The 72,089-nt window shown below is 37.8% G+C and overlaps 1 protein-coding gene across 4 annotated transcripts; it reads right to left on the bottom strand.

The window, feature by feature from the left end:
• Window positions 1-11,636: 11,636 nt before the first annotated feature.
• On the bottom strand, window positions 11,637-47,833 carry LOC129727024 (uncharacterized). Of its 4 annotated transcripts, none has more exons than XM_055684390.1 (6): window positions 47,549-47,833; window positions 46,988-47,450; window positions 30,374-30,427; window positions 29,746-30,313; window positions 26,367-26,628; window positions 11,637-12,760 (listed from the first exon to the last, which is right to left on the bottom strand). In XM_055684390.1, exons 2-6 carry the CDS (start codon window positions 47,109-47,111, stop codon window positions 12,611-12,613), a joined length of 1,158 nt encoding a protein of 385 aa, XP_055540365.1. In that variant the 5' UTR covers window positions 47,112-47,450; window positions 47,549-47,833; the 3' UTR covers window positions 11,637-12,610. The 4 variants fall into 4 exon arrangements, with proteins under 4 accessions (XP_055540365.1, XP_055540367.1, XP_055540366.1 ...); XM_055684392.1 differs by having other exon boundaries at window positions 46,988-47,246; XM_055684391.1 differs by having other exon boundaries at window positions 46,988-47,231.
• Between the last annotated feature and the right edge of the window lie 24,256 nt (window positions 47,834-72,089).

Below are 72,089 nucleotides of genomic sequence, written 5' to 3'. Positions count from 1 at the left end.
ATTATTTTTATTATTATTATTATTATTATTATTATTATTATTATTATTATTATTATTATTATTATTATTATTATTATTATTATTATTATTATTATTATTATTATTATTATTGTTATTATTATTATTATTATTATTATTATTATTATTATTATTATTATTATTATTATTATTATTATTATTATTGTTATTATTATTATTATTATTATTATTATTATTATTATTATTATTATTATTATTATTATTATTATTATTATTATTATTATTATTATTATTATTATTATTATTATTATAATTATTATTATTATTATTATTATTATTATTATTATTATTATTATCATTATTATTATTATTATTATTATTATTATTATTATAGTATTACTGTTTTTTTTTTCATTTTGATCCATTGTAGTTTGAAAAATTGTTTTTAAAATTTAATAGCAACTACTTGACTCCCCCCCCCCACATTTGAATATTTTTCGTTTGTGTGCGGTAGAGCGTAACGCTCCCGCAAAATGGACGACATGCAGGTGCAACTATTCCTGGATGTGGAAACAAATGGGGAAGAGATTGAGATCTCCCCCATCAATTCCCCTCTACCTTCCCCGCTACCTAGCCCCGTACCAGGGGTACCGGCAACACAGACAACTAGACGTACCAATGCATATAAAATTCTAAGACAACGTAGGTGCGACACCTACTGGACATATTCCGTAAAAGATAAACTTTCAGCATTTCTGCTAATTTCGGCAGCACGGTGCTCGAATACTGTCAACTGAGTTCAAAAGAAAAGGCACATCAGCGCCACCACCGCGCGGGCGGGAATATTCCGCATAACTGAAACTCATTTGAAATTACCGTTATTTTGATCCACGGAAATAAATCTCGTGGTACGTCTGCTTGTCTGTGCCGGCAACACGGGTGAAAGCTTACCCAGATGCTTCGAAAGGTCCATTCATAGTTTAGTTCAGGCCCATAAAGAAGCCTCTAAATATTATTCAAATCGGCAAGGACCTGGCAAAACAGTTTTCGGACGTAACCGAAATTACAAAGGTTAGACCGAACAAACTGCGAGTTGTTGTGAGTAGCTTGAAGCAAGCAAACGCAATTGCTAGCTACGAGCTCTTCACGAGAGAGTACCGCGTGTACATCCCTGCTAAGGAGGTGGAGATCGACGGTGTGGTTACCGAAGGAAGCCTCACGGTCGATGACATTTTGCGTCACGGGGTTGGCTGCTTCAAGAACCCCCTGATTCAAGATATAAAGATACTGGATGTCAAGCAATTGCATTCAGTATCCATCGAAGAAGGGAAGAAGAAATTCTTCCCTTCGGATTCCTTCCGTGTAACATTTGCCGGATCCGTACTGCCGAACTACATCTCTTTGAACAGGGTTCGTCTGCCTGTACGCCTTATCGTACCGCGGGTTATGCATTGCCAAAACTGCAAGCAGTTAGGTCATACAGCCACCTACTGCCGCAACAAGGCACGCTGCAAAGTGCGGAGGCAATCATGCTGAGACCGCTTGCAGTGAGAATACTGAAAAGTGTCTTTACTGCGAGGGAACTCGGCATGACCTTTCGGCGTGTCCCGCGTACAAACAGCGCGAGGAAAAAATTGAGCGTTCCCTTAAGGAACGATCGAAGCGCTCTTTCGCAGAAATGCTGAAGAGTGCTGAGCCACCCTCGACAGGAAACATCTTTTCCTTTTTGCCAACCGATGAGGGTACATCTGACGATCCCGTCGAAGGGTGTTCTTATGCCATGCCAGAAGGATCTAGGAAGAGGAGAATGATCAACTCTCCTAATCTTTCTCGCAAAGGTCGCAAGATAACCCCTAGCGGAATGACCAATAAGCCAACACAAAAAGGAAGTGGTGAAGAAAAAACGAAGCTAGTACCTCCCGGTTTTAATTTTAAATCAAACCAGGAGTACCCACCGCTTCCTGGGGCACCAAAAACCCCTCGTGCACCCATTTCATTTTTCTGATATTGTGGACTGGATATTTAAAACATTCAACATACCAGATCCCCTACAAAATATTCTTCTTGCCCTTCTTCCTACGGTGAAAACCTTTTTGAAGCAACTAGCAGCAACTTGGCCCCTCATTTCAGCTATCATATCTTTCGATGACTAATACGGTGAAAGAGGTTAGGAATATTATCACTGTATTACAGTGGAATTGCAGAAGTATCATCCCCAAATTCGATCTATTTTCTCATTTGATAAATACATACAATTGTGACGCATTTGCGCTCTGTGAAACCTTTCTCAATTCAAACGATCAACTCAATTTCCACGATTTTAACATTATTCGTCGAGATCGAGACTCACATGGTGGAGGGGTACTTTTAGAGATTATAAAGTGCTATTCCTTCTTCCGAATCGACCTCCCCTCGATCTCGAATATTGAAGTCGTTGCCATTCAAACGAATATGAATTGAAAAGACCTATGCCTTGTTTCGTTATATATCCCTCCATCCGCGCGGATTGAACAGAGGCATCTCACTGATATAGCAGAGTTGCTTCCCGCGCCTTTTTTGATATTGGGAGATTTTAATTCTCACTGTTCGCTATGGGGGTCGCTGTACGACGACAACCGATCTTCTTTAATCTGTAACTTAATCGACGACTTCAATATGACACTTTTGAATACTGGGGAAGCGACACGTGTACCTAATCCTCCAGCACGCGAAAGCGTGCTTGACCTATCCCCTATCCCCCCCTCCCCCTATCAATATTGCGTATGACCTCACACGTAACATTGATTGGAAGTCCTATGAGACTATAATATCGCAAAGAATCGAGTCCCACGTGGAACTTCCTCCGGAGGAAGAATACGCGTTCCTTTCTGGCTTGATCATCGACACCGCGACTCAAGCTCAGACGAAACCGATACCCGGGGTAACGATTAAACGGCGCCCTCCCTCCAAGTGGTGGGACAAAGAGTGCTCAGACCTGTACGCGCGGAGGTCCTCGGTGTATTCGGCCTTCCGAGAACGAGGCACTATCGATTTGCTCCGAGAGTACGATGTACTGAATAGACAAATGAAGAGCTTGATAAAAGCAAAAAAACGCGGATACTGGCGGCGGTTTGTGAACGCGTTGTCGAGGGAAACAGCGATGAGCACTCTTTGGGATACCGCCAGGCGCATGCGGAATCGTAACGTTTCGAATGAGTCCAAGGAGTATTCAGATCGCTGGATACTTGATTTCGCCAAAAAGGTCTGTCCGGACTCTGTCCCCGAACAGAAAACCTTTCGCGATGCGTTTTTAGTAGCTACGGAAGTTCCATTTTCGATGTTGGAATTTTCAATGGCTATCCTCTCGTGCAACAATAAAGCTCCAGGGTTGGATAGAATTAAATTCAACTTGTTGAAGAATCTACCCGACTCTGCAAAAAGACGCTTGTTGAACTTGTTTAACAAGTTCCTTGAGCTAAACATTGTTCCGCACGACTGGAGGGAGGTAAAAGTCATTGCTATTCAAAAACCCGGAAAACCCACCTCTGATCACAATTCTTATAGGCCGATTTCTATGCTCTCTTGCCTCCGGAAATTAATGGAGAAAATGATCCTCTTACGGTTAGACAAATGGGTCGAAACAAATGGTTTACTTTCAGATACTCAATTTGGCTTTCGCCGGGGCAAAGGAACGAACGATTGCCTAGCGTTGCTTTCTAGCGAAATTCAACTCGCCTTTGCTCGAAAAGAGCAAATGGCTTCTGCATTAGAAGTGGGCAATCCGCTCACGAACTGATCTAAAGAGCTGGTTCTTCAAAGTGAGTGAGTGATCTATCGCTCTTTTTTAAAGAGCGGTAACTCACCCCTTACTTCAAGCAAAAAGCTTAAGCTGATTTTGTTGATCAGACACCGCAAGCGAGAGCCATATGAATGTTTTACACCCCAAGCGCAAAGCGGCGTGCGACACTGCAATAGAACTCCCAGAAAATAGCTGCCGCCGGCTGCCTGCTCTCCTATGCATAACCATCCACCAGCCGCGGGAATAAAAAATAAAATCTACTTGCCACAGTCCACACACAGCACACGGGCTGGCTAACGCCGGGACGTACACGAAAAGTGGAACGAAAAGAGCGAAAGAACTGGTTCACTGATCTTTTGAATCTATGCAGACAATCCGCTCGCGAGCTGATCAGAAAATCAGTTCTTTAAAAGATCGAAATCTTCTGATCGCGAGCGGATTGCCTGCGAGCTTAACAAAAGAGCCATCGGAAGAACCAGTTCTTCTGAGAGCGAAAGATTTCGCTCTTTCAAAGAACTGAATCTTTTGATCAGCCTGCGAGCGGATTGCCAGATCAGTGAATCAGTTCTTTCGTTCTTTTCGTTCCACATCCATTCGTGTGCGTACTCGGCGTTAGCCATCCCGTGTACCTGTGTATGGACTGTTGCAAGTTGTTTTTTTTTTTGCATGCTCTTGCGGCTGGCTGGTGGCTGGGTGATGAGGATTGCAAGTCATGCATATCAGGGCAGAAGTTTGGTGGCAGCTTGTTTCTGGGAGTTCTATTGTAATTTTGCGCGCGACTTTGCGCTTGGTAAATCGGGTGTAAAGCTTTCACTTGGCTCTCGCTTGCGGTGTCTGATAATTAGCTACACTGATAAAAACCAAAAATTATGTAGGAATGAAAAGAGCGAGTGAGCTGTTAAAAAGAACTAGTTCATCTTAGTGAGCTGAACCGCTCTGATCCGCTCACTATAGTGAACCATTTTTCCCACCTCTATTCTGCATTCTTGGACATTAAGGGGGCTTTTGACTCTGTCTCTGTTGAAGTTTTAACCAAGAAAGTTCATTCGCAGGGACTTTCACCAAATTTGAATAATTTTTTGCTCAATTTGTTGTCAGAAAAGCATATGTATTTCTCACATGGTGATTCGACAACTTCACGAATTAGTTACATGGGTCTTCCCCAGGGCTCATGTTTAAGCCCTCTCTTATATAATTTTTACGTCAATGACATCGATAAATGTCTTGCAAATTCATGCACGCTACGGCAACTTGCAGACGATAGCGTTGTATCCATTACTGGAAGCGAGGCTAACGATCTGCAAGGACCATTGCAAGATACCTTAGACAATTTGTCTGAATGGGCTCTTAAGCTGGGTATCGAATTCTCTCCGGAGAAAACTGAGCTGGTCGTTTTTTCTAGGAAGCATAACCCAGCTCAGCTGCAGCTCCTACTAACGGGTAAAACAATCACTCAGGTTTTAGTCGCTAAATATCTCGGGGTCTGGTTCGACTCTAAATGCACCTGGGCTTGCCATATTAGGTATCTGACACAAAAATGCCAACAGAGGATTAATTTTCTTCGTACGATCACCGGAACCTGGTGGGGAGCCCACCCAGGAGACCTTCTAAGGCTTTACCAAACAACGATATTGTCTGTAATTGAGTACGGGTGTTTCTGCTTCCGCTCCGCAGCAAACACACATTTGATCAAACTGGAACGAATACAATATCGTTGTTTGCGTATTGCCTTAGGTTGCATGCAGTCGACCCATACGATGAGTCTTGAAGTGCTAGCGGGTATTCTTCCGTTGAAACATCGTTTTTGGAATTTCTCTTACCGGTTGCTAATTCGATGCACAGTTATGAACCCATTAGTAATTGAAAATTTCGAGAGGTTGGTCGACCTTCAATCTCAATCCAGATTTATGACTTTATATTTTGACTATATGGCTCAAGATATTAATCCTTCTTCATACGATTCCTCCAATGTCGCACTTTTAGATACTTCTAATAATGCTATATTCTTCGACACCACCATGAAACAAGACATTTCTGGTATCCCGGATCAATTGCGACCCCAAGAGATCCCTAAAATTTTTTCCAATAAGTTTAAACATGTTAGTTATGATAAAAGGTTTTACACTGACGGATCTAATCTAGATGAGTCCACTGGCTTCGGTGTATTCCACGAAAATTTTACCGCCTCCTACAAACTCGATGCTCCTGCTTTCGTGTACGTCGCAGAACTTGCTGCCATGCAGTACTCTCTTGGGATCATCGAAACCCTGCCCATAGACCACTACTTCATCTTCACAGACAGTCTCAGTGCCATTGAGGCTCTGTGATCGATGAAGACTGTGAAGCACACCCCGTATTTCCTGGGGAAAATACGGCGGTTTTTAAGTGCTTTAACAGATAAAAAATACCGGGTTACCTTAGCGTGGGTCCCTTCTCATCGTTCCATTCCGGGCAATGAAAAGGCTGACGCTTTAGCTAAGGTGGGTGCTATTGATGGCGATATTTATGTAAGACCAATTGCTTATGATGAATTTTATAGCATTTTGCGTCAGAGAACACTCAACAGTTGGCAATCATCATGGAACTCAGATGAACTGGGACGGTGGCTACTTTCCATTTTTCCTAAGTTATCGTCGAAAGCATGGTTCAAGGGGTTGGATGTAGGTCGGGACTTCATTCGCGTGATGTCCAGACTTATGTCCAATCACTATACGTTAAACACGCATCTCTTTCGTATAGGGCTTGTAGACAGTAATCACTGCGTTTGTGGCGATGGCTACCATGACATCGAGCATGTTGTTTGGTCGTGTACCGAATACTGTGGTGTTAGGTCTGAGCTTATAGATTCCCTTCGGGCCCGAGGAAAACAACCGAACGTACCCGTTAGAGACATTCTGGGAAGCGGTGATCTCCAGTACATGACACAGCTATACGAGTTTATAAAAAATGCTGGCATTAAAATTTGATTTCTTTTATCTATTTGCTAGAATACAATTTCTGTCACAAACTGAAAGAGAATGATACACCCGGCTGGAGACACTAAAACGAAGACTCGGCATCTCTATGTTTACGCAGACACCTCAGACCAAAACTGCTTAAATAGAACATCACTGGTTAGCCACGTACAAATAAATACATTCTGTAATATAAAATAGTTAAAAACAAAAGTGTAACACCCCTCCTCTCACTTTAAATCCCCACTAGCTCGTAGTCGGCCGCGAGAATAAAAAAAAGGCCTCCCTCTTTTCCCTGCTAATTTAAAATTTAAAAAAAAATGTACTTGGCTCAGTTAAACATAAATTGTATCGTGCCGTGTCAAATAAACTATTTAAAAACTAAAAACGATTCAAAATGATGATTACTGTACACCTCAGAGACTGAGTGAATAATATCAATAAGATCAAGCGATACGGAATTCCATTTTTATATAGTAGATAAGAGTTGGAAAGTCTTTTCTCTCTACTGGGATAGGGTTAATTATATATCGAACAAATGAAAAGGATGAGTGTTTTATAGTAAAGCATTCATACGCTATAACAAAGTAAAGCCTTGATGCTATATTCCGATACGGAACTCGACCTTCTGTTTATAAACACAGACATATGCTATAACAACAGCACCTTAAAAAGGTTAATGAAAAAGGACCATATTTGAGTTTTATTTAAGATCAAATTCCAAATGGTAAATAAATGCCAGTTTTTTGCTTTGTGCATAATCACAATTACACACGGCATTTCAATGGGATGAGTTATCGTTTTCTTCTACAGCTTTTTTGATTGCAAACCGATTACTTTGGTTTCGGTAATTGTGCATTGCTTAAAAGCTCGCATCCAATTGCGGTCATAGCCAGCCAGCGATGCCAACCTTTTTTTATAAAAAGCTGGAGGAATTCAAAATCAAAAACTGGAGAAAACTGTATTCATAAATTTGAAGCTTTTATTTGATTTTCGGTTCAAAAATGCTGCACCGTATTATTGCATGTAACCAAAAAGGCGGTAAGAACATTTTTTGCTGATGGAGATTATAGTCACTGGCGTACTTAAAATTGTATTTCGATTAAAATCTTACAACCGAGGGGCATGAATACACAAAATACTGAAAAGACCAGACATGTAATGGGAATGAGTTCAAAAAATGTGGTGATGAACAGAAAACTGGATAAAACTGGAACAATTTTCAAAAAACTGGAAATATTTAACCTTCAGCTGATTCGCTGGCGATTTTCAAAAAAAACTGGAGATATCCAGGAAAAACTGGAGGGTAGGCAACGCTGCTGCCTATACTCAAAGCAGAAAAAGCACGAAGGCGATACGATGCTCGAACGATTCGTATCCCGAATCCCGATTGCGTTTCGCTCGCATGTGAGATGGAGACAAAAAATATCCTCTACGATTCCAGCTGAAACTGATTCTCGTTTGGTGTGTTCATTAACTTTTAGATCAAATATCGTTGATGATTTTCTTGTGCGAAGTTCTCCGGTGATTCTTTGTATTGAGCAGTGAGTGAACTTTTTTTTTATCATGATTATTCCAACACTGGTCAAAATCAACGTACACAGTTAAAGGGTATGTGCTTGAGTGCACAAACGTAGGCTTGCCGTGGGACTATGGTGGGTGTAAAGATTAAATTCTGCCATAGCCATAGTGCGTTTAATTCAGTGAGGCTTCGTTTTTTAGCTGGATCATCATAACCTTGTCCAATGGCTAAAGATTTGACAACGCTCTCTAGCGCCTCAAACGACAGACCTGTAACAAATACAGCCAAGCCAAATAGTTCAAGTAGAAATACGTAGAAAAGTAGCCAAGTAGAAATATGCTCCCCAACACCAGCTCCAAAATGTGACGCCTACACGCGTAGCCACAAGAGATTTGTCTCGAGTTGACGCTCTATCCATAAAGCAGCCCAATTTTTCTATCCTGTGTTGTCACATTGTTGTTATGTGATTTGAATGGTATAGAATTAGCTGTATCCACACTGGTGGTATCAAAGGACATTGCTTTGATACGATCAGAAATGTTGAATTTTTATCAGTTCAACAACGGATTTGGCAATGGCTTTACCTGTGCCTTTTTCAAGGAAAGAAACTCCAAGTAGCCGAGTAGTATTTCTGCCCCTCACAAGTACAGCTTGTCGGTTAATTAGACCTCGTCCTGTCAACGCATTTACCACTTTACCATCCCAGTGAACAGTTAAATTATCGTCTGGATCAAATGTAAGGCAAAGTCGGATCGGTGTTTGTCACACTCACGAAGTGATATGCGCTGCGATGGTTGAACTGGTTGATTTTATGCAACTAAAACGAATATTATCGATTTTCGACTGAGATTCCGATCCTCCAATAGCTTTTTTTTTCTCTTTCTTACGCTGGTCTGCTATTTGTTTGTTATGGATTTTGCCAGACAGAACTCCATTAATACCAGCGAAGGTGCCTACTCGGGGACCTCTCTGGTCCTTGAACAGGGCCGGCGTCACATTATTTTCCCGAGTGGGTAGTAAGCAATGGAGGGGGATAATTCCGTGTGGGTAAGTACCCACAGAGACATTTTCCGAATGGGTACTACTACCCACACTACCCACATGAACCGCCGGCCTTGTCCTTGAAAATTCTTTCAACAGAGTTTGCTTCCCTTTCCTTTTGAGCATTTTGCTGCATTTCCGGTATCGCCGTACACACATCGAAATTTACTTGTGAGCGTGTTGTCGAATCTTCAAACATGTAATGATTCATTTACAGATACAATGAACCCATTCATACGTATGAATGAACATAGGGACCATACAAATATTACGTAATGCTTGGCAATTCTTAGCCCCCACTCTCCTCTTCGTAAAAAATTTTATTAGTAATCTAAATCTTTGTACAGACCTTAACTTCCATGGTGAACCTCCCGCCTCCCCCCTTAAATCGTTACCTAGTATATAAATAAATTCTTATGTAGAGAAATAGCACTAGTCAGTTGCATACAACATCGATTGGCAGATGGGCACTTGTTGGTAATTATAGTTCGTACACTTTAGTAGCGTGCTCACCACCACGTGGGGGTCGCTACTACCATATCTTTTAGTCCGTTGGGGAACCACTCAGCGTTATCGTAGGGACCTCAACAAGATATCATTCTCTTCAGCTTGTCAAGACGAACATTTTGAAAGGTTGAATTCATGATTTCGCCCATTTTTCTAAAATAAGGGATGGGCTACTGCACACCACGCCTTACTACCTTCAACCTAACGGTATGATCGAATGATGGCATGGACCGCTCAAAACTGCACTAGAATCCTACAAAAAAGTTGGACCGAAGCCCTTCCACTAGTCTTGTTAGGTTTGCTGCGCTGCCCAACGGAACATCAGCTTCTGAAATGAAAAACAACCCTTTCGAGGTACAAGTGAAACGTTTGTTGCCAACCTCCGAAAGAAACTAGATTCAAAAGATCTCACAGAATGAACACATATTTTTCTATGTACTGATAGGGTTAGAGCTGCGTTGCAACCAGGGATGGTATTCTACGCGAATTTTCGGGACTTGTAAGTAATCTACGTAGAAAACTACGGTAGAAAACCTCTTGCAACTAGAAAACTCTCAAACACTCGAAAATTCACAGTATGAGCCATAAAATGCCATTCGCTGCGCTGATTAGGTATATTTAAGTAACGGGAGAACTAATATAACAAAAAAAAAAGAAACACGAAGAAGCAAGAAAGTGTTTTCCCGGACTATTTTGTGATTATGGCGAAACAAACAATGATAAAGCAAACAAAGTTTTCACTCAATAATTTCAATCGTAATTCACGGTTCAACAACATATTTGTTGTCATCCAAAAATGCTAATGAAAGCAAAATCGCATAATATACGTCACATACAAAATCAGTGCAACAGCAAAGGCGCATCTAAGGCCTGATTTCTACAGAATTATGCTATCGCTGTCAAATCTCATATATTTAGCGCGTACCCAACATCTCAATGGTTCATGGTTCCTCTGGCAGATATAAACAAAGCCCACCAAAAATTCCATGCAACTTTAAACAGTTGCGGGAAGAATTCGTTACAACCTCGGGATAAATAACTCTAAAATGAGTAAGATTTGATGCATTTTCGTAAAAAGTGGAGCAACTCATAAACTGAGTAACTCCGTGAATACGCATAATTGAGAAACAAGGCGTTTTAAAAACTGAGTGATTGTTACTCACTTTTTGGGTACAGTATTATTCAGTTTTTGGGTTCTGAATTGCTACTTAATTTAATTTACAATTTTATATGAAGTTTCGAAGATAAAATAAACATACCTGGGTATGTTGTTTGTACTGGTTAGAAAACCCTAGAATATATTGCAAACGGGAGGTATTTCTAATTCGAAAACGTATAAAACACATCAAAAACAAATTCAATCGATGGAGATTGAAAGCAACGATTTTAAATGTCAAATTCGTCCTCAATTCACACAAGATAATCACCACAATTAAAAATTAAAAATATTTTCAAACTTAAATTTCGTTTATTCTTCATGTAATTCACCACAAAAATCTCTTTGCAGGTTTTCGTAGAATACTCGTAGAATACTTGTTTTTGGTTAGGTATTCTACCAGAGGTATTCTACGTAGAAAACTCGTCGAAAACTACATGACATCCCTGGTTGCAACTGCCATTTATTGGTTCATAAGAATTTGTTCATATTTCATATGAAGAACCGGTAAGACATTCACAATCGAAATCTATAACAGAACCGTGCAAGTGTCGATTGACAGAGTTAAACAAGCATACATAGTCAGGGATCCCGATATCGCGATATATTTTTATACATCTGTACTAAGATTACTGCTGTGAATAAATTTTTTACTCTAATTTTGAATATTGTTATCATAAATAATACTTAACAACAGGACATGTTTTACTCAATTTATTCATTATCTTTTGCATTAAATGTTGCTTAATTTTTGTTTTGCAATGCTACAATGAGATAACTTGAATGGCCATGTGATTTGATTTTTTTTTTTCAAGTAAATGTTAATAATTGTATGCAGTTTCAGGAAATATTTTGTATCCTGTATATAATAAAACAAAACACTAAATAAAATATCTTAAAATAAAAACAAAACAAAAAATAATTGTACTATCTATATGTGACCATCTCATCTGTATATATGCAACCCCACATTAGGAAGCCGAAAAACAGACCAAATAATCATCTACAATTAGATTGGGGTGGATCTCTTCGAAGAGCTATTGCAAGAGTCGTGCAATGCAGTAGAATATGTTATTGAGAAACTTGAATATCCATTATCAATAATAAAATACTGTGAATTTTAATTCATTTAATCGTTTATGTATCATAACAGTGAGAATAAATATTTATTTTAGAATGTGCAATAACTTATAAAGTGTCAGATACTAAAATTCAAATGATGTGTCTGAATTGCCATTTAAATGATTTCAAACCAGCTGATTTCCAGAATGTTCAAAAGCTATTATATTGTTTTTCATATATCCACGCTCATGCCAAAACTGCCGCAAATGTTATTGTACGCATTTTGGATCGCTGATGCTGCTAGATATCGGGACAAATGTGTGACCATCGCTACGTTCGTACTAACTCTAACAGTCTCTCCCAGTTGAAGTTTGAATCTACTTTCAATGACTTGTTAGTTCTCGACATCAACTGTTATATAGTTCCACATCTTATCATTATTGACATTGGATAATTTTGATTAAAAAGATATAAACATGTCTGAACAACTTCCAATATCTTTCTTTTCAACCACAACCAATACATCTGACCATACATTTACCTTTGAGAAGATATACTGACTTTTAATGTTGACTATTAATCTAGATACTAAAATATTGTAAATATATTCATTACGGCAGAGTCATTTCTCTTCTCTCTTTTAACACTTGATTACTGTCAACGGGCGTATTTATATGTACAGCTGCGGAGGGAGACGCATTTCCAGTTGTCAGAGCTGAGTCGTCCAGGAACATTGGATTTTTAACTTCCATTTCTCCTGTCTGTGGACGATACAAAAATAATACGAATGTTATAAAATAGAAGGTATCATAACACTGAACGTTGAAAATTCTCATTAACCTGTATAGTCACATAGCCATTACAACCTTGCGGTACAAAGATTTGGGTAAATAATGGCATTACATTCATGCCCACATTTTTTTTCTCTGAATTGATCAATAGAATGACAGCCCCATAATTGTCTTGTCTGTTTTGTATACTAATATTTGGCAGAGTCTATGTTTATAACATAAGAGTCGCGCAAAATTGAAACTAAGGAACCAATTTAACGTCAAATAAGGGTACCAAACATAGGGTTACCACTTGATCAGTGTTAAAAATCAGGACAATTTTTTTCCAGCGAAAATATGATCTAAGGTATTTTTATTTTTTTTAGTATCAATATACCTAAGATACCTGAAAATTGCAACACTAGTAAGCATGTATGAAATAAACTTAACAACAGGGGGTTTTAATTTAAAAAAATACCTGCTTTTTCTTATACTAATCGATGGCCGAACTTTCAGTAGGCACTATGAATTTTTTCTTTCGTTTTTCTTTGATTTTTAAATTGAAAAATTAGATTTCTTAAAATTTTCACTAACTGGCAAGTAGTGAACAAAGTTACACTTCTGCTGCTAGAAAATCTAACCCTAGTAGAGAACAAAATGACATTTCTGCTGCTGGCTTTTGGAAAATATAACCCTGACAGAGCACAAAGTGATATAGACCATTTTACGAGACGTTTCTGAACTCAATTCATGAATGAAATTTTGACAGAAAGCTCGGAACCGCTGACATAACGCACGTAAAAGCAGCATTAATATCAGCAGGATCCGTGACACCTGTCAATTCGTTAAATGGTCTATTAATGCTGCTGGCCTGTGGAAATATAACCCTTGTTCGCATGTTATGACAGGGATGCAAATGAAAAGTCATGTCCTAATTTCGATTTTTTTTTTAACGTGTTTGCAAATTTCTTAAGTGTGGAGACATTTTTATGGAGTATGGAGATATTTTAATAATGACCTGGCATCCCTGTGTTATGATTTTTTGACGGCGCTCGGGCCCCCACAACCCGAAATGCGGCACTGCGTAGCAGGTAACTTCTCAATAAGTGACACTGCACAAACGACAAAAAAGTGCAAACGGCAAGAAACGTTGGGACAATATCACAAAAGATCAAAACTAGACTCTTTTCTTGTAGTTAGTGCTGTGCTGTGTTTACATTTAAGAATAGTTTCAGAGATCGCTTCCGTTTCGTCCAACGTTGAATGATAGAAGTGTTATCGAACTACTACTACACGCGACTTTTGAGCTTCATCCCAGTTTCCGATTCTATCTATATTGGCTGATTAAGGAACCAGAAGTCACCTTCTTGGCATGCTTGTCTTTTCTCCTCAGCAAATCTCTAGAGTGCAGGAGAACTCACTTGCACTGGGGAAACAACTGCTCTCACACTCACTGGCGTAGCGTGGTGGGGGCGGCGGGGGCGGTCCGCCCCGGGGGTCACCCTCTAGGGGGTGACACCCATGAGGAAAATTTTTCATATGTGTCACCTTCAAAATGGTGATATTCGTGAGATTAACTATCAATTAGGTGGAGGTCGCAGTGAAACGTTTGAAAATAATATAAATTTGCTTTTAATAGTATAATCTCAACATTTTTTTCAAAAATAGGCAGATTTAGTACAATTGAAAACGAACGTGCTAACTCACACAATTTTGGATAACAAAATGATTTCACTGCAATCTGGAGGGGGTGACACCCAGAGGGAGAAAGGGTGACACCAAACTTTTCCGCCCCGGGTGTCACCCGGTCACGCTACGCCACTGTCACACTAAAGAGCAAATCAATGCTCATGCTAGAGGAGAACGACGGACGATCATGGAAAGGTATTCTAGACTCGAAGTGTGTCGATACACGATTCACACATAGACTCTTAAATATGACGTGTTAGCTTTAATGGAATACGGCAAATATATAGCATTTCATAACGAAAGTATTTTTTTTGCTGCAAATACTACTCGCTTTACTACTTTTTCATCGATAGTACTGCAGTAAAACGTAGTATATTGCGTCTAGTCTACCTTTAAAGCTGAAACAAACAGCGTGTCTGAACTGATCCTGCGACTGCGACGGACTATCCATAGGCTGAAGTATAACACTAACATTTCAGATAAAAAGAAGGGACATAGATTTTTGTTATTATCCAGAGGGTAAATTTATGGGATAATGATTCCATAAACGTTAACATATAGGAAGTTGAAGAGGCTTCTAGAGCAGAATCTACGCTCTAATTAAATTTTCAAAAAAGTGTACGGGCGAAAGTCCATGAAAATAGGGCAGATCAAGTATGTGTGGTTAATGTATACATATATCCCAGCACTGCTTAATTAAACTGAACTTCATTGAATTCTTTAAATGAATAGTGTACATGAGACTCAAGTAAAATTAACCAGAATTAGTGACAGTGTCTGGGACACTTTGGTTAAGTCTGCTCATACAGGCACTTTAAATGTTATTAAATGTTTAGATGAAAAAGAAGCCCAAGATAGAATTCCTTTACGCTGCAATAAACAAATCTGTACATTAAACTAAAATAGAACAAAAATAAACCAATTTAGTCAAATTTTCTATACAACTCCATGCTACTTGCAAAGCTAACACGCCACAGCCGTTTGACGTATTTATCTCTCTTGGCAACACTTCCTGGTCGTTACTTAAGATGGCCCGAAACCCTTGTGGCAAAATCTGCCAAAGTGCATCTTCTCGCAGACCGGCATGAGCGACCCCTCCGTCCCAGACGCAAAGCGTCAGACTTGGAGGGATATCACCCATACAGAGTGGAGTAGTCGTGGTTGTGAAGAAAAGCTTGCCTCCTTGAGTGACCCCTCCGTCCAAGACGCAGAGCGCCAGACTTGGAGTGATATCACCTACTTAGGGGGCTTTTTTGCAGAGTCGTACCTAGGGTGTGAAAGGCATATCTGAGCAGCGTTGGATTTGGAACCAAGGGTTACAGAGATGGCAGGACCGATTTCCATGAAACTAATTGCAAATGAAAGCTCTAGTTGTCCCATAAGACCCTATTGAATTTTATTGTAATCGTGTTTTAGTTTCGAGGTTATGTATAAAAATGTGAAAATCACAAAACTTCATTATCTCAGAATCTACAAAACAGCATTGAACAAAATTGATATCATAAGAACGGGCTTGTTTTTTGAACCATTTGTAAAATAATTTTATAATGATTGGACATGTAGTTCAAAAGTTATGCAAAGAAACGTGTTTCAAAGACTGTTTAAACTCACTCACTTTCTCAGAGATGGCTGGACCGATTTTCACAAAATTAGTGTCATATGGAAGGTCTTGTTGCCCCATAAGACCCTATTGAATTTTATTGTTATTGGACTTTAACTTCGTCCATTATGTATAATAATGGGAAATCAGGCTATAATAGGAAACATGTTTCTGAGACTACTTGAACTCACCCACTTTTCTCAGAAATGGATGGACCAATTTTCACAAAATAAGTTGCAAATGAAAGGTCTAGTTGCCTGATAAGACCCTATTGAATTTTATTATAATCGGACTGTTACTTTGTCTGTTATGTATCAAAATGTAAAAGTTAGGAAACTCTATAATCTCAGAAACTACACAACCGATTTGAACAAAATAGGTATCAAATGAACGGTCTTCAAAACCCCTAAATAACGGATTTTATGATGATTGAACATGTAGTTCGAAGGGTATGAAAAGAAACGTGTTCAGAAAACTTTTTTAAATTCACTCGTTTTACCAAAGATGGCATGACTGATTTCAACAATCTTAGTTTAGAATTGAAGGTTTAGTTGCTTTATTGGTACCCATTTCATTTGATTATAACACTGGTTGACAAAATCGAAAAAATGCTGCTCTAAAGTTACCCTAGAAAGAAAAAAAATCACAGGAAGAGCTATAATTTTTCATTTTTTCTTAGTTTGACCTTCGGGGCCACACTTGTGTTGATCAGTGTAATCGGACTTTTATTTTAACCATTATGTGTTAAATTGTGAAAATATTGAAAGTCTATTCTGTTAAACATTACACGACCTATTTGAAGAAAACAGGTGTCAAACGAACAGGTTGTTCCTCAAACTTACAAAAAATCAAAATTTTATGATGGATTTTATGATTTTATGATTATCAGGCAACCAGAAGTGGTCATCTGGAATAAAAATGGGGTTTGAGGACGGATTCTGGCCACTGGTTATAAAACAGGATTCAAGAACCCATATTGAATGGTATTTGCCTGTTCATTGGATGCCCCTCAGAAACGATCAGTAATATCAACTGCATTAAAGAATTTCATTTTCACTGATAAGATCATTGAAATTAATGTATAAGAAGCAACATTTAATTATAAATTATTTGAAATCTACTGACTAAAGTTGACATAAACAATCTAAATATTTATACGCAGTATATGAGTACAAATCGTTTAAAAACAAAATCGCATCATATATTTGAAAGAATTTAATGTTATTTGCATATATATGTGTTAATGTATATATAATGTATAATGTATTCATATGTGTGTGATTGTTATATTTCAAATGTTCGGTACAGTTGTGCTGTTGGTTACCAAAAATTTGTTGTTCAGAATGAATAACCAATCCAGCAGAAATTATCAAGGTGTATTTTTTAAGTGTTGGTGTAATATATTTTAACAAACAATAAATTCGAATGAGAAAGGCTGGGTCTTACCGCTAGGTGGATTAATTTAGGTTTTTTTTTCACTACTCGCCAGTGGACACTGTGATGTACTTCTGCGTATTCTCTGTAGAGTATTTCACCCAGGGCACTATGGTCGGAATCGTGAAATTTCACGACAAAAATCTCTAAGTCGGAAACCATAGATGCTAGAGATTTCTTGTCTCCTAGAAAGTTACTCTACTAAGAGGAATCTATCTTTTGGTTTGACTGGTTACTAGGGTGGTCCTATTGTACTCAAAATAAAAATTGTAACTTTTTTATCTTATGACATAGAGCAATATTGTCTTCCACAAAATTGTAGCTAATTTAATTTCATGAAACTTTGTTAAAAAAATTATTGCTCTATCTCGTTCTTTCACTGTTCTAGGGCAGTTTTTACAAATTCATTCGGGGTGGGTCTAAAAAAACACTATTATTGCTCTAGTTTTTTCAGCTTTATTCGGATTTGAAGGCGGTGTTCGAGTGACTTTTAGGGCGTGAAAAACTGCATATTTTGACACTTATAGATAATTGCTAACTTTTCAGAGACAAAAGTTACAGGTAGTTCTAAAATGACACTTTTTGGAGGCACCCTACTCCCTTGTTTGCACATATATGCAACAACAACACGTTTAGGATGAAAGTACATAGTTTTACCTCCAAAATCCATTTTGCAGGATTAGTCAACTTTTGTTCCCGTTAGGGTTAAAATGCATTTAAAAACTTGGAGTTTTCACACAAAAATTTGCTAATCTACCATTCAAAACTATCTAGTTATTACAGCTCGATTTTTATTTGGAAAATTTGTTCGAGTGACTTTTGGGGCATGAAAAAGCGCTTATTTGGAAGTCAATAAATAGTTTCCAATGATCGTTGAAAATAAATTATCATTGTTTTAAAATTGAAAAATAGCATTTTTATAGGGTTCTCTACATATTCAAATATTTATGAACCTAAATTGTTTGCATATTAATCCAAGTACTCTCTCCACTCAATCGTAGACCTTTGAATATCTGCTCTTTTTCTGGCAAATCTAGTTGCGAGAATGGGATCTGAAGAATCCATAGTACGATAAAAAACATCCGTAAAATTCGCAGCTCTAGAATTTTAGCGAGCGTGAAATTGGCGATCGTTCCGATAATATTTGTTTCTAACTTTAGAGCCTTATTTACCCATAAATCCCGTTGAAAGGGGTAGACTTGCCATGATCCTGTCCTGGTAGAATGTGCTAAAATTTTATGAAGTGTCGCAGGCATGGGATACCACCCGTATACCCGTATACATATTGAATATCACGTCAAAAAGCTTATCGAAGTCCGCTATATCTATTTGTGTAATTCCACAAAAAATGGGCAACCATTTATTGACCATTTATATTAACCATCGATTATTTTTTAACTGGCTGAAAGTTTGCACGGGTTTTCCTATAGACTAAAAGAACCATTTCTTGCTATAAGATTTTGTTTGAGTCATCAAAAAGAAATCCAAAAAAATTATAAATTGAATATCTAAAAAAAATACTTTTTTTTTGAAGGACAAAATTATTATCTACAACTTTGCTGGAGATACTATACCGATCAATCAAACCGTTTAAATGCTAGAAACATTTTTGATCATTTATAGACACTCGAATGCACAAATTGTTATCTTTAACTTACAGGAACACCAGTGCAAGGTCTCAAAAATAATAATTAAAAAAAATAATAAAGCTGAAAATTTTTCTGTGGAATTGCTCACTTGATCTAGGCTGTTTATTATTACTATTACAGCAGCTAGGTTTTTACCAATTTTTCGCTTAGACCGAGTGCCAATGCAAACTTCTCTGGCTCCAATAGAAGTTTATGGCACATCGACCCAGTGGTTTCCAATAAAATACCTTGCAATTCTTTCTTTTTTTCTTTTATAGACAATTTGTCTTCGGCTGTTTTTACTTATGACAACGATTTCGTCCAACGTGTATGTAAACAAGTACTAAAAACACTGCTGAAGAGTGCTATGCAATGCTATCAACATGAAAAAACATGAATTTGACACGTTTTTACAAAATAACGCCATATATGAGTATATTTTATGCATTTATTTTGCTTTTACAAGACGCTTTTTCATGCCCCAGAAGTCACCCGAAGCAATTTTCCAGACGAAAATCGAATTGGAATGACTAGATAGTTTTGAATGGTAGATTAGCAAATTTTTGTGTGAAAACTCCAAGTTTTTAAATGCATTTTAACCCTAAAGGGAACAAAAGTTGACTAATCCTGCAAAATGGATTTTGAAGGTGAAACTATGTACTTTCATTCTAAACGTGTTGTTGTTGCATATATGTGCAAACAAGGGAGTAGGGTGCCTCCAGAAAGTCATTTTAGAACTAAAAAATACCTGTAACTTTTTTCTCTGAAAAGTTAGCAATTATCTATAAGTGTTAAAATATGCAGTTTTTTACGCCCTAAAAGTCACTTGAACACCGCTTTCAAATCCGAATAAAGCTGAAAAAATAGAGCAATAATAGTGTTTTTTAGACCCACCCCGAATGAATTTGTAAAAACTGCCCTAGAACAGTGAAAAAACGAGATAAAGCAATAATTTTTTAACAAATTTTCATGAAATTAAATTAGCTACAATTTTGTGGAAGACAATATTGCTCTATGTCATAAGATAAAAAAGTTACAATTTTTATTTTGAGTACAATAGGACCACCCTAGTAACCAGTCAAACCAAAAGATAGATTCCTCTTAGTAGAGTAACTTTCTAGAAGACAAGAAATCTCTAGCATCTATGGTTTCCGACTTAGAGATTTTTGTCGTGAAATTTCACGATTCCGACCATAGTGCAGGGGTCTGACGTTTAATGAGTATCCTGAATCCAAAATCTTAATGCAATATGCCGGCATTTGTTCAGTAAACAACATGAAAACCATGATTTTTCTCGACCACAGTGTAGTTTTAACATTAAGATATATTACCGTGTAAATGGTGTTACCAAAATTATCACAATAATGATTGTCACTACTGGCAAATTTTGCCGTGTCTTGCGATGTCAGTGGTACCTCAACGTCAGTGGTACCGCAATAAAATTTGGTAACGCGACTTTTATATCGGATTTGACGATTATAGCATAGCCCTGGATTCACCCCTCTTGTTTCTATCAGATGTGGGGTGAGCTGGAAGTGTGTTTGTCCCTCTGTAAGTTGGTTGAGACATTTGAAGTGGAGAAAGAAGCAGTGCACAGTGGTTTGAAAGTCGATTTTGACGCGCTAAATTGATAACTCCACGTACGTTGGATATACAATTAGGACGTCTTCAGCAAAAATGGTGGGTAAAACCTCCTGCATCTTTTGGTGCTATGAGATTTGTGATTAATCTCCCCAAAAGTGAGATGAAAAATTTATTTTTTTGCTCCATCGAGATACAGAGTTGGTGTCTTCGGTAAAGTTATAGGTATAACCTATACGACCAACTTTGCCGAAGACAAAAAATTCGTATCTGCTACTCAAATTGATTTAGAGAGTTTTTATTGAAAATAGACATGTCAAAACACATTTTTCAATGAAACATATTTTTTTCTATTTTCTAGGCATTAACTATGTTCTACAAAGTTGTTAGTAGCATCAATATACACAACTGTCTGGAATGTACTATACTTGTATTGTTTGAAATACTATGAGTTATGGGCTATTTTTTATTTTTTTTCGCCATATTTCAAATCACTGTATCTTTCTTAGGGGCAGATAGATGCAGATTCGGTAGTAAGCAAATGAAAGTATAACAATAGAACTTTCAAACGCTGGTGGTTCCGCTAGTCCACGACTTTCTGCTGATGAGTTGTGTTCGTAACAAAAAACCTTGTTTTTACCCTCTTTATTGATTTAACCAGGTAAAATACTAATATTGTAAACCAAGATACCACGTAGTAAGTTCGTATCTATGGTGACCATCCTACCAAGAGTGGTTCAAGTATTTCAGAACAAGTAAATTGCATATGCTTGTTTTTGGTTCACCTCGAAAGTTCTAAATCAAAAACAATGAACATAATACTAAGTTGATATCTGTAGAACAAGCAAAGAACGGAAATTGCAAGCAGGATAATAGCAAATATAAAACCACTATCATCAATTACAATTTAAGTGTTGCCTCTTGTTGAATTTTGTTTGGTGGTATCTATTTATTTTTTTTAATACTATTGCATTCAGTAGTAACTATTAATTATTATTGTCGACCACCATGCAGTTGTCGGTTTCTACACATTCGAACTAGCAGCATCATAACATCATCAAGTAATAGTTTCTCGTGATTTTTGGCCATCCGCGAATGGACGTTACTACGGGGTCTGATGAAGCAAGCAGCCAGTTCATCCAATAGCTTTACGAGTATTGTATTCTCGACATCTGTTGAATCAAAGTTTTGAAGATAACTTGACACATTCGTAAGGTAAATTCATGTACCTTTCCTAATCCTTGTTCGTTACTTCCTGAGCCTCTTCTATAAGCTGGCGGAGTGAAACACTGCAATGGATGATTACGGCCAACCCATGCATTAATACATTGTGGACGCTTGTTGGTAGATAATACTGCGGGTACAAACATACCAGCAGATGCTCAGTTGCACAAAAGTAAGTGTTTCCGAAGAGGCTCAGAATATGTTAGAGAAGTGGTTCCCAATCTTTTTGGGTCCGCGGCCCCTTTTACTAAACACAAAAAGCTCCGCGGCCGCCTTTGCGAAGCACAGAGAGCATTGCGGCCCCCAAAAAGAATTTCAGATACAAGATTGCAATACGAGGTTGCGTTTTTCAGTCTCATATTGTCCTGCAAGTCTTATTTTTTTCACGTCTTAGTCCTAATAGGCAGAATAATTGAAAATTCGCTTTCCCAAAGACACCTAGAAAGAAATTTTGATAGCCTATCAAATTTACCAACAATTTCGCAGCCCCCCGAGATGAGCCTCGCGGCTCCCTTGCCGGCCGTGGACCCCCGGTTGGGAACCACTGTGTTAAAGGTTTATGATAACTTTGCTTGTTCTACAGTTATCAACTTAGTGTTATAATAGCACTTTCATTGTTTTTGATTAAGAACCTTCGAGGTGAACCAAAAACAAGCATATGCAATTTACTTGTTCGGAAATACTTGAACCACTCTTGGTAGAATGGTCACCATAGATACGAACTTATTACGTGGTAACTTGGTTTACAATATTAGTATTTTACCAGGTTAAATCATTAAAGAGGGTAAAAACAAGGTTTTTTGTTATGAACACAACTCATCAGCAGAAAGTCGTGGACTAGCGGAACCACCAGCGTTTGAAAGTTCTATTGTTATACTTTCATATGCTTACTACCGAATCTGCATCTATCTGCCCCTAAGAAAGATACAGTGATTTGAAATATGGCGAAAAAAATAAAAAATAACCCATAACTCATAGTATTTCAAACAATACGAATATAGTACATTCCAGACAGTTGTGTATATTGATGCTACTAACAACTTTGTAGAACATAGTTAAGGCCTAGAAAATAGAAATAAATATGTTTCATTGAAAAATGTGTATATTTTCAATAAAAACTCTCTAAGTCAATTTGAGTAGCAGATACGAATTTTTTGTCTTCGGCAAAGTTGGTCGTATAGGTTATACCTATAACTTTACCGAAGACACCAACTCTGTATCTCGATGGAGCAAAAAAATAAATTTTTCATCTCACTTTTGGGGAGATTAATCACAAATCTCATAGCACCAAAAGATGCAGGAGGTTTTACCCACCATTTTTGCTGAAGACGTCCTAATTGTATATCCAACGTACGTGGAGTTATCAGTTTAGCGCGTCAAAATCGACTTTTAAACCACTGTGCAGTGTGGTGAAAGCATTGCTACGTGCGCGATGAATTTTTTCTCCGCTCTTTCCACATACTGAGGAGAATGACAAGCATGCTTCTTGGATCCCAAAATGGCATCTGCCCTCGTTGTTCTGCGTTTCAACATAATCCCGTTTTTGAAAATATTCATATTTGATGTCAGTTGATCATTTAAGGCTGTTTCACAGACACCGGAATATTTTCAACAAATGTGGAGTTGATTTCCGGTTTATGAGCTGATAATAGCTATATTAGATTGAATATTTTCTTGACACCGGAAGTCAACATCTTGGATTTTAAAATGGCATCTAGAAATTCTCGGCTTCGAAAATGCACATATTTGATGGTACTTGTTCATTTCCGACATCTGGGCATCATCCAATTCCAGGAATTTACTCCGTATTCCAGAAATTGGAAGTTACCATCTAGGACTGGAAAATGACATCTGGAGTTGTGTTTCCGTTTCTGAGCACAGTTTTCGTTGAAACCATAGTTCATGTGTTTAACAAAATTTATGTTAATTGAAACAATTAGTCTATATGAAAAGTATCACGCCTGAGATTGTTTACTTGCGCACTCGAAGCCTCGATTCGATGGTTTACTTGCGAGTTTTTGACTGCACTTTTTGCGCCACTTTCGGTTTGATTGAAGCTTTGCACAGATGTTCTTATAAGCTGGAGATGTGTCTAATAATGATGAACAATATTTCTAGCACCTAACGGATTGTTTGATCGGTATAGTGTCTTCAAATTGTTTTTTTTTCTAACAAATTATATTTTGTTTTTATTTTTCATGTCTTTTAGTTCAATTATCTATAATTGGTTAGGGAACAGTTCGTAGTTTTTGTAGAGAAAAAATCAGATTCTTAAAACTGAGTTTTGTGCTTTAGATATTCCATTTTTAAATATATTTCTGTGTTGTGTTCCAAAAACACAATTTCCTGCCTCTCGGTGCACACTTTTTCTAGAAGGGTGAAACTACTGTCTACAACTTTGCTGAACACATTATTACAAAAATCAACCGTTCTGGCTTCAAAATCTATTTCTTTTTGTTTTTGAAAATTTGAACTGTTTTGTTTTTTATTTCTCCATGAAGAGGCAACCGCCAATGTTGACCTATTTTTTTTAGTTTTTGTTAAAAAAAGTTTAGGAAAATGAGCTTTTTATGATACTTTTTTTACTGAAAAACAAAATACGCTTTTTCCATGGTGTACTTTGTTGACGGAAGGACAAAATCATTATATACAATTTCCCCGACGGCAACCTGCTTACTGATAAACCGACGGTTGCAGCCAGGTGGAAGGAGCATTTTCAGGCCTTATTGAACGGTGAGGAGCCGGATGAGCAGAGCAGGAACAGGATGACGATTATGAGTGACGAACAAGCTGTGAAGCCACCAACACAGGAGGAGGTGAAAAAAGCGATTAGTGAGCTGAAAAACGGCAAGGCCGCTGGGAAGGACGGTATCACGGCCGAACTTCTGAAGCAGGAAGCGAGCGGCTGTACTATGCGGTCCACCAGATAATACTAGGGATCTGGGCGGATGAACAAATGCCGAACGACTGGTTGGAAGGCCTCTTATGCCCTATCTATAAGAAGAATCATCGACTGGATTGTTGCAACTATCGAGGCATTACGTTGCTCAACTCCGCATATAAAGTGCTCACCCTGCGACAAATCCTCGATAAATTCCTGGAGTATAACGGGCAGACGCACCATCTGTTTGTGGATTTCAAGGCGGCATACGACTCAGGGAAAAGAAACGAGCTGTGGCAGATCATGCTGGAACACGGTTTCCCGACGAAACTAATTAAGCTGAGTCGTATGACGCTGGGGGATCGAAATCATGCGTGCGGATAGCTGGCGAGACATCAGCCGCGTTTGTTACGTTGTATGGACTGAAGCAGGGGGATGAGCTCTCAAACTTACTATTCAATATCGCTCTTGAAGGTGCAGTACGAAGAGCAAACGTGGAAAGAAACTTGGTTTTGCGGACGACATCGATATCATCGGTATCAACCGTAGGGCCGTGGAGGCCTTCGTACTTTTAAGAGGAAAGCCGCGAGATTGGGACTTGTCATTAACTCTGCAAAAACGTTCGCTGGTGTACGAGGAGACTGGAGAACGGCTGCCCAAGACAGAAGAAGCTGGACATCTCTAATTCGTTCGGCTCTAGACCGGTGAACGGTCCGTTAGCCAACAAAGTAAAGTAAGTACAATTTCTCCGAAGACGTCACACCGGTCAAACAAACCGTTTTGGTTCCGTTTTTTCATTATCCTTTTTAACAAAAAAAGCCGCGATTCAAACAAAAAATACCAATAGAACAAAATGACATCCTTAGTGCATATGAACATGTGTGCAAAGTTTCAGTCAAATAAAAAATGGTAGATTGAAATAGTTGCCCGTATTTTTGTGGAATTGCTCCTAAGGCGTCGTACACAAATAACGTAACGCAACAAGGGGGGAGGGGGTTGAATTCGCGTCACTTATTGTGACATTCGGGGAGGGGGTGGGGGGTGGTAGTTGAAACAGTTACGTAACTGTGATTTTAGTTCGAAATCGAATTTTTTTGGGGGTTGAGCGTTACGGAATTTTAGGAGGGGGAATCGTATTGAACGTTACTTATCATTACATAGGGAGGAAGGGAGTCCAAAATCCGAGTTTTCAGCGTTACGTAATCTGTGTACGACACCTAAAGCTAACTTCGCATTACATAGAGTTCTCCAGGCGCGTTTGTATTAGTGCGATGTATTCGATTTTTCTTCGTTAGCTGTAAGAATTTTTTGTCACCTGTGAGAACTGTAATCTAAAAGACAGAATAAAAAACTACCGAGTTTGATTCACACTCTCACAAATTCCAATATACAGTGTAAAGCTGAACGTGTCGTAGTGTTCGTGTGTTTTCGCTTGGAGAACACTATAGTCGTTTCCTTCGGCAGACTTTGCATTAGGCTGCTGAAGAAAATCTGCCAAAGTAGTGCGAAACCCTGTAGGGTACCTAATTGTGAAGCCTAAAAATTATCACTGATACCAACCGGTGCTAATCCTGGACACTCGTACACTGTGTAATCTCCTTCCTCATTATCATCTTCACTCTCTGGATCTGAATGAGGAGCACTTTTATCCAAATTATGATTTTCCATAGCGATAATTTGTTGCTTTTGATGCTGGTAATGATACATTTGAGCACTTTGTGCAAGTTTCCTGTCACCCGCAGGTGATGAATCTTTGTTCGGACCTGTAACACCATAAGCCGGATAATCTACGTCTGCAGCTGCTTTCGCCTTTTTGTGTAATCTGTGGAGAGAGCAACAGGAAAATATCTCAATTCAACAAGCAAAACTAGAGATTTTTTTCTGTATATTGCACAAGTGGAAATCTCGTTTTGTTTACATGACATAAGTGTCGAAAATATGTAGATCTTTGCACACCAAAAATAACTCTAATAAGCATTTTTGACAGCTTAAAGAGGTATGTTTACAAGATGTTCGATTTTTTGTCGATTTATCTTTTGTGAGTGATGTTGGAAGTAAAAACAATTAGTATGAACACGGAAAAGATCAAACAACTTTCCGTCAACGCGAATTTCTTACTGTTATTCATCCCTCTACACTGAAAAAATATGGTTCGAAACTTGACATGTCCATGTAAAGAAATATTCCTAAACTATTTTCTTTCTTTTTCTTGTGGCGTAATCGTGAAAAGATCTAAAAGGCAATCCACGAGACAGTTACGATCAGCTGATTTCTGTCTGTTTACAACTTTTGACAGCTATATGTATGTTCGATCGGTCGCATCTTGGATGCAATCCGGATCGAAAAGCGTGAAAAACAAAATTTATCCGATCGGTAGTTCTGGTATCGCGAGTGCCCATCCTTCATACAACAATAAAAAACCACTTTTATCATTGTTGCCGAAATTAAAAGACATCTTCTTTGGTTGTGTTTTAGCTTTGCAACTTAAAAATAACAACAATAACAAACGTACAAGCAGTGAAACGTCACCCGTGGATTGCCTTATTGTGATACGAATATGGAATACACTGTTACGAATATGGATAAAAGCAAAGTACAGTCGCCGTTCGATAACTGCAACACTTGACACCTGCCAAAATTTAGATGAGGGTCCGTCACTACCATTTTTGTTTTCAATGATGTCGATATGTCGTTTTTTAATGGGATAGTGGCAACTAATAGCAGAAAACTAAAATAGGCAAGCTTTTTGATTAATCAATTTGATATTCATATTTCCGCATCATAATTTATTGCGTTTAAGTAACTACTTTACATAACCAATATGTAGGCGAAGACTCGGATGAAGATGAAGTTCATCACTACAATTGACCATTTTACGAGACGTTTCTGAAACTCAATTCTTGAATGAAATTTTGACAGAAAGCTCGGAACCGCTGACATAACGCTAGTAAAAGCAACATCAAAGTCAGCAGGATCCGAGACACCTGTCAGTTCGTAAAATGATCTATTCAACGCTAGGTCTTTTCGGGTTTCAATTGATTTTTTTCGGTGAGATTTATTAAAACAAAACAACTAAATAGTTTACGTTTCAGCTTACTAATTTTTCAGCCATCCTCAGAAAAACTATTTTTTTTTTTTTTCGTGTGCATCACCGTGTGGATCCCTCTAACGGTGATGCACACGAAAAAAAAAAAATAGTTTTTCTGAGGATGGCTGAAAAATTAGTAAGCTGAAACGTAAACTATTTAGTTGTTTTGTTTTAATAAATCTCACCGAAAAAAATCAATTGAAACCCGAAAAGATTAAAGTTACGGTGATTCGAACCCGGAGAACATCAACGCTAGGTCACAAAATATTGTTTGTGATCTACTATGCACTGCCTCGCTGAGTAGTGAAAGCTAGCCAAACAATTGCCAAGAATATTTTTTTTCTCATAATAATTACGGAAAGTGAACCACATAACATGGTGATTTTGCCTTATTGATTATTAGTGGAGATCTATAATCTCCCATCTAGAATGAAACAAGTAAACGGAATCGAAAAAAAAATCTAGAAAAAATGAAGAGTCTTTTTGAAATGTTTCTAGAGATTCAACAATTTTCATTTTCGAATGCATTTAGAATCCCCCCGCGAGATCTGTCGCTTCAATGTCAAATATGACTTTGACATCAAATATGACGGATTGCGGTCCGATAACTGCAAAGTTGTTGCAGTTATCGGTCTTGCAGTTAAAAAGCGTTGCAGTTAAAAGTCTTGCAGTTATCGAACGGCGACTGTATATTCTTTCTTGCAATACATATACCACAGACTAACATACGTAACACAGAAATTCAGCTCCATCGTCACACCGACGATAATTTTAAATTTCCAACCAAATAACAATTATTGGCCCTGACGACTCTGTTGATATTGGTTTGGTTTTTACATGCAAAAGTGAAGGAAGGAAACATTGTTGCTTTTGTTTTCACACATAAATTGACAATTGCATGTGAGAATTCGCGTAGGTGCAAACAGCCTTAAAAATCTCTTTTACTTGTGTCAGGGCAAATCCCGCGACAACTCCGTTTGGGACGCTGTCATGTCATCTCATACATATTTTGTGGTTCCCAATTTAACAGATGCAGGTACACTGACGCTACTGTCGAAATAAAGGACGCAGCGCGAAGACGGTAGTGTTACTTGTGTCAACTACTAATTATATTGAAAATCTGCTCAAAATGTTATATCTGTTAGTTTGTGGTTTTATCTTTTAATTGGTATTGTACGTACCATAATATTTTTGCGACGTGAACCACTTTTTGGCGGATGAAAATACACAAAAAATCTTGATAATTTGAATCTGATATTTCAATCATCGTGCGATTTCATCATCGCGCGATAAGACCGTTTGGGACGCTGTCATGTTTTGTGGTTACTAATTTCACACTTGCACGTACGCTAGCTGATGAAAATACTGGTATCATCCGAACGATGATTTTATTAGCAATTTGTTCGAAGTGTTATTTCTGTTAGTCTGTGATTTGCTTTTCCAATAGACCATTTTACGAACTGACAGGTGTCACGGATCCTGCTGATGATGATGTTGCTTTTACGTGCGTTATGTCAGCGGTTCCGAGTCAATGAGCATAAAAGAGAGGTGAGGAGGAGAGTGAATTTTTCTAGTATTAGTAAATGCTTCGAATGTAAACAACTAGACGAACTCAATAGGAAACCCAAATAGCTACGTCACTATTTGGCATCAACTATGGGCGAAGGGGGGCGAGCAGAGGGACGCGTGCAAGTGTTAGTAAGTTTCCTTCTCACCTCTCTTTTATACTCATTGGTTCCGAGCTTTCTGTCAAAATTTCATTCATGAATTGAGTTCAGAAACGTCTCGTAAAACGGTCTATCGTGAATAATGCGTTTGGATAGTAATAAAAAAGGGATATTGAATACTCACGTATACCATCCTATTCCCACGGAAATCAGGCCTACAGTAATAGCAGCGCTTATTCCGCCTATTAACGCAACAATATACATCGCCATTGTTCCATTCATATCAACAGGACGCTGGATCACGCCGTTAATGCGCTGTAACATATCGTCATCCTTGTATTTAATTTTACTGTCCACATTAAGTTGTTTATTTACTGGATACAAGGGAAGCTTAGGTTTAATAATTTGAGGAGATGGTGGAAGATTTGTAAGTGCTTCTTGCGCTTGTTTCGAAACTGTTTTGATGTCAATATCAATATTGGAACCACTTTCCGGATTTAAGTCTATCCCATTTTCGTAATAACGTGGATCACTTGGATCTACAGCAAATTCAATAGGTTTTTTAATATCCACATCATTCCTCAGTGGTAATTGATACGTAAATACTGGTCTAGCAAAATCGTCTAGCTCGGGCCTTTGTAAAATGTTTCTGTTCAATTGGAAACGCTGTAGGTGTTCTAGAAAACGACGGCGAGCTTGTTCTTCGATTAGTTCATTCAATATTTTCAAAAATTCCGGTGCTTCTCGGCCGTCTTAAAGTATAAACCATGTAAAAAAATTGAATAAAAATGAATGTGATATTGAAATGCTACCACTTGAAGTCCACGGTGGGTGACCAACTTGGTTGGGTTTTATCCTGCGTAAACCTGAAATGAATTTTTAATTCAATATCAATTTTTAAACATGCTATAAGAAATTTCAGTTGTTGATTGTTTGATTATAATGATTATGTTTAATTAAAATTTAAAATATTATCAAGTCTAGGTTAAAATTAAAAATTTAGTGCGTAAAAGATATATTATTGATATATTGAAGTCAAAGATGTGAAAGCTTTTTTTAAATCGTCTGCCAATGATGTACAGTGAATCGTTGTTTACATATACGCTGTTCCTCGGTTCTGGCAGAATAAGTTGCCGTCGACGCAGTACTTGTTCTAGGACATTAATTCCCATGCGCTTCAGCAAACTGAAACTATCAATTTCTATCAGTATTTTAGCACTAAATACAGGTAAAATACAAGATGAAATTCCAAAGAATCTCTATTTAGAATCATTTCAAAAAAATGTCCCGGTTTTAGTTTTTTTTCAATTGTAATATTTTTGTTTCGGCTAAAACTTTGCGTAAATGTTTCTTTGGGCGAAAGATGCCATTTTTTGCTATTGGGTTTTTTCGAATCGAAAGATGCCAGTTTTGCTATTGGTTTTTCTTGAATCACAACTCGTTTTTGAGAAAAAATGTAAAAATGTTATGTAGAAAATGTATTGATGATAACAAATAATTTTAGAGTCAAAACGGTTTGTTTAATTAAAATGCAAACCAAATTAAAAATGGTCGAATGAAAGGATTACCGTGGAATGGGGTGAAATTGATCACCTGAAAATTCGTGATAAAAATAACTAATCACAAGATATTGCTCTTACAACACTAGGCAACGTTAACGTGTCCTTAAACGCAACTTGTGCATGATTCACATACCTGTTAAAGTTAACCCTTTCATGCCCGGTGCAATTTCACATATTTTTTAAAAATTCTTCTTACTCAGTCAAAACTCAATCATATTTGATTAAACGAGTTTCCAAATAACAAAAAAAATATTGAATTTACTTAAAGTAATCATAGTTGAGGGTTAATTACGTTAAATCTGGAGAAGTGAGTAAAGTTTGATAAAAGCTCAAAAAATGTAATTTTCAACAATGATCATTCTATACTATTAAAGAAATACTGATAAATTCGCATGAAACTACAAATATTTTAATTTCAGAGCTAGTTTTTGAGCTTTTGCAACAAACTGAATTGAAATCGGTCTAACGACGATCAAATACGAGCAAATTTAGCAACAAGCAGCTCGTGAACCAAAATAAACAAATTTTAACCTGAAATATCGTTTTTTCGTTTCCAAACTAGCCGTAAATGATATTTTTCAGTACAGAAATCATCATTTATCTTTAGCATATCGAAAAAAAAGTACATTTCCAAAAGAATGTGTGGATTTCAATGGTGATCAATTTCATCCCAGTTTACCTCATAGTACCTTGTAGAATTATCGAATTTATTTCATGAAGTAGACGATAGAAATTCCACCAATAGCCATAGAGGTGGAGCACATACCAGTACTTGTTCTAAAATTATACTATTTCGGGAAAAATGTGCATGAAGCTAGTTAATTCATATAATAATAAAATTGATCAATTTCACCCCGTTCTATGGTACCTGTTTTTTGTGGAATTGCTCATTTTTGTGCCCTACATCGATGCTCGTAAGGTGACAGGTCATTAGGGTTACGCCACGAACGACTTCTTAAGCGTCGGATTATCTCATAAATAGTTGTAGAGAATAAGTCTTTTAAATCGCCGATATGAGACCACGTAACGTAATCGAAATATCGTCACATAATTTAAAAATTAGTAGGTATAAGTTGGTCCACTTTCCCAAATTGCTTCCTACTGGCAAACAGTTCAAGCTTGGTTTATTTGAAATCCGCAACTAATGAATTATCTCTATTTCATAGTTGGTTTGACTTAGGAAATATGTTGAGTAGTCAAAATAAGGGTATTATATTGTACTTTCATGAATGAAGCGGCTAGTTTGTTTTAATTTCTTGCCATCTGTGTAGCATTCCGCATGACCTCTCCAGTCTTTTTCATTTTCTTCTAGATTATTGCCCAGTATTTTTCGATAGGCCTGAATCAGGAACAATTGGGTTGTTCAGCTTTATACGAATATCTGATTTTCATATATCAGCTGAAAGAGTGATTTTTCTGAGCAAAGCATAATTTTTGAGAACTTTATATCGTTGTCTTTCGATTTTTAAATAATAATCGCTCTGAATCCCTTGAATGACAGTATGTACATAGGCGAACTGTAATTCAAGCGATTTCAAACAGATTTTGAGCAGTTTTAATTCGTGATTTTAAAACTGAAGGACAACGTTATATATTTTTTAAATCATGTTACGCTAAGAAAACGCAGTTTTTTTCAAATGATATAAAAACCAGCATAGTTAAACAACCCATTTGAACTTTCACACGATTGGGTGGAACTGGGGGCAATTGGGTGGGTTGATATCCCTTGTGATGAAATTCACATTGTTTTCACGGTACCAACCTAAGGGGAGACAACTGGGTATAGATTTGCATCCTCTTTGAGAACCACTCGCTGATTAGTTGAAATTGAAAACCCCGAGTACGTTAAAATTTATTATCAGGCTTGCTGGCAGTGTTGCTGAACAACATGTTTCGTTGTTTTGATTTATGTTTTTTTATGATGTCACCTCTTATAATCTAAAATATTTTCAAGCGAACATTCAAAATAAAGTACAAAGCGTACAAATACGGGTGTAGTGAGAGATCCGACTTGGATCATCACTTATATCGCGCAGAGAGAGAATACGGTTTTGCGTGAAGCATAAGAACAGCATACCGCTGCTCAATGTCGGGAGTAAATAGTGTAGGGTAAGCTAATTTCTACTTTTGAATCCGTTCTAGATTAGGTTTGGAACATACCTGTTGAGGCATATTGCTTGTGCAGAGAGTACAATTCAGATGAGTTAATGAACGAATCATAATCATTGATGGATGACACGTTTGATTTTAAGGATATTGAAGATGCAGATTCTCCGGTAACCCTCAGACGGTAAAAGGTAAAACTATCGCCTGCAGAAAGAATTGTGCATAATGCTGATAAAAAAACATTAAAAACATTCAAGTATTTTCCGAGTGAATGGCATCACTTACGAAAAATACAACAGGGATCATCGAGATGAGTGGGTAAGAAGAGTAAGAAGCCAGATGTCTCCCCTTAGGTACCAACCTGAGGGGAGACAACTGGGTATAGATTTGCATCCACTTTGGGAACCACTCGCTGATTGGTTGAAATTGAAAACCCCGAGTGCGTTAAAATTTATCATCAGGCTTGCTGGCAGTGTTGCTGAACAACATTGTTCGTTGTTTTGATTTATGTTTTTTAATGATGTTACCTGTTATAATCTAAAATAATTTCAAGTGAACATTAAAAACAAGTACAAATACGGGCGTAGTAAGAGATCCGACTTTGATCTTCACTAATATCAATTACCAAAAGATCCAAAAGTGCACAAGGAGTTATGACGGTTTTGCGTGAAGCATAAGAACAGCATACCGCTGCTCAATGTCGAGAATAAATAGTGTAGTGTGAGCTTATTTCTACTTTTGAAACCGTTCTGGATTAAGAACATACCTGTTGAGGAATATTGTTTGTGCGGAGAGTACAATTCAGATGGGTCAATGAATGAATCATAATCATTGATGGATGACACGTACGATTGCATATATTAAAGATGCATACTCTCCGGTAACCCTCAGACGGTAAAATTATCGCCTGCAGGAGGAATTGTACATAATGCATAAAGCATTAAAAACATTCAAGTATTTTCCGAGTGAATGGCATCACTTACGAAAAATTCAACAGGGATCATCGCGGTGGATTAGGAAGAAGAGTAAGAAGCCAGATGTCGCCCCTTACGTACCAACTATCTTTCGACAGGAGTGGCAGCTTGCCAAATCCGACCAAAACATAACTTGTTTTTTAAGGCTCTCTTGCTTGTGTACCGTAGAGGCGTCTTGTTTGTGATAACAAATCTTGGTTTTCCTTCCCCAGCTGCGAATTACTTGCCTGCTTCAGTGCAATTTAATCGGTAAAAACAAACTTGAACTTGGCGGTGAAATCAATCCGTTCCCATACAACTTCCGGGTGCGTGTTTTAGCTAATAGGTTTTGCTTAAGCGTCCTGTTGGGATGCTTGTGAGCACAGAAAAAACGGCGAAGAAATTTCTGAAGGGGATGTGCGAGTAGAGTTATCGTAGAGTGGTCATCAGAATACGGTGGAATTCTATGTGTTATCGCCGGAGTCAAATCGGTCTGCTGTGCTAAGATGGAAAAATAGTGACTTATCTACGTGAGCCTTATGGATTAATAGCTGTTTAACTGGTTGAATGTTCTTATTACTGCTTTGAAAATCGATGTGTAGAGCAAGAAGATCAGTTGGTTCGGCCAGTCTTACTCTTCGTTGGTGTCCCTTCAGAATCGTTAAGCTTAACGTTTATCGTATCGATATATCGATTACTTGTCATCTATTGTTTACATCGACGCTTTCGGATTGGTTTCGGCTCCTGTCATCATATTTTTCATCATGCTGTCGTCTACACCATCAGACACAAGCTGTCCACGAAGCTTGGATTATATATGAACCAAAATGCAATCACTATTGGAGCAGCTGTGTACCAACGTCGAGCGGATGTTTGATTCCTACAAATCGGAGCTCGAAAGTAAAATCGTCAGTATTGAAACACAACTGCAATCAATAAAAAGCGAGTGTTCCATTGATGTTAGCAACCTGAGTCAATCTATTGATGTCGTTCGTTCCAATGTATTGGAGGTTGGTAACAAGTTACAATGGATGGATAACAACAAGGATCTCATCATTTCTGGAATTCCATACTCTTCCGATGAGGATTTACATCAAATTTTCTACCGAATCGCTAAAACTCTGGATTACAAGGATGAAGATATACCAAAAGTTGAGCTAAAACGTCTTCCGCATAAACGAGTTACCCCACCCATAGTTTGTCGGTTTTCTTTTCGTGGAAACAAACAATGTTTCTTCAGGAAATACTTAGCTACAATGACTCTCAATCTAGCTGACACTGGACACACTCCAAAAGATCGAGCCGATACGGAACCCAAACGAATCTATATCAACGAAGGACTAAATACTCAAGCTAGGAAAATGCGAAATGCTGCTGTTGGTCTGAAAAAACAAGGTTTAATCCAGAAAGTCCTCACGAAAAATGGTACTGTTTTAGTGAAGCTGAATGGTAGAGATAACTATTTCATTTGCCGTTCCATAAATTCTCTCCTAGACGAGTTAAACCTTTCCTTTTAGTTCATCTTTTCCTTCCAATGTTTTCCATTCGAACCGTTCCTCTTGATTCCTGGTATTCTTCCACTCCTGAAAGTATTTGACAATGTCGCTAATCTCACCTATCCTTGAACATGCCTTTCTCCTGCCTATTGTGTTCCATGATTTCTATCCTCATTTCCCCATGATTGATCCCTCCTAAAAGTCTTTGGCCGCTCCGGATTCGCCGATGCTGTTGCTGATCACACATCAAGGAAAGGTACTGTTTGACCTACCTAATATATCCAGCCGTTCATTGATGACCTCAAGATCTTCAATATCATATAATGAATAGTATTATGAATTCAATCAGCCTATTTGTAGTAAGTAAGATCGTACTTTTCTTTATTTTAATAATCAGTGCAGGTACACACAGTTCCATGTTAAGTTTCCGTTTGCTCGATTACTGCATTTGCTTTTCCAATGGATAATCAGTTTCCTGATACTACCTCTACAAGCATAATCATTCCCAAGGCGGTAATGAATTCCATTTTTAAAGCAGATAAAGTTAACATTTGTCATACCAACGTTCAAAGCCTTTGCGCGAAGATTTGCTAAATTTGAAGAACTTAAGTCAATTTTCTCCAATAGTAAAGCTGATATTGTGTGCTTGTCAGAAACTTGGTTGGACGACTCGATTAATGACTCGATGATTAGCATTGATGGCTACAATCACATTCGGAACGATCGAAATCGACACGGGGGGGGGGGGGGGGTATTTGTGTTTATCTAAAAAAAGGTTTTCGTTGTAAAGTTTTAACAAAGTCTGTTTTCGATAACAACTCTTCAGTTCAAACAGCTGAGTATCTTCTGCTCGATGTAAATTCGGGTAGTGATCGATTTTTCCTCGGAATTTACCATAATCCACCTAATGTTGACTGCAGTGAAACTGTTTTTGGACATCTAGAAGTATTTAAATTACAATTTAAAGCATATTATATCATTGGTGATTTCAATGTTGATCTGAATAAATCAACACCGAGAATTCATCGTTTCCTGGACGCAATTTCCAGTTTGTCATTCATCTGCTCAAATCAAGAGCCCACATTTTTCCACCAGACAGGTAGTTCTTTACTAGATCTTTTTTTTACGGATTCACCCGATTCTGTTCTGCGGTTTAATCAAATTTCTTTGCCCGGTGTTTCAAAACATGATTTAATTATGGCAGTTATAGATGCTACACCGGTAGCTGATAGTGCTGGTTTTTACTTCCGTGATTACAATAATTTCAATAGTCAAGGATTGCAGAATGCCTTCAATAATGTGAACTGGGATGGTTGTTATAGCATTGATGATCCTGATATGTTACTAAATTTAATTAATTATCATTTCCAGCGGCTACATGATGAGTTTTTCCCTCTTAAGTTTCGTAGATCTAAAAAAAATTCTTGGTTCAATGAAGAAATTGAAAGAGCAATTATCAATAGGTATCTAGCATACAGAAACTGGAAAAATAGTCGTTGAGAAGCAGATCATTCTCTCTTCAAGACACTTCGAAATAGAGTAACAACCCTAATAAGGAATACGAAAATGGCCTTTAATAATTCAATCATAAACACAGAATTACCTTCCAAACAACTCTGGCAAAATATTAAAAAATTAGGTGTTACTAACAAAAAACAGTCCTCTGTATGTTGTGATGCCACAGCTGATGAAGTAAACGAGTATTTTTCGTCTAACTTTTCTTCTGATTTGCATACCCCAGATGTGCCTTCTGACTTAGGTGATTTCAATTTCAGATTGGTTCATAGATATGAAGTTGTAAATGCAATATGCTCTATAACATCCAAAGCCTGTGGCCTTGACGACCTTCCAATACAATTCTACAAACACCTCTTACCACTTGCTCTTCCGCTATATACTCATCTTTTCAATGTCATTATTTCCAGTGCAAAATTTCCACAGGCTTGGAAGTATGTCAAAGTAATCCCTATTAAAAAGAAACCGAATGCTTCTAGTGTATCAAATCTTCGACCTATAAGTCTTCTTAGTGCTCTCCCTAAGGCATTTGAAAAGCTAATTCAGGCTCAAATGTCAGCATACATCAATGAAAAATCTTTATTAAATCCTTCCCAATCTGGTTTTCGCAAAAATCATAGCACTGAATCTGCCCTAATGAAAATCCATGGCGACATTGCACTCAGAATAGATAAAAAAGGGATAGCTGTTCTTTTATTGGTCGACTTTGCAAAAGCTTTCGACCGCGTATCTCATAAGAAACTTTTGAATAAGCTGGGAACCCTCTTTGGTTTCTCCAGATCAGCCGTATCGTTAATGAAAGCATATTTAACAGGTCCAACCCAGGCGGTTTTCCACGATGGAGTGCTTTCTTCTCTTGAATCCATTGACTCTGGTGTACCGCAGGGGTCGATTGTTGGACCCTTGTTGTTTTCATTATTCATAAATGATTTGCCTCAAGTTATTAAACACTGTTCAATCATATGTTTGCCGACGATGTGCAAATTTACTTCTGTGCTGGATTAGACTCTAATTCTGCCCTAATATCAAAACTCATAAATCATGATCTGCAACAGATATTCGAATGGTCTCAAAATAACTTGTTAACTATTAACACATCAAAAACTAAAGCGATCTTCATTCATAGATGTCGTTTTCAAACTGATATTCCTCAACTATTTTTGAATAATGAACCAATCTTGTTCACTGATCGAGTGAATAATCTTGGCGTTATTTTTAGCAATAATCTGGATTGAAAACCACAAATCAACTCTCAAGTTAGAAAAATTTACGGAGTTCTCAAACAACTTTCACTAACAACCAAAAATCTGAGTAGCGGAACTAAAACCAAGCTTTTTAAATCTCTTCTATATCCTCATTTCATTTATGGAGACTTTGTGTATCTAAATGCAACGGAAGATGCTAAAAATAAACTTCGTGTCGCCATAAACTCATATGTCAGATATGTTTTTAACATTTCAAGGTATGATAGTGTATCTCATCTACAAAAGAATTTACTAGGCTGTTCCTTTGAGCAATTCTATGACTTCAGATCTTGTTGTCATATTTATCGTATTTTTTCTTCGCGTAAACCTACTCATCTGTTCTCAAAACTGTTACCTTGTAGAAATACTAGAACCAGAAATTTTGTGATTCCTACTCATTCTGCTAGCTACTATAATCATTCTCTGTTTGTGAGAGGTATGTGTGTGCAAATTTATGCGTGTTACGTGTGAGCAAACAGGAAGCAGATACAAGTTTGACTGAAATTTGTGCAAATTACAAGTGTTTACATTCAGGTAGCTCAGATTGGTGGGAAGTGGCTGGACTTCAAAAAATGTAGTTTCAAATCGTGTGAATACAAATCGTATTTGCTTTAAGAATAGGTATCAGGCGTAGTTTCAGACTAGATGTTTTGCTCAATGCCCTACTGGCGAGCAAGATAAAGATAAGTATTCAAGATTTAGTATGAATAAATTTCTTTACTTACTAAAACTCATCGAGCTTATGATTTATCTTTTGAAAGAAAACTACCGAATTCACAGCGAAACAATAAAAAAACGGCTCTTTACTGTGCCGAACATTCAGCTTATATAACCGAAAGGTCGTTAGACTGGTTTGCCGCTTCTAGGCTGGGTTTGTCGAGAGCACAGTCAACTGTGTACCGCGATTCTCGGCATAAAATAACATCTGTCAAATATTGCTTTTCCGAGATTCTCGGCAAAAGAGATTCAGCCGAGATGGTTGACGAGCACTCGGCTGTCCAAATCTCGGCACAAACAATGCCGAAATTCGGCCAAATTTTTTAAGTGTGTATATAGTTCATGCAATGAATTGGCTCAAATTAAATCACTTCAATAATTGGTATTTTCGTGCAACGTAAGAACTAACATCACTCATACGACGCGACGTGGGACAAAACACAACACTTATCGTTCTTACTACATTTAACATTTTAAAATTTTTACCTTAAAACTCGACCGGTTTCGGGCGTAATACTGCCCATCTTCAGGAGGAGAGTCCGACTGGTTACACTTCTTTATACGTTGTTCGTATACGTCAGAGAGCAAAGAGATGCTACGGGATTCTCTGCTTTACTATGTTAAATAGGCAGGATGTGATGGGGGGATCGTCTTCGTTCATCAGCGGTTCTGTCGAATTACTGATGTGAAGCGATTCCCAAGCATTTAAGTGGGAAGTTTTCCTAACGTGTTTTATAATTTTCGCGTTTTTACAGTCTATTTGGTGGTCTAAAGCCCACACCGTAACTTTAGACCACCAAATAGACTGGAAAAACGCGAAAATTATAAAAAACGTAAGGAAAACGTCCCACTTAAATGCTTGGGAATGCCGGTCGGAAAGGGATAGGTGATTTTGGAATCAGATTGAGGCTCAGAGACCTTAAATTAACTCCACATGCCATTTAAAAATTCAAGATAACGGCTTCCTGTTTTTGGAAAACTGCTGAAAATGACCAAATACTACTTAAAATGGGTATTTCCAGAATCAAGGTGATGAACGGTAGCCAAAAGGCAAGCATGTTTTCATTCCGATAAATTCAATTGTAGAAAACGATTTATCTTTTGAGTTTGAACGTTTACTATTTACGAAAAGACACGTTTTTTCGCGAACTTTGGAGGTCACGCGTTTCTTTCGAGATTTTTCCATCATCACCTAATACTTTGCCTAAGACACCAAGCGTCTATCTTTATCTAATGAAAAAGTAAATATTCTATCTCACTTTTATGAGGATTGATCACCCAGCATTCTACATCAAAAGATGCGTTTCCAAATATTTTTTAACTTCTCCGAACATATTATACGGTTATAATAAACATTTTTTTTTGTTCATCTATAATTTATTTGACACGGCACAAATACAATTTAATGTTTAATGGCGCCAATTATATCTGGTAGCTTACTTTCTAAAGTATCTTAATAACTAAAAGCAAATTTTTTATCCTCGCTGCCGACTACGAGCTGAAACTAAATGTAACTTAAAGCTATAATATTTCGCATTAAAAGCACTGGTTTACTGTATGATGGTTTTCATTGCCATAGGTAAGCACATGTTCCGCTGCTGGGCCAAGATATTACGGACTGGCATATTGGGTTGTCTCCCTCGGGCTTTGAGAGTATCGTGCGGGTCTGATTGCTGTTTCCGGATCCGGGGTCTTAACGTGTTCTTGTCGTTAGGCTGGATGCAGGCGGAAGGGGGTAGGACTAAACTGGGGCGTGGATGGATTTCAGGAAAACGTATATAAGGGACATGTAGGATAGGTCACGGCTCGCCAAGACATCACGAACAGGAACAGCCGACTGCCTACCTTCGGCCTGCAGGGAAGCTATTAATTTAGACCTGGCGTCACGGTGTACAGGGCATGACCAAACAACGTGCTCTATGTCGTGATAACCTTCACCACAGGCACAGATACCACTTTCCCCGAGCCCAACACGACGGAGATGCGCGTCAAATCTATAGTGATTGGACATAAGCCGGGACATCACGCGAATGGAATCCCGACCTACATCCAACCCCTTGAACCACGGGTTCGTCGACACCTTGGGGATTATGGAATGTAACCACCTTCCCAGTTCCCCTCTGGTCCAAGCATTTTGCCAACTGATGATCGTATTCTGACGTACAAATGAGAAAAAATCATTAAAGGCAATTGGTCTGTCATAAATTCCACCGTTTGTTACGCCCACCTTAGCCAAAGAGTCCGCTTTCTCATTGCCCGGTATCGAGCAGTGAGAAGGGACCCACGCTAAGGTAATCTGATACGATTTTTCGGATAAAGCACTCGGATGTTCCCGTATTTTCCCCAGGAAATACGGAGAGTGCTTAACATCTTTCATCGATCGGAGAGCCTCAATGGAACTGAGACTGTCCGTAAAGATGAAATAATGGTCCGTGGGCATTTTTTCGATAATCCCTAGGGTGTACTGAATTGCAGCCAGTTCTGCGACGTAAACAAAAGCAGGATTATCAAGCTTATGGGAGACGGTTAAATTGTTTTTGAAAATACCGAAGCCAGTGGACCCATCAAGAAGTGATCCGTCAGTGTAGAACATATTGTCGCAGTTGATGTTTCGATATTTATTGGAAATCATTTTGGGGATCTGCTGCACGCGTAAATGATCCGGGATTCCACGAGTTTCTTCTATCATGGATGTATCGAAAAACACAGTAGAATCAGAAGTATTTGATAAATCGACACGATTTGGAATATTCGAAGAAGGGTTAATATTATGGGACATGTGATTGAAATACAATGTCATAAAACGGGTTCGAGAATTAAGTTCGATTAATCTTTCAAAATTTTCAATCACAGGACGGTTCAAGACCTCACATTTGATAAGAATGCGAGAAGACAGGCTCCAGAAGCGGTTTTTCAATGGTACTACTCCAGCTAAGACCTCCAAACTCATCGTATGGGTCGACTGCATGCAACCCAAGGCGATACGCAAACAACGATATTGTATTCGCTCCAGTTTGATCAAATGTGTGTTTGCTGCGGAGCGGAAGCAGAAACACCCGTACTCAATGACAGACAATATCGTTGTTTGGTAAAGCCTTATAAGGTCTCCTGGGTGGGCTCCCCACTATTGTCCGGTTATTGTACGAAGAAAATTCACTCTTTGTTGACATTTTTTCATCAGATACCTAACGTGACAACCCCAGGTGCCTATAGAGTCGAACCAGACACCAAGATATTTGTGTACCAAAACCTGAGAAATCGTTTTACCCATTAATTGTGTTTGAAGCTGAGCAGGTGTTGGGAGGAAATAACTGTTGGGAGGAATGCTGTAAGAAAAATTTTAATTGGATCGGGTACATTGAAAGTATCAAAAATCCAGTCCACAATGTCAGAAAATTTCACTAATCCAGAGTTTGTTTCATCAACTGGATGTGCAAAAGGAACAACTGGGGTTTTAGATGTTCCTGGCAGTGCTGGGACTCCTTCTGGGACTTTAAATTTGCAAGCCCAGGAGGAGTTTGCTTCGGTTTTTCCGCAGTACTGTTTGGTTTGTTTGTAACTTTCATTTCACTTTGGGAAATCTTAGGACCTTTTCGGGGAAGTTTAGGAGAGGAAATATTTTTCCTCTTTCTAGACGCCACAGGATTGGCATAAGTTGTTCCCGCTGGTGAATCGTCAGAATCGATTTCATCAGAGGACAACAGATCAAAGGGGTTCGATGTTATGGTAGAAGTGGTCACGGTCTTCTTCAGCATCTCAGCGTAAGATCGCTTTGAACGCTCCTTAAGTGACCGCTTGATTTTATCTCTGCGCTGCATGTACACCGGGCATGTGGAGAGCTCATGCTGGTTTTCCCCACAGTGGATACATTTTTCAGCATTAACACTGCAAGAATCGTCCGCATGAGTTTCTCCACACTTGCTACATCGTGCCTTATTGCAGCAGTAGGCGGCTGTGTGGCCTAGCTGCTTGCAATTGGTGCAATTCATAACACGGGGTACATACAATCGCACAGGCAGACGAACCCGATCGATCGAGACGTGGCTAGGGAGAGCAGATCCGGCAAACGTAACCTCGAAACGAGTCTGACGGAGTGTACACTTTTGTGCCGTTGACAAGAGACACAGACCGCAATTGCTTGCAATCTATGATCTTTACTTTTACGTCGTGACACAAAGCATTTTTGAAGCAGCCAAAACCGCTTGCCAAGATACACTCGACCGACAGACTCGAATCGGTTATGACACCGTCGATCTCCACGTCTCGTGCGGGTATATAAACGCGATACTCGCGTGTGAAAAGCTCGGAGCGAGCAATAGCGTTGGCCTGTTCCAGGTCGCTGACCACGACACGGAGCTTGTTGGGTCTGACCTTGGAGATTTCGGTCACGGCCTTGTACCCCTCCGTCAGGTCTTTCGAAATCTGCAGTATGTTTAACGGTTTCGATTTCGGTCCTGCTTTTGGCCGAAAGAAAACAGTAAAGCTGCCCTGAGATCCGTCCGGGTAAAGCCTGGGGCGAGGGGGGACTGGAGAATTAACAGAGGAAGGGTTGGCAGGAGGGACATATATATATATATACATATATATATATATATATTTTTTGTTTCAGGTGGAGGGGAAATTTGCATCCAAACCCCTGAGGTGACCAACCTCAGGGAGTGTGGGGTTGGTTTGAATCAGTGACCGGACCCACTAAAACCCCTCCAGTCTCCAGCCCATAATACTCCCCGGGACCACCGCTAGGTATTGCTTCGGGGAGCGGCTTTTGTGCTCTGTGCACCCTCTTGGTTCTATAGATCTCTTTGCTAACTTAGCTAACTAACCTGGAGACTGGCCGTTAGCTAACACTGGCGTGTCGGTGGTCAACCTGTCGCCTGTTTTGCAATTCTAAAACTATTTGAGAGGCGGCTGTACAAACCGCCCTCCAAATGTTTGGGTCTTTACACATCCTCCGAACTAGGTTGTCCGGAGTGGTGTCTGGCCCGCTCACTACCATCATGTCGCTCCGCGCATGCACAAAACGAGGGCACACGAAGAAGACATGCTCAGCAGTTTCTTCCGCATCCGCGCACTCGGGACACATGGGGGACCCCGCATGCCCGAATCTGTGTAGATACTGCCTGAAGCAACCATGACCTGACAGAATCTGTGTCAAGTGGAAGTTAACTTCTCCATGGCGCCTCCCGACCCATCCGGATACGTCCGGAATAAGTCGATGCGTCCATCTACCCTTTGCGGAATTGGACCATTCCTGCTGCCATCTGATCATCGAGAATGACCTTCTGGTGCCTCGTATACCCCTTGTGTCACGTTGATCGAAGCATTCTACGTCCTCCTTAATGGCTATGCTGATAGGCATCATGCCGGACAGGACGCAGATTGCGTCGTATGACACTGTACGGTACGCGCTCACAACCCTCAGGCACATGAGCCTGTAGGTACTTTCCAGTTTACGACGATGACTGTTGGTACCTAACGCTTTGGACCACGCTGGCCCACCATACCTAAGTATGGACGAAACCACGCTGGCAAGAAGTTTACGCTTGCTGCCATATACCGCTGAGCTATTGGACATCATTCGAGATAGTCCTGCAGCGGCCGTTGAAGCCCTCTTACAGGCATAGTCGACGTGACTCTTAAATGTGAGCTTATCGTCAACCATAACCCCCAAGAGCTTCAAGGAACGCCTTGAGGTAATGGTGCAGTCACCGACTCTGACCACCGCCTGTTGCTCTAATTTGCGGTTGTTCACAACCGTAACCTCCGTTTTATGGTGCGCTAACTCCAGTTTCCTAGAGTGCATCCAGTCTTCGACCTTGCGTATGCAGTGCGCGGCCGTCAACTCGACCTCTTCGATCGACTCGCCGTAGACCTATAGCGTGATGTCGTCTGCGAAACCGACGATCACAACCCCTACAGGGAACTTTAGTTTCAACACCCCGTCATACATGACATTCCACAACACCGGGCCCAGGATGGAACCTTGCGGTACCCCTGCGGTGATTGGGACGCACTTCTGACCCTCCTCCGTGTTGTAAACTAGTACCCGATTCTGGAAATAATTTTCCAAAATCTTGTACAACGACACCGGTACGTGGATGCTCCTAAGCGCGAGCGCTATGGAGTCCCAACTTGCGCTATTGAATGCATTCTTCACGTCAAGCGTGACGATTGCGCAATAGCGAATGCCCCAACTCTTACGCTGGAGTGAGAGAATAGCATCCAGCGTGGATCTACCTTTCCGGAAGCCGAACTGGTTACTTGCCAGACCGTTTACACCCTCTGTGTACTTCACCAGTCTGTTGAGGATAATCCTCTCAAGCACCTTGCCCGTAGTGTCCAGCAGACATATATATTAATATATAGTGTCCAGCAGATATATTTATATATATATATATATATATATATATATATATATATATATATATATATATATATATATATATATATATATATATATATGTATATATATGTATATATATATATATATATATATATATATATATATATATATATATATATATATATATATATATATATATATATATATATATATATATATATATATATATATATATATATATATATATATATATATATATATATATGTGATATATGTGATATATATGTATATATATATATATATATATATATATATATATATATATATATATATATATATATATATATATATATATATATATATATATATATATATATATATATATATATATATATATATATATATATATATATATATATATATATATATATATATATATATATATATGCAGTGGTGGGCACCGCTAACCGGAAAATTTTGCTCGATAATCGCTTAACGCTAAAGGCTAAACCCACAATAGCGGAACTTTCGCTAATCGCTAACTTTTTACTTCTTAATATGTAAATAGTCATATCGCTATATTTATTGCTCGTGTTTTGTTAGATTCGGGCCACTTTGATCTTTTTCGGTTAAACAGAGGAAAACAATTACTTTTTAAAGCTATTTGCAGTAAAAGGTTCACGAAACGGTATTCATATTTGATTTTGTAAAAACAATAATAATAAAAGTTATTTAGCTTGCATTGAAAATAGATACTCTTAGGAATGTTTTCATCAAAATTCAATTATTATCTGAATCGAAAAATAAAAACCAAAGTTGTCATAATTTCAAGCACATTGCAGTTTACCAAAGTTCTTGGTGTGCCGAAAATTCAATCTAGACCTTGTGCTTGTTCTTCAAAATGCTCCGGTGGCTTGTACGATAACTGGAACTCCATTCTAGGGTAAAAAACTGACAAAAGTAACTTTCGCATTAAAGTATGTTCATCTTTCGAAGCAATTTACGTACGCCATCAGCAATTCACAGTTTTTCTTAATATTTCTATTGTCGCTTCTCTACAAAATTTAGCGAATTAGCGATTAGCGTTTCGAAGGCCAAAATTTTAGCGACGCTAACAGTTTCGCTAACCAGCTCAAAAATTAGCGAAACCGCTAAATCGCTAATTGAATTTTAGCGTCGCTAATTAGCGAATTAGCGGAATGGTGCCCACCACTGTATATATGTATACATATTCACAACATTATAATTTACCAACATCAAAGCACAACTGAATTGACATTAGGCTAGGTGTCTAAAACCACGATGGTTTACTAAGAGTAATAATTCTAGGGACAAAATTGTTAAAAATTAACCCACGAATCAATTTTTGCTGCAACACTAAATATGTCAAAAATGATAAACTATATAAATATTTTTTCACTAAAGCTGGATTTAAAGTGTATTTTACAGCGAATGAAACCATGTATTATATTTCAAATTGACATGCATACCTGGAAAGTAGTCGTGCTCCGCACTTACTGCCGATAAAGTAATCATTAGACTACATATGGCGCATATAAGCTTGTTCATACTGATTAACTTCCGATTGATTTTTTTAACTACAGAACGCATCATTTGTATGCGCTTTTCGTTTTCAACTGTTTTTCAATGTTCACATTTAGAAATAACTATTCAATCCTTGATTTTCACCATTTTCAGAAAAAGCACTTATTCAATACGATTGCAGCTGTTCGCCTGAAAAATCGATAACTATACATCACTGTACTATGAACCACAGAATTCTGCGACGTATTTTAAATGCAAAACCATGTCAGTATGAACCAAAACAATTTTCTAGTTTACATACACTGAGCCACTTCATTTTTTAAAAGTTTTAATTTATTTTAGATTTGCGAGCTTTCTGTGTAATTTCCAAGCTAATACCTTCGGTACCTTGGTCGTGTTTCCAAAAAGCTTTGTTATCAGGTGAATAGAGTAAATGGAATTTTGTTATGCATGATGTTATGGATACAACATGACTGTTTTCTGAGATTGAAACATTAATAACTTACTTTGAAAACTTGATACGTTGTTTATCAAATTACAATCAGTGCACAAAAAGTAATCTTCTCTTGTACAATATGGTTCTGAAGAAATTAAAAATTGCAGCAGTACCTCTTGTTTATTAAACAAATAATAGCAGTTACACGTCTTAGTATGATAGAAGTTACTGGTTTGCGTCGATTTCCTCAAATATAATATTATTTTAGGAACGCACACAAGTAAAAATTTATAGTCACTATAATACTAGATACTTGGAACAAATGGATGAATGAAAGTCAATTTGGTTGTGCTACCTGCGTATCATTCATACATTTTCAGCGACGGCGCAATATGGGTTTGCAAATCAAACATTCAATCTGGGTGCAGTTGATTATTTCCGCACATATATCAGAAATATACCTACATAACATGCAAGAATGAACAGTGCTGGTAGAATAAACAGGTTGTGGAATATTTTACGAGTCATAAACAATTGATAACATTGCATGTTTTAAATCATTTATGACATAATTGTTTTAAAGTTTCATTTTTTTTGGCCTTTATATTTTAATTCAGGTTTATTTGATACAATCAATATAAGCATTATACCTAAATTTTGCGAGTGCGTATTTTTGCATCAGTAGGAACAAATAGAAATGCATGTATTGGAAAACAAACGGATACCACGAAGGATTTCGCAAAATGTAAAATATCTTACTTGTGAAAATCACTGTTACGCAGCTGTTTACTCTTAAATGTACATATCCTAGAGGGTGCGGAAAATATTGCGAAAATATTTAAACTTTAATGTTGGGTTGATTTGTGAACTAATGACTTATTTTTGTTAACAGTGTATTCGGTTACGTTTACTTTTATGTGGTGCTTCCAGGTTCTTCAGAACATTGAAATTATTTCATTGTAAATTTGTGAAAATGTACGCCAGAGAATTTATTACGAGTTTATTTCTCCTCCAAGAGACACCGAAGGAGGTTTCCAGGGTGGCATCAAAACGTTTCTACAGGATAGGTTTTGCGGATATTCCGGGAAGAGATGTTTCAATTCAAATCAAAACATCCGGCTGGTTCTCGATCCAACGGTTTGAAGATTCCGCCTGTTTTCATTGATGCTGGTGTGAAAATCAATATCGTAGTGTATATCGTTATTTTGAAGAACCAATTGTTCACCTGGGTGATAGCCAACTTCTCTTAGGATCAATACGTTGTTATATAACAAGCTGGAGCAAAAATCGAACCCAATAATGGTTGATGGAAAACATAGTTTCGGTCGAAAGACTTTTGGCTCCACATAGGTCCGGATTGCTCGATTTTGTGTATATTTTAGCACGTTCGAAAGGCATGCTCTGCTTCCGGCGTTGTCTTTAGAATGTCATTAACAAAAATAGAGGACACATCGAGTACATTTGTTTGAAAAAACCTAATTAAGACCCGATCAGAAGAGCATAACTAAAAAATTACAATATTCTATCAAAGGGAGATAATATACATACATAACATATTTTAATACGATTTTGTATTTTTCCATTTGCTTTTGATAACAAAGTTGAATCTGATTGAGTAATAATAACAAATCCTGAAATGAAGTTGTTCTGAAACAAGTCTAATTTTTTTTCGTCTCTATGAAAAGCTGTTGATTCTAACAATGGTTGTTATTATACTGTTCTATATGCCATCTTATTTTGTTAGAAAGCTGATCCTTTCGTAACAAAGTTTGATATAGGTTTGATACTAGTAGAATCAATTTTGTTATAATTGGGTCCTGAAGCTATACCAGGTTTTATATATCATTTGAAAAAGCCGCGTTTTCTGAGCAAAACGTGATTTATAAAAAATGTTTATCGTGTTCCTTCAATTTTTAAATAAGGAATAAAAAAACTGCTCGAAAGGTCTTAGATGACGTTTCGCCCATGTACGGTATATGAGAGAACTGTCATTTAAGGCATTTCGAGCAGTTTTTCATTCTTCATTTAAAAATCGAAGGAAAACGATAAACATTTTTTAAAAATCACGTTTTGCTCAGAAAGATGCACTCTTCCTGCTGATATATAAAAATCAGAAAACCGTTTAAAACTTTAGGACCCCATTTCTGGTGTTTTAACACCTAACGGGATCAATTTGAAAACAACTCCTGAAAGGTTTTTCTCATAACAAACTAACAGCTTCTGTTACATTTTTGTTTTGTCTTTCTGATCGGGGATAACTGAACTCTAGATTTGTGATATTGTCGCTTGAAGTAGATGAAAATGAGATTTGAAGAAATAGTATAATTTTTTTGCATTATTTTTTTTTTTCAAAGATTTTTTGCAGTGCTGCGAAAAATGGATTATGTACTAACTAGAACAACATTGATCATTTTATATTTAACCTAACTAAAACTCTTAACTTAGAGCATCCTTAACAGAGCGGTACTATTTAAGTTGTTATGGCTTCTGTGTACAGCACGGCTATTTTGCTCACTCCCCCGTTTTCACACCAATCGTTGCTATCGTCTCTGTTTGACGTTTCATCCAGCATAAACCTTTAGCAGCGCTGTCACCAGGCTGCCAAATTTAAGAGCGCGATGCTTCCCGGAGGCCCGGCTACTATTTCTGTAGCGCGTTTAGCAGCGACCGGTACGGTATAAGGTAATGATAGAGCGGTGCCAAACGAGGTATAGAAACGCACCGTTAAGGATGCCCTTATAATCTAGTAAGAGATCAAAACGGCGATTAGTGAGCTGCTAAATGGCAAGGCTGCTGAGATGGATAGTATCCCGCCCGAACTTCTAAAAGTGGGAAGCAAGCGGCTGCACCTACATCCTCAGTATGGCTTAGTATCATACTGATGATCTAGGTGGATGAACAAATTGGCTCCCATTTAGGCCCTTTGCTCTTCATTTTATTTGTTAATGACGTTACCCTTGTGTTGAATCGTCTCAAAGTATTGATATATGCCGATGACATGAAACTGTACATGGAAATAAAACACAAATCAGACATCCAACAATTCCAACAAGAGGTTGACATTTTCTACATTTGGTGTAAAAAAAGTCTTCTTGATCTCAACGTAAAAAAATGTAATATTATATCCTACACAAGGAAAAGAAATCCTGAACATGCCAGTTGCACTCTTGCACATCAAGTTGTAGAAAGGTGTTATCAAATTAGAGATTTAGGAGTCATTATGGATTCTAAGTTAACATTCATTGATCACTACAATACGATCATCAATAGAGCCAACAGTATGCTAAGTTTTATAAAAAGGTTCAGTTATCATTTCGTAGACCCGTACACTATAAAAACTCTCTTTGTTACATATGTTAGATCTATTTTAGAATACTGTAGTGTTGTTTGGTCGCCTTATCAAGACGTCCATTCCAATAGAATCGAATCCGTACAAAAACAGTTTTTGTTATATGCACTAAGAAAACTAGGTTGGAATTCATTTCCTCTCCCTTGTTATGAATCGCGTTGCATGCTTATTAATATAGAAACGCTTGAAAAAAGAAGAGAAATTGCTTCGGTAACTCTTGTCAACGATTTAGTTTCACAACGCATAAGTTCGGAAAATTTGCTTGGAAAACTCAACTCATTAAGAACGCGAAAAATTTTCGTATTAAATTCTTATAGAACAGAATATGCCATGGCCGGGCCAGTTAATAGTATGATGAGTCTTTACAATAAATATTGTGAAGTTATTGATTTAACGATGTCACGAAATGCTCTTAGAAAAATATTGAACACTAGAATTACATAACTATATTTGTGATGTTAGCAATAGTTTTTAAGATGTAGTCTACTATGATTGACGAAATAAATAAATAAATGCCGAAAAATTGGTTTGAAGGCCTGACATGCCCAAGCTACAAGAAGGGTCATCGTCTGAATTGTTGCAACTATCGAGACATTACGTTGCTAAACTCCGAATACAAAGTGCTCTCCAGTATCCTGTTCTTCAGGTTGAGACCGTTAACGGAATCCATCGTCGGCGAATACCAGGCTGGTTTTCGACAGAGGCGTTCCACGATGGGTCATATTTTCACCCTGTGACAGATCCTCGATAAGTCCTGGAAATATAACTTGCAGACCGACTATCTGTTTGTAGAGTTAAGGGAGGCATGCGACTCAGTGAAAAGAAACGAGCTGTGGCGTATTCTGGTTGAACACGGTCTTCCAACAAAACTAATTAAGCTGAGTCGTACGACGCTGGAGGAATCGAAATCATGCGTGCGGATAGCTGGTGAGACATCAGTCGCGTTCGTAACGTTGAACTGAAGCAGGGGAATGCGCTTACCAACTTACTATTCAACATCGCTCTTATACATGCAGTATGAAAAGCAAACGTGCAAAAAAAGGTGCTCCTTGGTTTTGCGGACGACATTGATATCATCGATATCGACCATAGAACCGTAGAGGAGGCCTTCAGGCCTTTAAAAAGGGAAGTGGAGAGGTTAGGACTCTGTCATGACAACGTACATGGTAGCTGGTAGGAAGCGTGGGAGTTCCGCTGGTGTTGGTGCTGAAGTGGAGATAGTTGGGAAACGATTTGAGGTGTTCGATGAATTCGTTTATCGTTTTCGTTTCCGCTTGTGACATGTGACAATGATGTGAGCAGCGAAGTAAAACGACCAATTGCAGCTGCGAAACAGGGCTTCTACGGCTACGTAACCAGGTTTGCAAACCCACCAAAAATCCGATTGCTCTTTACAGAGATGAAGCATGGAAGCTGAAGAAAGCTGATCGATGATTGCTCGGAGGTGAATTGAAAGATGGAGTGTGGCTCAAACGCATGAATTAAGAGTTGTACCAGGTTATACAAAAATGCTGATATAGTGAAGGTAATACAGCAGGGCAGGTTGCGGGCTGGACCTGTAGCCAGAATGCCTGATGAGAGAGCCACTAGAATTCAGCAGAGAACCATACCTTTGAATTCTACGACCAAATAGGATGTTACATGAAATTAGTGACCAACAACGTGAAATTGAATAGAGTTTTACAGTCGGACCCATGACCCCTGTTATTATATTTTTGCTTCAAAGTTTTTGTGACCATCTGAAGACAAATCTAATGATCATGACCAGTGATAGAAATGAAACGAATATGACTCAATCGGCGTTTAACCTTGACCTATACAACTCACGAGTCTGTAATAAAATGCTGGTTTGGCGACATCCCCTTCCATATGTAGCAATTCATTACGCTCAAGAGTACTCCCCCTTCTTCCTATGTGCGTTGCGTAATTTACGGATGTCGCCTTTGGTGCATTTGATTAGACTAAATCAGTTCTGAAGAGCGACACAACACGGTTACTTTTCGGACGGTTTCTTTTTTTTTATTCTTTTTTTTTATTTTTTTTTTTTTTAAAGGGAGGGATTTGTTAGTAGCTTAAGTATTTATGATAAATATTAGTAAATAATGAGTATGTGTGTCCAATCACAAATGGTGACTTCTCAACACTGTTAGAAATTTGTAATTTTAATTGTTAGGATTTGTTTGCTTTCGCAGTTAGGACTTATCATTCGTAGGGATTTAAACCTACTTGTCAGAAAAGGGGAAGTAAACTTACAACTAACTTATTTGCTAACTTATTGGCTATAAAGAGAGCTTATCGTAGCAATTGAGGATTGCAACGGTTTTTGTCGAAAATTGTTAATAATTTTATTTGACATAGCTTCTAATGGTTCAACACCAGTAAGTCTATGTAATTCGAGTGTACTAAACCAAAGAGGACGCTTCAAAATCATTTTCAGAATTTTATTCTGAATCCTTTGGAGCGTTTTCTTCCTTGTTGAACAGCAACTTGACCAGATCGGTACAGCATAAAGCATTGCTGGTCTAAAAATTTGTTTTTAAATCAAAAGTTTGTTCTTTAAACAAAGTTTAGAATTCCTGCTAATGAGAGGATTTAAACATCTCGTATATTTGATGCACTTGGCTTGTATACTCTCAATGTGCTCTTTGAAAATAAGTTTTTATCATAAATTAGTCCCAAGTACTTAACCTTGTTAGACCAACTTAAAATAACCCCATTCATCTTGACAACGTGATTATTGTTTGGCTTGAGGAAAGAAGCCCTAGGCTTATGCGGAAAAATTATCATTTGAGTTTCAGAAGCATTGAGAGATTTTCCACTTTTGCAAGTAGGAAGAAAAAATATCTAAACTTTTCTGCAATCGACTGCATATGACGCGAAGACTTTTTCCTTTTACGGAAATACTTGTGTCATCGCAGAACAATGACTTTGTGCATCCTGGAGGCAAATCAGGAAGATCTGAAGTGAATATGTTGTACAGGACTGGACCCAAGACTGAACCTTGAGGTACACCTGCTCTGACAGGAAATCTTTCAGATTTTGAATTCTGATAGACAACCTGCAGAGTTCGATCAGTAAGATAATTTTTCAAAATTTTGATTAGGAAAATTGGAAAATTAAAAGTTTGCAATTTCGCAATCAAACCTTTATGCCAAACACTGTCGAATGCTTTTTCTATGTCTAAAAGAGCAGCTCCAGTGGAATAACCTTCAGGTTTGTTAGCTCGTATCATATTAGTAACTCTGAGCAATTGATGAGTTGTGGAATGCCCATGGCGAAATCCAAACTGTTCATTTGCAAAAATTGAATTTTCGTTGATGTGTGACATCATTATGTTAAAAATAATTCTCTCAAACAGTTTACTTATTGAAGAAAGCAAACTGATTGGTCGATAGCTTGAGACTTCAGCTGGGTTCTTATCCGGCTTTAAAATTGGAATAATTTTTGCATTTTTCCATAATTTGGGAAAATATGCAATTTTGAAGCAGCAATAGAAAATTTTCACTAAAAATTCCATTGTGCTCTCAGCGAGATGTTTGATTAGTAGGGGAAAGTAGGTAAAGACGGAGTCCCTAAGGTTTAATCTAAATAATTACTTAGGTATTGCAATTAAGATCGCAGTAGTCATACAAATTGAAACTTAAGGTCATTTGTTTTCATAATCATTTTTGGTATTTGTGAACTTCCTCCAAGTTTCATGTGTTTTGGGTCGTCAAAAATAAGACTACAAATTGCTGTTTTTTGACATGGTTGGGAAAGACGGACACTTGGGGTGGGTAAGATGGACACTACGAAGGTAACGGTGGACACTCACAAAAAAGATGTAGTACGTTAAGTATTCTTTTGATTTATGTGTTAAGTGATGGCCATACATTACTCTACGTTATTAGAGTCCATCTATACATCACGTGAACAGTTTGAGAGGATGGCTTTCGATGAAGGCGAAAATTCTTCGCCTATATGGCCTGTTCTAACTGCTAAGTGATTAATATCTGCTGGTTTCTCTCGCGAGTGTACTTTGTAAACATCTGTAGTACACAACAGACAGCTACATTAAAAATTCTTGTAAAATCCGTGTGTCCATCTTTCCCTACCTTAGTGGGTCTATCTTGCCCGACCTGGTTGTAAATTTTTCAAACGATCGTAGCTCTTCATCGGAACATCAAAAATCTGCTGGATTTTCACTAGAAAACCGAGGAAAGATTAATTAATCACTTTACTATTGTGAATAAATGAAAACACGTAAATTTCACGAGTTTTTCACTATTTTCCGTGGAATAAAAATTACATCAAATTGCGCGTTCACGAAAATATTCTTTGTTTTACTTACAAATTGGACAGTTTGCTTGCTGAAAACCGATGATGCAACTCAAAAGCATTAACACACTATAAAGAAGGTATTCGCATCACTAAACTATCATAATACATTCTAGTTTGTGAAATATTAAAAGTGTCCATCTTACCCGCAGTGCCCGTCTTTACCTACTTTCCCTTATATTAAAGATTCCATCGTCACCAGGTGCTTTCATATTTTTGAAATTTTTAATGATTGATTTAATCTCATTCAAGTTAGTTTCAATTATTTCTGCAGGTAAAAAATTCTGGGAAGAAATTAAATCAAATTGACGTGTGACTTCATTTTCAATTGGACTCACAAAATTCAAATTTGAGTTATGAACACTCTCAAACTGCTGAGCAAGTCTTTGAGCCTTTTGTTCATTGGATACAAGAAAACGTTCACCATCTTTTAAAACTGGAATAGGCTTTGAAGGTTTCTTAAGAATCTTCGACAGCTTCCAAAAAGGTTTTGAATATGGTTTCAATTTTTCAACTTTAGTCTCAAAATTTTGATTTCTCAGAAGAGTAAATCTATGTTTAATCTCTTTCTGTAAATCTTTATAAATAGTTTTAAAAACAGGGTCACGAGAACGTTGATATTGATGTCTGCGGACATTTTTCAAACGAATTAGGAGTTGAAGATTTTCGTCAATTATTGGTGAATCAAATTTCACTTGAGCCTTTGGAACAGAATAATTCCTGGCAGCAACAATTGCACATTTTAATGCTTCCAAAGCGGAATCAATATTCACTTCGTTTTGCAAATCAAGCTCATTATTGAAATTTCTCTCAATATGAGTTTTGTATCTTTCCCAATTAGCCTTGTTATAGTTAAAAACAGAGCTCATAGTGTTTAAAACTGATTCATGTGATAAAGAAAAAGCTATTGGAAGATGGTCAGAATCAAAGTCAGCATGTGTGATCAAATCACTACATACATGACTTTGATCTGATAGCACCAAATCAATTGTTGAAGGGTTTCTTACAGAAGAAAAGCATGTAGGACTATTCGGAGACAAAATAGAATATTATCCTGAAGAACAATCATTGAATAAAATTTTGCCATTGGAATTACTTTGAGAATTATTCCATGAACGATGTTTAGCGTTAAAATCGCCGATTATAAAAAATTTCGAACGATTTCTGGTGAGTTTTTGTAAATCACCTTTAAAATAATTTTTGTGCTCGCGTGTGCATTGAAATGGTAAATATGCTGCGGCAATAAATAAAATCCCAAGTTCAGTTTGAACTTCAATTCCCAAAGTTTCAATAACTTTCGTCTCAAGGTGAGGAAGAGCACGATGTTTGATTCGGCGATGAATAACAATTGCAACTCCACCACCGGAACCCTGAATCCTATCATATCTATGAACCACGTAATTGGGATCATATTTTAATTTTATGTTAGGTTTCATAAATGTTTCAGTAATAATTACAATATGCACATTATTTACTGTTAAAAAATTAAAAAGCTCATTCTCATTGGCCTTCAATGAGCGAGCATTCCAATTTAATATTTTAATTGTTTTATTTAAAATCATTGCTAAATTTTAAATTAGAAACAATTTTAATAGTAAAATTTGTGCCTATTTGAATGGTTTCAAACATTGATTTTGCCTGCAACATGGCGTTCATAAGATCGAACATTGCCTGTTGCAAAAAAGAAAGTTTACCTGCCGTAATAGGCCCCAGGCAGTTGACATTAGAAAAAAAAAATTCGGCAGCAATATTAGCTGGAGTAATAGGTGTACAATTATTTTCTGGCGTGTTTTGCCTACCCATATTAACGGTCATTTTCGAACTACCAACACTAGGCGGTATAATGTTCGAACTACCTGTAACCTGTGCATAAGTTAAACGGTATGCAAAGGAGTAGGTAACCTATGCGTCACTGGTACGCTTGAAGAATTTTGTTTTGAAGTTTGTTTTGAATTTTGTTTACCTTGCCTTGCCTTAATAATTGCTAAACGGGCTGGGCATTGATAAAAATTCGACATATGGTTGCCGTTACAATTCGCACAGCGAAAATTTTTACTCTCTTTCACAGGACATGTGTCCTTTTTGTGAGAAGAGTCTCCACAAATGAGGCATTTTTGGTCCATGTTACAAAACTTTGAACCATGGCCATAACGTTGGCAAACACGGCATTGGGTGATATGCTTTTCACCTCCGCCAAACTTTCGATATAATTCCAATTTTACACGCACGTTATATGAAGCATGTGCTTTTTCAAAAAATTTTAAGTTATTAACCTCACTGCGGTTAAAATGAATTGAATAATTTACAAGGGAAATTCCAGTTCGCTGACTGTTTTCGCCTCGTGATTTTTGTTTCATCAGAATTACTTGGGTAGGGGCTATACCAAGTAATTCTGTCAAAGTAATTTTGATCTCATCAACGGTTTGATCGTTGGTGAGACCTTTCAATACTACCTTGAACGGCTTGGCGCTTTTCGTATCATATGTAAAAAACTTATACATCTTTTCAGTTAAATACTGAATAGGACGATTCCAATCTTTCAATGTTTGGGCCAGTAAACGGCATTCGCCTCTTCGGCCAATTTGATAAATAACTTTGACGTCGGAGAGAAACGTAGAAAGTTCTCTTTTAAAAATATTAAATTCAGAAGCAATAGTTACCACAATAGGTGGAACTTTCTCCTTTTTTACAGAAATTTCACTTTGAATAGTTTTACTTTCGAACATTTCAATTTCGCCGGCTTCTTGCTCAGGCAGAATATCATATAAATTTTCACTACATAAGCTAGTTTCAGAAAGAGATGCATCTCTTTTCCTCCCCGTAGCGATGCGTGGTTTCTTTTTTCGTCCTGCCTTTTCAGGTGATACGAAAAAAGTTCAAGAATAATATCAAATTGCAAGTATTGAGAAAGAAAGAAATAGGTAGTCTTGAGAAAGACTGATGTAAGTTAACTTCCAGGTAATCTTTAAAAGTCACACTGACAAAACACAAACTTTGAAGCTATAGGCAGTCAAAGACCAGTCCACAAGCAACCGAAAATACGTCTGATCTGTCGGGCAGCTCAAGACTCACTGACCCGGCAAACTTCGTTTCGGACGGTTTCGGTACCTACTTTCGTTTACCTTTTGTACTTAAAAACAATTTGAACATTGATAAATGTGTATGATTAAAGCACCCCATTGTCATCACGCCATGTGTCAAGGACTAACATCTCAACATATGAGCAAGATCGCGCGAAATGACCTATGGTCGAATATCGACCATTTTTGATTTGAATGAAACTTTGCACACGTATTTGGCTTAGCAAACTGAGCATTTTTCACAGATGGAGAGATTTTTTACACCCATGAGTTACATTCTAAAAGGGCGTATGCCTTTTGGCATAGGTTTTATTCGAAGCATTGTAGCCCAGAAACCGTTGGTTGTATAGAAAAACTGTCTGAGAATGAGTTGTAGGGAATTAAAAATGCACCATAAAAAAATATACACTGTACAAAAAAAGAATTATGACCAAAAAAAATTAAAAATAAACATTGAATTTCAATTTAAAAAAAAAGAGTTGAATTTTTCTTTATTTTTTAAAGAAACTTGACGTTGATACGCAACTTTTTAAAAAAAGTTCAGGATGGAGAAATGAAAAATAATTTTTTATGGCAGATTAATTTTTTTATAAAAATTCTAATTTAAACATTTTTCAAAATATTGGTATTCTGATTATTTTTAAAGATGCAGAGAGTCATTTTGAATCAAAAAGCTTTGGGTAGTAAACATTCTAAAGGCATCGGTTTTCGAGTAATTTTAAATTTAAGCTCGAAAAACTATTAATATTTCGGAAAATACACGTTTTTCTTAATTTGTCCATGGTTCTCCAGCAAAAACCATACGTTCGTTGGAATGCTTGATCAAAAATATACAATTTATTCTTTGACAACAAACAAATAAGTCAATCGTTAAACCTTAGCTACACCTACACGTTCCCCCTTGCCGAATGTTCTATAAAAAAATATGTTTGTCGTGCAACACTACCTACTTGTTTACTAATAATAACTGTTTGTAAAGTACGCAACCAACAACTACTGGGTTACCTATAATATCAGTTTTCGTATATAAATACGATTGCACTACTCCAGATGTGTTAGTAACAGGTTGCATTTTGTGAAGATTAATAAAGTGAAAATGGAATACACCAAGCCCAAATGCTGTAAACCCTTTCCTGATCATCGGTGCTCATCAAGCTTACGCAAATTAAACGAAAACGTTATTGCAAAATTAAAAATATTGAACAGTCAAGCTCATTTTAATACGTCTTTATCAATTTGTGATTCGTGTAGTTATTGGAATGATAGTCAAGTCACCATTCATCCCTTCGTTGTTTACTATTCAGAATCTGGAACACTTAAGAATATCAGCTTCATCATAATATCGGTGTTCATTGCCAAATTAATGAGTTTTTTGATATTAAGCGATATTAATGTCTGAAGGAGTTGCCTCACAATATAAAAATAGAAAAAACTTTGCAAGTCTTTGCAAGTTCGAAACAAAATATAACGTCGATGCAGAGTGGCATTTTTTTTGCGACTTCTCATGGTAAAGGCCCATGCGATGCAATTGGTGGCATATTAAAACGAATGGCAGGAAGTGCAAGTTTAGCTAAAGAACATGAACATCGCATTACAAGCGCAAAAGAATTGTATGATTGTAATAAAAATTCATCAAAAATATCATTTAGTTGGGTATCATATGAAGAATATGAACAAGGAGTAACAGAATGGAGCAATATTTTCAAAAAATCTATAATAATAGCTGCCACACAAAAGTAGTACTCTTTTATTCCGATTTCAGAAAATAAGATACAAACGAAGTTGTTTTCAAAAGATGACGAATCATTTACTTATGATGTATATAAAATATAAGGTGAAACTAGTTCTGTAAAGTATCTATGTCATAAAAAAATATGTTCCTAAGATAATAAAACTCGAAAATAAATATTTGATTCTTATACATATTTATATCACTTAGAACATTTAACTCTTTTCTTGAGAACCGTTAGCCCAATCGTTTTGTTGTCAGAGAATGAATTTCAAAGAATTGAAAAATTGAATTTCATAAAAAATAATCTACCATAAAAAAATTATTTTTCATTTCTCCATCCTGGCCTTTTTTTTTAAGTTGCGTATTAACGTCAAGTTTCTTTAAAAAAAATAAAAAAAACAACTCTCTTTTTTAAATTAAAATTTAATGTTTATTTTTATTTTTTTTGGTCAAAACAATTTTTTTTGTACAGTGGATATTTTTTTATGATGCATTTTTGATTCGCTACAACTCATTCTCAGATAGTTTTTCTATACAACCAACGGTTTCTGGGCTACAATGCTTCGAATAAAACCTATGCCAAAAGGCATACGCCCTTTTAGAATGTAACTCATGGGTGTAAAAAATCTCTCCACCTGTGAAAAATGCTCAGTTTGCTAAGCCAAATACGTGTGCAAAGTTTCATTTAAATCAAAAATGGTCGATAAAATTTTCGCGTATTTCCAGGCGATTTGAAATGATTTTGCTCATATGTAAAAACGAGATAGCATATGACCGCTTCTTTTCATACATCTTTGTCTTACTGCTGACAGCGGGCACAAATTAATTTGAGCCCAGGACATGAGTTCATTGTCATTCACTGTTACTCGGTATAGGGATGTCAAAGGCTCGGATTAAAGTGACCAGACGTCCCGCGTTTCGCGGGACAGTCCCGCTTTTTAACAAAATGTCCCGCGTATAAATGCGTCCCGCTTTTTAACAAAATGTCCCCCGTACAAATGCGTCCCGCGAAATGTCCCGAGTTCATTTAAAATTTCCCACGGTTTCAATAAAATTGTATCACCAGATTTCACATACCTTTGTCTTTTCGTTCGGGCCTCTTCGATAAGTATCAACTCATTAATACCCTCGTGCTTAATTTTGGAATGAGTATTATTATATTCCAAAATTTGAAAAGTAAACTTCGCGTTGTTTTCACCAGAAACTAAACCAGTGGTGAGTACAATGCCGCACAATCGATTAATATTAGTTAGCGGATTAGCGATTCCATTAATTTTCCAGCTAAACTGCTAGCGTCGTCAAAATGTTGGTCATCCAAACGCTAATCATTAATTTGCTAAATTTGCAAAGAAGCGGCAGAAAAACTATTTACAAAAATGCTGGAATTGTGTGTAAAATGAACAGGGGTGGTAAAATTGACACCTGCTTAAATCTCGACTATTACGTTGAAAAAAGTACTCCATTGGCACCTTATCTTAGATGCACTAGAAGCTATTTAAGACAAACTATGCGACATGAAACAGTTAAACAATTAAAATAATAAACAAAAACAAAAGAAACGTGCACATTCGTGGCTAGTGATGTTATTTTTGGCTCACAAGAAATAACCTTTTTTTCAGTGTAAAACAGTTTTTCGGAAGGATTTTTGTGCATATATCTGTACTGTTAGTTATTGTTTGAATGATATTTTCAATATTTTTGAGTATTTTTAATAACACGTACTGTGCGGGTAAAATGGACAGCCCATAGTGATGGTAGAAAAATTGTGCAAATTTCCATTTAAAATTTTGAATGCTTTGTGTTTGTATCGGAAAACGCAAAATTAAACCTCGACCGATGAACAGAACGCAGGGGCTAAGCGTGCCGTCGAATGCGGCATGTCCATAAAACAAGCTTCCACCATTTCCCAGTTTTTTGCGGATAAGGTCATATATTGTTAATAATTCTACGACAACCGGTGAAAATTGAACTGTAGGTGAATGCATAACTGTGTCACGTGTAATCGAACAACATTTTGCTACCAGTAAAGCGATAATTAACGCCCAAGGTGTTCATATTACCACCTCTCTATGTTCATTTTACCCACGTGTCCATTTTACCCCCAAAAAAACTCTTAGGTTAAGAAAACTTCGAAAAATACTATATTAGAGTATCTCTATCTATTTTGTGCATCAATCATTAGTTGCTCAGTTAATATGCGTGATCGACTCATGGTTTAAGTGTTTAATTGTGGAGAAAATTAAGAAATAGCTTAGGGTGTCCATTTTATCACCCCTTCCCCTACATAAGTTGTTTTAAATGATAAAAAAGCTTTACCGCGAAAGTGATTTCTAGAACGTATGTTTCATTCAAGGAACGTTAAATTGTCTTAATTGTTTATTTTCGGGATGATTTTTTATGCTGCTCCAAATATTTTGGTTTAATAGTGTTACGTTGTTTACCGTTTCAAGGTAACTACCACCCCCTCTTATCCCCTGTAATATCGGTTTATAAAAAAGCTTCAGTTCTTTTTAAAATGCTAGTCTAGATAAATATTTGAAAAATTGAGTATAAAATATTGCTTAGTTTAGTGAAGCCAAAAATGACTAGAACAAGATACCTGACTCTTGCAGTATCCATCGGACATGATTGTCGCTGCGCGTGAGCAAAAGTCGAACTAATTAATACACTGTTAATATGATGCATACTTAACGTCAAAATCAACTGACGGCAAAGGCCAAGACATGACTGCTGAAAGATGAAACAATTTTTTCAGTATCCATGTGGACGACTGTACGGTGCTGCCATCCGAAAAATGATAACAATGTGTACGAATGTTTAGTTCTCAAACATGAAACTTTCCGGAAGAATCAAGAATTATCGGCGCATCATTTAAAATTAAGCGTACCATCAGAACCTGCTGATAACCGCTATGAGCACGGTCTAAAGTCAAGTTTTCTACTCTTACCGAGGTTAATAAAGCAAAAATCGGGTGCCTCGGTGAACCTGACTGTGGTATTTCTTATCTTATAAATAATAAACCCGACTCTTAGCTCTTACATCACATGTTTTATTATGCTCTCTTATGTCATACCACAGATACAACACAGACTACGTACTTAAGAATAATGACATTACCACATCTCCCTTTCATTTAAGATTATTAATTTTATTTTATAATTTAAAATCGGTGACACAGTTCTTGAATCTGATGGGTTTTCTTATAACTCTCTGCGATCTTCCACGTTGAGTGTCTTTATTCGGTTCTGAAATTAATGGGCTTCGATCCTGCTCAATCTGTTCACTAAAATCACCTGTGAATCCATTCTTTGAGAACTCTGTGTATTGGCATCCTCCACGTCACCGGCATCATCCTCCTGTCCTACTGCGCTATCGGGATTCTCTACCTGCAGGGGCAAACGTTTAAGATGACTGGAATTTCGATCGTAGATCTTATTTGTGACGGTACTCTGTACCGTTACACGTGATCCTTGCTTATCAGTAACCGTTAATATAGCTGGATCAAATGTTGGAGTTAGTTTGTTTTTCGGAAGTAAATTTTTCATTAACACTTTGTCTCCAATCTTTAACTCTGAAAACTTTGTTCTCCTACGGAAGTTCTCCGCTAACATTCCTTTCTCCTTATTTGACCAATCACGATCTCTATAATCCGTAGGTTGTACAGCAGTACCCAAACCTTGCAATGCCGGTAGTTTCGTCCTTATATTCCTTCCTAACAATAACTCACTTGGAGTCTTGCCAGTGGTAGAGTGCGGAGTTGAATAATACATGGACAAATATGTCATCAGATCTCGCTTCCAATCTTGCTTTAATGCTTGACTTATTTTCAAGCGTTTAGTCAGTGACCTATTTTGACGCTCTAAGAGGCCATTTTCTTGGGGCCAGTATGGTGTCGTTTTGTTGAGAGTAATCGCTTTTTGTTTGCAGTACTGATCAAACTCACCACTAACGAATTGTCGGCCATTGTCTAGCGTTATAGTCATGGGATATCCTAGCCTAACAAATATCTTCTCCAAACGATCAGCTGTCTCATTCGCCGTGATTTTTTTCATTATTTCAACCTCTTTGTAACGACTGAAATAATCTATTATAACCAAAAGATAATCCCCTGATGGCAACGGCCCAAGGAAATCAATGGCTACATCGATCCATGGAGACTCCGGCAATGGACGTCTCGCCATAGGTTCTGGTCGATCTGGTTGACAAACAACTCGACATCCTTCACATGAATCAACCACTCGAAAGACTGCTTCGTCCATTCCCGGCCACCAACATGTATTCCGCAATCTTTGTTGCATTTTTGTGCGGCCTGGATGACCTTCATGCGCCAATTGCACCATACGATGTCTCAAACATTTTGGAACTACCAGACGTGAGCCGCGGACGACTATATTTCCCACCTTGCCAAGTTCATTCCTAATAAAATGATAGGGCTTGATCACCTCCGAAGTATAGTTCCAGACTCCACGATTCAGGAACTCTCGAAGCTCACAAAGTTCAGCATCATTAGTAGATGACATCTCCAGTTCACCTATATCCACAGCGGCAAGTTCTACAATAGTCCTTATATAAACGTCTGAATCTGGATCGAACGGTTCGGTTTCAGTTGCAATGGAAAGTCGAGACAAAGGATCAGCGATGTTTGATTTACCCTTTCTATAGACTACATTATAGCTGAAAGCTTGCAGCCTCAATACCCAACGTTCAATACGTAGGCATGGTGTGGATTCCGGCGAAAATATTACCTCTAACAGTTTATGATCGGTTTCAAGCTCAAAAAGAATTCCAATTTAATATATTTGGAACCTTTCAACCGCCCAAACAAGCGCCAAAGCTTCTTTTTCAGTTTGTGCGTATCGACGTTCTGTGTCTGTGAGACTTTTACTAGCATACATCACAACTCTGGGATTCTCACCATCAAACTGAAGCAAAACTGCTCCTAAGCCTACTGGAGACGCATCGGCAACTACTCTCGTCTTCAACTTTGGATCAAAATGAGAGAGAGCTTCCACTTTAGCAATAAGTTTATTAAGCTGCTCAAAAGCCCGTTTCTCCTCAGTATCCCATTTGAAAACTGATTTGTTCTTGGTCATTTTTCTTAGCGGAAATGAAATGGTTGCCAGATCCGGTATAAAAGCTCCAACGTAGTTCACCAGTCCAAGATAGCTGCGTACCTCTTCTGCATTAGCAGGGGCCCGAAAATTATTAATTGCTTCAACTTTTGAAAGTGTAGGAATCATCCCGTTTCCATCGAAGTGGTGGCCCAAAAAATCAATCTCTTTTAGTTTGAAAACGCATTTTTCCTGGTTCAAAAGAATGCCATATTCACGCATCTTGCTCATAACTTTCGCAAATGATTCATCATGTTCTGCTTCCGTTTTCCCGAACACAATGATGTCATCTATGAAGTTAATCGCACATCCACAATCAGCCAAAATTTGTTCAATTACTTTCTGGAACATTTCCGGTGCGCAGGATATCCCAAAAACCAAACGTTTGTATCGGTACAATCCCTTATGAGTTATAAATGTAGTTATTGGTTTGCTCTCGTCGTCTAATTCCAACTGGTGGAAAGCTTCTCTAATATCCAGCCTCGAAAAGTAGATCGCTCCGTTCAATTTCCAACGAATATCTTCAACGGTTGGCAATGGATGTGTTTCACGAAGAATGGCCTTATTTACCTGTCGCATATCAATGCACAACCGTATATCCCCGCTATCTTTTAAGACAATAACCATAGGTGACACCCATCTGCTAGGCTCCGCAACTTTTTCAATTACATCTTTCGCAAGTAATTCATTCAATTTCAATTCAACCTGCTCGAGAGTAGCAAACGGAAGCCTACGCAAACGCTGCGCAACTGGCGGTACCGATTTATCCACTGGCAAGTGTATTTTAACTCCACGTACACTTGGGAACGGTTGTGCAACTTTTATACTGTGTAGCGACTCATGCTGGCTCGGGAGACCAACTATTAACACTCCAAGTTGCATCGCAGTTTTCTTTCCCAAAAGCGGTTGGGGTCCATTCTTCACTACATAAAACACTGCCCTGGCTTTCAGCTGATTGTTTTTATCATGAACCACTATTTCTGCTTCGAACATATGTGACACTTCCAAACAATCTTTTTGAGCATATGCTTTGAACTTCCGATCCGGACGTTGCAAGTCACCAACCGTTTGAACACCATTTTCAACCACCATATTCCATGTGCAGTCATCAATAATGTTAGACTGAACTCCTGAGTCAATTTGCATCTCAATGAGTACTCCTCTAACTTCTGCCCACAACAGTTCATCTCTTTCATTTGCAGACCACACCATCTCGACAAGTTCAACCTGCTCTTCCTCCACACCGCTGTCTTCAATTGCATGAACTTGGCGATAGGGCCCAGAGTAGGGCTTATTTCGCGTATATTTCGGGTACGGTTTCGAATGTGTTGACCTTTGTTGTTCATAATCGTACGATCTTTTAGGATGACTGGGTTCACTCGTTTCGGTGCTGTACTCGTAGTAGGTTTCGATGTTAAACCACTATTGATGGGATTATCGAAACAAACCGCCTGGAAGTGGCCACGTCTACCACAATAAGAACAGGATTTGTTCCATGCAGGACAACCTTGCTGAGAGGTATGGTATTTTCTGCAAATTCGACATTGTGTTCCCATACGCTGAACATATTCTGTTGTCACCGGTTGATGATGAGCGCTCTGTCCGCTGATCTGCTCGCTTGCGGCTCGGCTAGTTTCGTAAGCATTTGTCTGTTTGATTGTCTCTTCCAAAGACAGATTTGATTCCTGAAGCAACTTCTCCCGTAAATGTGTAGGAGCAAATTGCAGTGTCTTGTCGACAACTGCTAATTCGGAACTTTCGGTTGCAGTTCTCCCGAAGTTACACATACTAATAGGCCCCAGGCAGTTGACATCAGAAAAAATATTTTCGGCAGCAATATTAGCTGGGGTAATAGGTGTACAATTATTTTCTGGCGTGTTTTGTTTACCCATATTAACGGTCATTTTCGAACTACTAGGTTAAACGGGTATGCAAAGGAGTAGGTAAACTATGCGTCACTGGTACGCTTGGAGAATTTCGTTTTGAAGTTTGTTTTGAATTTTGTTTACCTTGCCTTGCCTTAATAATTGCTAAACGGGCTGGGCATTGATAAAAATTCGACATATGGTTGCCGTTACAATTCGCACAGCGAAAATTTTTACTCTCTTTCACAGGACATGTGTCCTTTTTGTGAGAAGAGTCTCCACAAATGAGGCATTTTTGGTCCATGTTACAAAACTTTGAACCATGGCCATAACGTTGGCAAACACGGCATTGGGTGATATGCTTTTCACCTCCGCCAAACTTTCGATATAATTCCCATATTACACGCACGTTATACAAAGCATGTGCTTTTTCAAAAAAATTTAAGTTATTAACCTCACTGCGGTTGAAATGAATTAAATAATTTACAAGGGAAATTCCAGTTCGCTGACTGTTTTCGCCTCGTGATTTTTGTTTCATCAGAATTACTTGGGTAGGGGCTATACCAAGTAATTCTGTCAAAGTAATTTTGATCTCATCAATGGTTTGATCGTTGGTGAGACCTTTCAATACGACCTTGAACGGCTTGGCGCTCTTCGTATCATATGTAAAAAATTTATACATCTTTTCAGTTAAATACTGAATAAGACGATTCCAATCTTTCAATGTTTGGGCCAGTAAACGGCATTCGCCTCTTCGGCCAATTTGATAAGTAACTTTGACGTCGGAGAGAAACGTAGAAAGTTCTCTTTTAAAAATATGAAATTCAGAAGCAATAGTTACCACAATAGGTGGAACTTTCTCCTTTTTTACAGAAATTTCACTTTGAATAGTTTTACTTTCGAACATTTCAATTTCGCCGGCTTCTTGCTCAGGCAGAATATCATATAAATTTTCACTGCATAAGCTAGTTTCAGAAAGAGATGCCTCTCTTTTCCTCCCCGTAGCGATGCGTGGTTTCTTTTTTCGTCCTGCCTTTTCAGGTGATACGAAAAAAGTTCAAGAATAATATCAAATTGCAAGTATTGAGAAAGAAAGAAATAACTAGTCTTGAGAAAGACTGATGTAAGTTAACTTCCAGGTAATCTTTAAAAGACACACTGACAAAACACAAACTTTGAAGCTATAGGCAGTCAAAGACCAGTCCACAAGCAACCGAAAATACGTCTGATCTGTCGGGCAGCTCAAGACGCACTGATGCACTTGGCTTGGCTTGGCTTACTCTCAATGTGCTCTTTGAAAATAAATTTTTTATCGTGAATTAGTCCCAAGTCCTACTTAACCTTGTCAGACTAACTTAAAACAACCCTATTCATCTTGACGACGTGATTATTGTTTGGCTTGAGGAAAGAAACCTTAGTCTAATGCGGAAAAATTATCATTTGAGTTTTAGAAGCATTGGGAGAGATTTTCCACTTTTCCAAGTAGGAAGAAAAAATATCTAAACTTTTCTGCAATCGACTGCATATGACACGAAGACTTTTTTCTTTTACGGAAATGCTTGTGTCATCGCAGAACAATGACTTTGTGCATCATGGAGGCAAATCAGGAAGATCTGAAGTGAATATGTAGTACAGTACTGGGCCCAAGAAAGAACCTCGAGGCACACCTGCTCTGACAGGAAATCTATCAGATTTTGAATTCTGATAGACAACCTGCAGAGTTCGATCAATGAGATAATTTTTCAAAATTTTGATTAGGAAAATTGGAAAATTAAATGTTTGCAATTTCGCAATCAAACCTTTATGCCAAACACTGTCGAATGCTTTTTCTATGTCTAAAAGAGCAGCTCCAGTGGAATCATATTAGTAACTCTGAGCAATAGATGAGTAGTGGAATGCCGATGGCGAAATCCAAACTGTTCATCTGCAAAAATTGAATTTTCGTTGATGTGTGACATCATTCTGTTAAGAATAATTCTCTCAAACAGTTTACTTAGGGGCCGTTCCTAAACCACGTGGTCATAAAGAGGGGGACGGGGGGGTTTGACAAAAGACCACGAAAGACCACGCACGGGGGTGGGGAGGTTAACGAAATGACCACGTGGTCTTTTTCCTGACTTATAATTTATTGTTGCCACCAAGTCAAGAATGAAGCTTTTGCATTTAAGAAATATAGAATGTACTGAAAGTTGAATAATAAAAATGTAAAAAATTAAGTGCATTTTTGGCACTTGAAAAATTAAAAGACCACGTGGTTAAACTCGCAAGGGGGGGGGGGGGTTACCAAAAGACCACGAAAGACCACGGGGGGGTACGGGGGGTATAAAAAGTGATCAAAAAATGACCACGTGGTTTAGGAACGGCCCCTTATTTAAGAAAGCAAACTGATTGGTCGATAACTTGAAACTTCAGCTGGATTCTTATCCGGTTTTAAAATTGGAGTAGTTTTCGCAATTTTCCATAATTTGGGAAAATATGCAATTTTGAAGCAGCAATTGAAAATTTTCACTGAAAATTCCATTGTGCTCTCAAGGAGATGTTTGATTAATATATTAAAGATTCCATCACCAGGTGCATTCATATTTTTGAAATTTTTAATAATTGATTTAATCTCATTCAAGTTGGTTTCAATTATTTCTGCAGGTAGAAAATTCTAGGAAAAAATTAAATCAAATTGGCGTGTGACTTCATTTTCAATTGGACTCACAAAATTCAAATTTGAGTTATGAACACTCTCAAACTGCTGAGCAAGTCTTTGAGCCTTTTGTTCATTGGATACAAGAAAACGTTCACCATCTTCGACAGCTTCCGACAGGGTTTTGAACATGGTTTCAATTTTTCAACTTTAGTCTCAAAATTTTGATTTCTCAGAAGAATAAATCTATGTTTAATCTCTTTCGGTAAATTTTTATAAATAGTTTTAAAAACAGGGTCACGAGAATATTGATATTGTCTTCTGCGGACATTTTTCAAAAGAATTAGAAGTTGAAGATCTTCGTCAATTATTGGTGAATCAAATTTCACTTGAGCCTTTGGAACAGAATAATTCCTGGCATCAACAATTGCACATTTTAATGCTTCCAAAGAAAGGCAGAAAGGAACCAAGTATGGTTATACTGGGTTCCTGGTCACTGCGGAGTGGAAGGCAATGAAAAAGCCGATACGTTAGCTAGACAGGGGTCATGTACCGATTTCATTGGCCCAGAACCGTTCTGTGGGGTGTCATCAAGCGCCTTGAAAGCAGAATTGAAAACCTGGGAACATAGGACTTTACAAGAGAACTGGATATGCTCAGTAGGGCTACGCCAGTCTAAACGCTTTATAAAACCAAGCGTCAAGAAAAGCCAGCAATGGCTTAGTTTAAATAAAAAGGGACTAAGAACAATCACCGGACTGATTACAGGACACTGTCCAAGTAAGCATCACCTGAAACAAATTGGTCAGTCAGATGACGAAATTTGTCGTCTCTGCGGTTTCGAATGTGAAACCGCAGAACATTTGCTCTGCCGCTGCAGTGCACTAATACAGCGCAGAATAAGAGCCTTTGGAAAAGGAACTTTGGAGCCTTTTGAGGTCTGGTCTGCGAATCCTAATGAGGTAATACATTTCATACGAAATTCAGTGCCAAATTGGGAGAAAGGGTGGGATATGACAACGAAGATCACTTCCATCAATAGTGATATGTCTGCCACGAGTACCTAGCCTAAAGAAGAGGTATACCACAAAAGATCAAAACAATGGTCGCAGTGGTCCAAATCTTACAAAAAAAAAATGCTTCCAAAGCGGAATCAATATTCACTTCGTTTTGCAAATCAAGCTCATTATTAAAATTTCTCTCAATATGAGTTTTGTATCTTTCCCAATTAGCCTTGTTATAATAAAAACAGAGCTCATAGGGTTTAAAACTGATTCATGTGATATAGAAAAAGTCATTGGAAGATGGTCAGAATCAAAATCAGCATGTGTAATCAATTCACTACATACATGACTTTGATCTGATAGCACCAAATCAATTGTTGATGGATTCCTTACAGAAGAAAAACATATAGGACTATTCGGAGACAAAATAGAATAGTATCCTGAGGAACAATCATTGAATAAAGTTTTGCCATTGGAATTACTTTGAGAATTATTCCATGATCGATGTTCAGCGTTAAAATCACCGATTATGAAAAATTTTGAGCGATTTCTGGTGAGTTTTTGTAAATCACCTTTAAAATAATTTTTATGCTCGCGTGTGCATTGGAATGGTAGAAATGCTGCGGCAATAAATAAGATCCCAACATCAGTTTGAACTTCAATTCCCAAAGTTTCAATAACTTTCGTCTCAAGATGGGGAAGAGTACGATGTTTGATTCAGCGATGAAAAACAATGGCAACTCCACTATGAACCACGTAATTGGGATCATATTTTAATTTGATGTTAGGTTTTAAAAATGTTTCAGTAATAATTGCAATGTGCACATTATTTACTGTTAAAAAAATAAAAAGCTCATTCTCATTGGCCTTCAATGAGCGAGCATTCCAATTTTAAATGTTCATTGTTTCATTTAAAATCATTGCTAAATTTTAAATTAGAAACAATTTGAATTGTAAAATTCGTTCCAATTTGAATAGCTTCAAACATGTATTTTGCCTGTAACATGGCATTCATAAGATCGAACATTGCCTGTTGCAGAAAAGAAAGTTTACCTGCCTTTTCTACCAGTTTTTATTTACCTCCCATGTTAACGGTCATCATCTTCTGGAGGTGGAGGAGGAGATTGGTCGGCTGAAAAACAATAAAGCTGCTGGAGTGGACCAACTTCCCAGCGAGCTATTGAAATACGATGAAGAAACACTGGCTAGAGCCGTGCACTGGGTCATTGTCAAGGTTTGGGAGGAAGAACGAGTACCGGAGGAGTGGATGGAGGGTATTGTGTGTCCCATCTACAAAAAGGGCGACATACTGGAGTGCTGCAATTACCGGGCAATCACTCTGTTGAACGCCGCCTACAAGGTACTCTCCCAAATACTTTGCCGTCGACTATCACCATTTGCGAAGCAGTTCGTGGGGCACTACCAGGCGGGATTTATGGGTGCCCGCGCCACCACGGATCAGATATTCGCGGTTCGGCAGGTTATGCAGAAATGCCGCGAATATAACGTGCCCACACA

This window comes from Wyeomyia smithii, chromosome 3 (genome assembly GCF_029784165.1).
Source record: "Wyeomyia smithii strain HCP4-BCI-WySm-NY-G18 chromosome 3, ASM2978416v1, whole genome shotgun sequence".
Classification (NCBI taxonomy): Eukaryota; Metazoa; Arthropoda; class Insecta; order Diptera; family Culicidae; genus Wyeomyia; species Wyeomyia smithii.
This window is presented reverse-complemented; position numbering and strand designations above follow the sequence as displayed.

Excerpts from the sequence above, each read along its gene's own strand:
- LOC129727024 (XM_055684390.1), bottom strand. The coding sequence starts at position 47,111 with ATGATGCGTTCTGTAGTTAAAAAAATCAATCGGAAGTTAATCAGTATG. Across the intron at positions 30,314-30,373 it reads CCCACCGTGGACTTCAAGTG|ACGGCCGAGAAGCACCGGAA; the intron begins GTAGCATTTCAA and ends TTATACTTTAAG. Across the intron at positions 12,761-26,366 it reads AGTGTCCAGGATTAGCACCG|ACAGGAGAAATGGAAGTTAA; the intron begins GTTGGTATCAGT and ends TATCGTCCACAG.